This window comes from Spinacia oleracea, chromosome 6 (assembly GCF_020520425.1).
Source record: "Spinacia oleracea cultivar Varoflay chromosome 6, BTI_SOV_V1, whole genome shotgun sequence".
NCBI classification, from domain to species: domain Eukaryota; kingdom Viridiplantae; phylum Streptophyta; class Magnoliopsida; order Caryophyllales; family Amaranthaceae; genus Spinacia; species Spinacia oleracea.
The window spans coordinates 124,603,472-124,669,254 of record NC_079492.1 but is presented as its reverse complement, the minus strand read 5'-3'; the positions used below and the strand labels follow the sequence as shown (position 1 = coordinate 124,669,254).

General features: G+C 34.6%; 3 protein-coding genes across 14 annotated transcripts in view; 1 reads left to right on the top strand and 2 right to left on the bottom strand.

Annotated features, from left to right (window-relative positions):
- Positions 1 to 5,456: 5,456 nt before the first annotated feature.
- On the top strand, positions 5,457 to 34,886 carry LOC110775646 (beta-glucosidase 11). 2 transcript variants are annotated; one of them, XM_021980253.2, is made up of 13 exons: positions 5,457 to 5,697; positions 13,028 to 13,094; positions 13,824 to 13,876; positions 13,951 to 14,026; positions 14,229 to 14,300; positions 14,403 to 14,490; positions 14,771 to 15,026; positions 31,893 to 32,008; positions 32,765 to 32,985; positions 33,165 to 33,193; positions 33,708 to 33,801; positions 33,896 to 33,986; positions 34,188 to 34,886. In XM_021980253.2, exons 1-13 carry the CDS (start codon positions 5,551 to 5,553, stop codon positions 34,435 to 34,437), a joined length of 1,560 nt encoding a protein of 519 aa, XP_021835945.1. In that variant the 5' UTR covers positions 5,457 to 5,550; the 3' UTR covers positions 34,438 to 34,886. The 2 variants fall into 2 exon arrangements, with proteins under 2 accessions (XP_021835945.1, XP_056686956.1); XM_056830978.1 differs by lacking the exon at positions 13,824 to 13,876 and having other exon boundaries at positions 5,559 to 5,697.
- Positions 34,887 to 47,696: 12,810 nt separating this feature from the next.
- LOC110775642 (signal peptide peptidase-like 2) lies at positions 47,697 to 51,516 on the bottom strand. 8 transcript variants are annotated; one of them, XR_008923849.1, is made up of 8 exons: positions 51,201 to 51,516; positions 50,751 to 50,846; positions 50,364 to 50,406; positions 50,002 to 50,099; positions 49,791 to 49,914; positions 48,249 to 48,329; positions 47,977 to 48,148; positions 47,697 to 47,884 (listed from the first exon to the last, which is right to left on the bottom strand). XR_008923849.1 is itself a non-coding variant. In XM_056832930.1 (3 exons), exons 1-3 carry the CDS (start codon positions 48,291 to 48,293, stop codon positions 47,831 to 47,833), a joined length of 255 nt encoding a protein of 84 aa, XP_056688908.1. In that variant the 5' UTR covers positions 48,294 to 49,781; the 3' UTR covers positions 47,697 to 47,830. The 8 variants fall into 8 exon arrangements, 1 of the variants encoding a protein (XP_056688908.1); XR_008923853.1 differs by having other exon boundaries at positions 48,054 to 48,148; XR_008923852.1 differs by having other exon boundaries at positions 47,977 to 48,132.
- Positions 51,517 to 63,089: 11,573 nt separating this feature from the next.
- LOC110775643 (uncharacterized) overlaps positions 63,090 to 65,783 on the bottom strand; it is a 17,966-nt gene continuing 15,272 nt past the window's right edge. For 3 of the 4 annotated variants that reach the window (XR_008923383.1, XR_008923384.1, XM_056831502.1), the window contains one exon: positions 63,090 to 63,416. Coding sequence is in view for 1 of the 4 variants with exons in the window: in XM_056831502.1 (XP_056687480.1) it covers positions 63,393 to 63,416 (24 nt within the window). In the remaining 3 variants the exon portion in view is untranslated. The remainder of the gene's footprint in view (positions 63,417 to 65,783) is intronic. The other variant, XR_008923382.1, reaches the window with a different exon arrangement.

Sequence of the window (65,783 nt, the reverse complement as noted above, 5' to 3'; positions counted from 1 at the left end):
GGGAGAGAGGACGGCTGAGGGTGAGCGTGAGCTTGGAGGAAGGATGGAGGGTTTCCTCTTTTCTTTTTTTTTTCGGTTTCACGTGAGTATGGAGGGGAGAGATGATGGTTTGGTTTGTTTTACGTGAATGAGGGTTTGAGGTTTGGGCTTTGCCCAATTGGGCTAGGAGTAGGAATTTAGGTTGATGAATCCAAAATGTTTAGTACTTGTTTTCTAATTTCAATCGAATGTGATTTCAAAATCCGAATTCGTTTTAACGTAAAATTCAAAAATAAATTTTGATTTCATAAATCATTTAAAATATTCAAAATGTAATAACATAATTATATTTTAATTACATATTCATTTCTAAAATTCGTAAATTACATTTAAATATTTTAAATATACGATAAAATATATAAATAAAATATAATAAAATTACGGGGGATTACAACGTGTCACTTGTAGTTAGACCTGTCAAACGGGTCGGTCGGGTCGGGTTGTAAAAAATTATTTTCGGGTTCGGGTTAGATCGGGTCGGTCACTTTCGGGTTCGGGTTTACAAATGCTTGTTCAAGACCCAGAACTTTCGGGTTCGGGTCGACCCAACGGGTTGAGAGATTTTAAAACGCGCATTATATTTTCATTAATTTAGGTGATAAATAAACAAAAAATGGGCACAAATTAACAAATTTTCCTACATAAGTTTATATTTATTCAAATTCAACCATAAAATGGCGTATAATTCAAATTAAAATCATATTACACACAATAATAGTAAAAAACAGCGTGTTTATTATGCTTAAATTTTCTCATAATCGCATTTATTACTATAAATACAACGATTTTCAATCGGTCGGGTCCAAAACGGGTTCGGTCGGGTTTTGACCCATTACTTTTCGGGTTGCTCGGATTCGGATAAAATCGGGTTACGGGTCGCAAAATCTTGTTCAGGACCCAGTATTTTTGGGTCGGGTTCGGGTCGGTTTTCGGGTCGGGTCGATTTTTGACAGGTCTACTTGTAGTTGTTCAATATCGAAAGAGGTTTTAAATAACTCGTCTATTTCCTCATCAACATTCAGTCTCGCATTTATCGGGCATTAGAGTTTATTATATGTGTGTTATCTATAGTCTACTTCCTCATCAACATTCACTCGCGCATTTATCGGGCATTGGAGTTTATTATGTGTGTTACCTATAGTCCATTTCCTCATCAACATTCACTCTCGCATTTATCGGGTATTGGTGTTTATTATATGTGTGTTACATATAGTAACAACATTCTAACACGTGGCTTTTAAAACAACAATATCCATTACCATTTAAATTGTTGTTATTATTATTAAAAACAATAATCAACTACATATCTAGAGCAATTAAATGTGTAACACCACTAAGTAGTATATTGATTTAAGTTTCACTATTAGTTTCATAGATGAACCCGCCGACCCCTTATTAATGTTAAACCAAATGTAAATACCCCTATGTCTCTAAGAGTTATTAGTTAGAGTTAAAGTAACATCATAACTTACTACGTACACCTTACTCACTAGTAGCATTCTTTACGGACCCAATAAGTACAACACACATATTCATTGCAATAGAAATGGATCTTAAAAATGTTTACCCATGAGAAAGTCGTCATCCTAACCAATACTCATTATTTTTGTGGGGAAAATACGTATGGAGATCTATTTTATAGATTAAAATCCTTTAACTAAATCTCATACTCAACTACCACAAAAGTTACCTTGCCACTTTGAGACTTATTACGTGGGTCACTACCGATGGATATCTTGGTCCTTACTTACAGATAATAACTTAAATTTAGAAACATGTTTTTCCGACGGAAACTACTAACCCATTACTCGGTAATGACCAACTGAAAATACTTTAACTAAATCTCATACCCAACTACCACAAAATTTACCTTTCCACTTTGAGACTTATTCTGTGGGATACTACCTAAAGATAATAACTTAAATATAGAACCATGTTTTATGAAAGATAACTACCGAGACATAAGTCGGCGATTACCAATTGGTATACAAATATGGTGTTATCCATCCATGTGAATAGTTGGTAATTACCCACACATGTTCACCAATTTATAATACTAATACAGAAAACTCATACTTTTTATCTTGTGAAAAATAATAATGTTTTATTATTTTAACAAATAATACCTCCATTTCAAAATTAATAATCGTTTTACTCCGTTTCATAATGTTTATGATTTATTTTATTTATGAACATGGAAATTAACCATCTTATCCTTCTTCCCCACAACACGTATATGTTGTTCCTCATGTTATCTAACTTTATTTGTTTTTTCTACCACCACCCGCATGTAGTACACTTTTATCTAAATTTATCAATATTTTTTTTATATTCACCTATCTAGTGACACTTTAGTTCTCGTTTGTCTTAATATTTGTTTAAATAACACCCGTCAAGATCATTTTCAAACGGAGGTAATAATATAATATGCATCAGACAGTTATTTTTTAATACATTATAATTTTATTTTGCTAGTGATTTTTAAATATAATTCCAACGTTTCAAACTTACGTTTCGATTGTTCTAGGTGGTATTTGTATTTCGCATAGGCCATTACTACACTCCAGATACAACCAAGGATAAACATTTAGTCATTGATACTCTATGCCAATGTTCCAGCAATAGTGATCTTGATAAATACATGTAACCACTGCCAACGGAACTAGTTTTATTTGGTTACTGTTATTTTGAATAGTTACATTAGTGAACACTGTGACTTTAAAACAAATACTACTCAGATTCCTAACTGAAAAAGTGAAATGTCATGCTTTAAAACTTTTCAGTGCTTCTGACTTAGTTATGGGGAAACGAAACAATGCAAGGCTACAAGACCTAGGTACCTACCATGCATTTAATCAATGGAATATGATTCAGGTACCTACCATGCATTTAATCAATGTAATATGATTCAGGTACCTACCAAGCATGGAAACGGTGGGATATGACCATTCAATTCAATAAATGTCCTCGTCGAAGAATTTAACTACATTTTCAGTGCTTTTTTTTAAAAGAAGTCGGGTATTGTTGGAAGACTAAGGCCGGTATTCAATAAAAGAAGTCGGGTATTGTTGGAAGACTAAGACTAAGTCTTCTTTTAGAGGTGTAGGCATGGTAGAACACACTACATGTCTAATATGGGAGCCCCGACTTGGATTTATGCATGGATGGCTACGAGGATATATGCTCGTGTGTTTAGAGGTGCTCATCTGTGCTATCAGACTTCTGATATAGCAACAATAGCTGGAATCAACGCGGAAACGACAGTGCATGAGAGCATTAGGACATATGAAGCAGTTTCAGCCGGTTTTAACAAGATGTAAAATCTTGTTTGAACGTCTCGTCCATGCAGTGATGGTGGTGAAGCTGATGGTGCTTCCATGGATGATGATGCAGTCTCTGTTTCATGTACTAGTTTTATTTCCTGTTTTCTGCACCCCGTTTTAATTATCTAGAGGTAGCCAAGTTGAGCTATATATGTTGCCTCTATATTTTGTGTTTTTTTGTTGCTTTTTACGTTACCCTAATAATATTAATTTTGTTTGTGTTTTATCTCTTAATTCGTAATCTGTTGAATATATATGATGTTCTCTTAGAAGTTTGATAAGTGTCCTAACTTCTACACCTATGTGGAAATTTCACTCAGCTACTAGACTATTATAGTTCATCTTATATGGTCGGTAATGTCTATAAATATACTTGGTAATGTCCTATTGTGCGTGGTTTTTTAATTATCATTGTGCGCTGGTAGTGGCCACAAATATTCATAGACAGTACTATAATCAGATCGAGTTTGTCACTCAAGTTTTGTAATTGCCACGTCCGGGACTTAATTCTAAATTTAACTATTGTTAATCGTTCTTCCTTCAAACCCAAAACGCAATTTTCAGCATCTTTTTCCTCGGACCCCCAATAGCTTACATGCACCCAAAGTGTCAATATGTAACTTTGAATTCCACCAAACAACATTACAAAGTACACTATCAACAAAATTAAATATATTGATTTTTCATATTTCTCAAAAATCAATTAAATGATTTTTGGATAAAAAAATAAAGATAAAAGAAAATAAAAAAAGATAAAAGAAAACCAATTTATGTGGTACATATTACACTACAAAAATTTGTGACTTTTATGACGACTTAATGACGACGGGTAAAAATTCCGTTTGCGACGGGATAATAACCCAACAAAGACGGGAACAACCATCGTAAATGTCTTTTACGACGTGTTAACGACGAGATTTTCCATTAACGACGACCCCCTTTTATGACGGGTTCGCGATGGAAAATCCCGTCGTTAATCAACAATTATTGACCTTTAGCGACGTAATTCCCCGTCGTTAATAGTACAATTTCTTGTAGTGTTAATTTCCTACCATGGTCACTTTCTGTGGATCATCTATGTAGGCAAACTAGAGCTGTCAAAAACTGACCCGACCTGAAAACCCGACCTGAACCGATCGAACCCGTAACCGACCATGACCCGAAATTACGGTAAAACAGGTACCCGAAACCCGACCTGTACCCGACCCGAAAAAACCGATAACCGATTTTAACCCGGTGTTGTAACACCCGAACCCGAACCCGACACCCGACCCGAAAATGACCGATAACTGAACTGACCCGACCGAACAATGACCCGAACCCGATTTGATACCCGACCCGATATCAACCCGAAACCGATTGTAACTCGACGAAACCTGCTATTGACCCGACTTGTAACAACCCGCTACCCGATTTACCCGAGTTATCAATGACACGACCAAATATTAACTTCATTGATAAATCTATTTTAATTATTTATTGCTAGATATTGAAAAATTTAACTCTAAAATAAGTTAAACAAAATTTTTTAGAATATAAAATAAATTAAATGTATAGGTTAATTATCAGACCCGAGTTTGACCCGTCCCTGAGAGTGACCCGATCTGAATTCTATTTGATCTGATTATTATCCGATCCAAACTAAGACCCGAACCCGAAAATAACTGTGTTGCAAACCGACTTTAACCCGACTCGATAAGACCCGAACCCGAAATTATCTGCTACAAACCGACTTAAACCCGACCCGATAAGACCCGAACCCGAAATCCAACTTGACCGAAATGTGACCCGACCCGAACCCGATCTGAACCCGGGATAGGAAAAAACCCGATATGACCCGACCTAAAATCGACCCGACCAAACCCGAACTCAACCCGAATGAAATATTGACCCGACACGACCCGACCTGATCATGAACCGAGACCCGAGATGACCCGACCCAAACCCGACCCGATGACCTGTTTTGACAGCTCTAAGGCAAACATGTTTTAGTGGCCAAAAATCACTGACCAAAAATGAACGGGTGGTACAAAATGTATATCAAGAGATAGAATAAAATATGATTACGTGTGACGTGGTACGTTCCTGACCAAAATACATAAAAGAAAAACAAAGCTTAATTAATTATTTTTGAAGACTTAAGAGCACGTGTAATCTGGAGAGTGAAAGAGAGGACGATTGAGAGAAAATGGTGACGAGGGTAATAGTTGGGTTGTGTTTGTTGCCTCTGTGCTTCGATTTGTTGCGAGGAGCTGCTGGAAATAAAGACAGAGAGTATAATCGTAACGCTTTTCCTAAGGATTTCATTTTTGGTGCTAGTACCTCGGCTTATCAGGTACCTCTAGCTCGTGTTTATCATTCACTTTTACTTTTTTCATATGCACCTACTCATAAGGATTTTATTTTTGGTGCTAATTCTTACTACTTCCCTTTTAAAATAATATTTATAATATTTTTACACTTATCTATCTTTTCACACATCTATTTTACTTTATTCATATTTTATTTTATATATTCACTTTTTACACATTGTTTTTCTTCTTCTTAAAATTTGTGCAAATAATAATTGTAAAGATCATTATAAAACAGAGGAAAGAAAATATGATGTACTTCGGCGGTATCCACAATGTGCCTATTAGATTGCATGATTTAACCTGGTGTCAGATCCAGTCAATAAAGAATCGAAGATCATGACATGATAACACCCTATATTTTCTATCCTAATTAGAAAATAATTAACTAGTCGTTTAAACTGTGTGAGAGTGTGAGACACGGGCTAGTATTAAAATATAAGATATCTTTATATGTGTATTACTCCCTCCGTTTCTTTTTGTTGTATCCGTTTCCATTTTAAGCGTTTCATATTGTTGTATCCATTTAGAATCTATTCTATTTTTGGATATACATTTTATCCTAAAATACCCTTACATTTCTATCTAATTACCAAAATACCTAAAGATTCTACCCATATTCCCACCTAATTTTTCCCACCCATAATATTTAATTCTTTTCCCTTCCCCACATACCCACTATCTCACCTCCTTTATTACCCATCATTATCACTCCTCTCTCTTACCTTATTTCTTTATTATTTTCTCACTCCTTTATTTATTATAATCTCTTACACCCAATCATTTCTCTTACACCAAATCATTACACTTATACCCATACAAACCAATATTCCAATTTTCTTAAAAACCACACCAGATTCCAAATGGATACATCAAAAAGAAATGGAGGGAGTATTATTTTAGTATTTTGGGTGGTTCATATTTAATTTGGGTGAAAGGCATTCATAAATCCAAGGCAACATCGTTACCTGTTGCCATAATCTTCCACGGTCATTTGTTGCAGTAATAAAAGTACAAAACTAAATCAAATCTTCCACTATGGCACTATCATTTCTTGTTAGATTGGTCTCGATATGTATTTTCAGAATATCAAATTTCTATAATTTTTTCACATACGAATTTGGATATATTAGTAGTTAAATATTGCATTAGAGTTCGTGCAAATAGTAAATGTAAAGATCTTTTTGAAACGAAGGTAGTACGTAGTAAGGGTAGTTATTATGTAATTTAACCAAAATACGTGACAACTACATTAAAATAGTTAAGCTATAAAATGAATCTAAAACAATATGTATTTTATGGATAAATTAGTGATGTTAAAGGTATCACATGTCTTGTTATTTATACAATACTTATACGACAAATATTTGCTTAGAGTCATTGTATAGCATCTGTAAGGAAAATTCAGATACTTCGCCTATATATATATATCCACCCAAGGAACGTTGATGCTAATTTCAGATACTTCGCCTATATATATATATCCACCCGAGGAACGTTGATGCTAAATTCAGATACTTCGCCTATATATCCACCCGAGGAACGTTGATGCTAATTTCATAATGCGTGAATTTATTCATGCCCAAACTTGAAACTCGTTGTATGAGTCCTAAAATACATCATCCACTATAGTCATGTACAAATATTTAACCATTAAAACGTAATCATACTACTATCTCATAAATCATAAGAAAATACATTACAGATAAGTGCAACTATAATAAAGTACTTCGTATTATACTTTAAGTGATATTCAAATCAAGGAAAGATCTATAAACAACTTTTTTGTGTGTATTTCTATCATCCATCTCCGATGTATACATGATGTGATTTGGTACGTAATACTCTCCGTAGTAATACTACTACGACCATTAAACTCAAGTAGCCTGCGAAAAATATTGAGTAAGGTTCAATAAATTAGACGCAACAAAAAGTATAATTGTGAACCGAAACAACCTGAAATTGTTTTGAATATGTATGTAAATCGTTTTATTCAAATGTTGAAACTTCACTTCTTATGAAGAAAAAGCCAGAAGGTGAACCATTGTCATCAATGTTAATCTCGCTGAACTTTCCCTACCTTCTTCAACTGTTAATTGACCCATGTTTCCGCTAATATCTATCTCGACGAAGCCAAGGCAAGATGATGATCTATACACCGTATGATTTAGTGATTAGTAGCCATGTACTCTTGTATATGCATATAAAGTCGCCTTTGACACTGGAGAAGGCCAACCTTTCACTTTGAATGAACCATGCATGCTAAAGATTCAATGGTAAAATAAAAAAAATTACAACTAAGTACAACATATAGAGAGAATTAAAATTTATACCAAATTTCTAAATGAACAATGACGGTACTTTTCTAAAACTCGGTGATTCAACAAAAAAACCCAATCAAACTAAATAAAACATAAATGAAACCCAGAGAAAAGTATCAATTTTAGGTAGTACCAAAGACAAATCCACAAAAAAGTACTACGTATGATTTTTTGCACAACGGTTATATCTGGTGATTTATATTTTTCGATTTCACAATAAAAAAAATATAAATTCATCCTTAATTTTTTATCACTCACCTGAAAAAAATAATAATTCATTATTCTCACCAAACAATCATATTAATAGCTAACTAATTGAATCCAAACCCCCCTTATAAATTCCAAACTTCTCGAATTTATCTCCTTAATGAATCAATTAATTGATATGCTAAAATGGTGCAATAAGTAATGAGAGGAGAAGAGTGAGATTTGAGAAACAGATAATTTTTCCATATGGAGAAATGAATTAATTGTCAATTTTAATAAAATAAATAAAACATAATATATTTTTTAAAACGAAAAGGAGAGTAATGACACATGTCTTTCTAGGAACAAATTTTGTTGAGACACATGTTCTCTTATAAAGTTTGATTTTCTAGGTATAGACTAGGTATATATTGACACGTTATTAACAAAACTTAACGGTGCACCTTAATGAAAATACTACATTTTTTTGATGTATTCTAAATACATATACAAATAGTATAGGACCCGTGCAATGCATGGTTTATATATTTTAACTTTAAGTGAAAAGTTAAATTAATTTAGAAACGAAACATAAAAAGAGTACGTAGATTATTTTATATCCTTTTCACGCATTACCCATGATTTCATGTTAGGTATAAAAATAATTTATCATCCTACACTATTAGAGATGTCAATTCTCAACCTGAAAAGTTGAACCCGCTAGGTTGGTCCGGTCGTTTAGAACCCAAACCGTTAATAACCCGCAATCTGAAACCCAAAACCCGATCCAATTATATTCAACCCGAACCGACCTGAAAATACTAACCCGATTAAGATATGAAACCCGATAACAAACCGTTTTATCAGGATCCATTCGGTCCGTTTCAACCCGAACCGAATGGATCTGAAACCCGTTAATGACACATCCGTTTCAATCTGAACTGTTTGAACCCGAGGAAAACCCGTTTACAACCCAAATTGTTTTAACCCGTAGCACGCTTAGTCCAAACCATTTACAACCGCAACCCGTTTAATTCGAACCGTTTATCGCCCATAACCCGTTTATTGCCTTTGTCCCCCTAATTAAGGTCTCAATAGTAGAATTTATAAACGTAATAAAATTAGGATTTTATTATTGGAACCGAATTCACCTGATATGAAGTACAACCCTCTATCCATTTCATCCCGCTACTGATTTATCTACATTGTATAAACCTAAACCGATAAAAATCTGAACCGCTATAAACTTGAACGCGGTGTAACCCAGATATACCTGTTCAACACGACCCATTTCAAACACGATATTAAGTTCAAATAGTATCTCATTTTTTATTGTGTTACTCGTACCCATTTTGTGACCGACCTTTTTCAAGTTTATTCCTTGAAATCAAGTATGATTAGATCCATAAATTTAATTAGGCCGTATTAGATTTATTCAGATCCATGTCTAGTAAGTTTAGATAAGTTCAAATAAATTCAAAAAATTATTTCAAATAAGGTGAAGAGAACGCACCCAACCTCCATTTTTCTTCGTAACACTAACTTATTATATAGTTGTCAAAATAATAAATAAATAAATAATTGATTGTGCTTTGAAGAGTATATATATGAAAGAAAAAAATTATGTAGGCTAAAACTCAAAACCAAAACAAACCCACCACATCACCAAGGAGAATACAATTTTATCTATATAAATTTCCATCACTCGTCGAATCACTACTTATATATTCCCGTCTAAATAGGGTGTCCTGGAGACAGATAAATGTTCATTAAACCCGCTTTTATTACTCCGTATTTTAATTGTGGTTTAAAATATTTTATGGAGATGTTGAAGATAATAATATCATGGAATTGAGAATACTCCATACTCGTAAAGTCGTAAGAGTTTAAATATTAGTTAAATTTTTTGGTGATGGTTTTCATATTTTAATGATTTGTTTCCATTTGATTAATAAATAGCGGGACAAATACATAATTTTAAAACGTTAATCATTAAAATTAGAATACTCAATAAAAATTTATGATTAACACCTAATTGTTGTAGTTCTCAAATCGGTTATATATTTTTCCATAAAAAAATTATCGTCGTACTAAAAGTTAAAATTTGTAAACCGTGCATCGGTCTAGTTTTTTTCAAATATGCAAAGATATTCACAATTCCTTTGTATAATTAATGCGTGAGAATGTACCATGAGATGGTATAAAGGATTAAGGGAGTATATATGTATTTACATTAATAATGTTGTCAATAATATTATTATGTATAAAAATATTGCACAAAAATGCAGTCCAAATAAAATGTTCATGATACATTATTTAAGTACTCCAAAAATATACTACCCGTAAAAAAAAAAGTAAAATATATATTAAGATAGGATGATGTCAGGTGGTATTCCGTATGACTAAGATATTAGGCGTGAGATTGACTACATAAAACGTTGATGTATTTCATGAAACTTTCCATATTGATAAATCATTGTTACCATGAAATGCAGCCAGCCTATTCTGACAATAATGTATCTATTAATTATTTTTTGTGTAAAATTTATTTTTATATATAATAAGATAAACAAATAAAAGAGCAACACTTGTCAGCATCATGTAGTCAAACTTTTATTTTGAGGGGAAGCATAACATATTAATTTATTTATATTATATGAATCTTTAAAACGGGAAATCTTGATAATTTACGTAAATGTAAGAATTGCAGTACAATAAGCGATTGAGCTGCAACAAAACATTGTAAATAGTTTCCACAATTTTTTTGGACACTAAAAAATAGAAATATTATTGTATACTTTTCCTCGGCTAAAAGGTTTCAAAGGGCAAAGATTATTAACATAATCTTGTATCCTGCCCCAGCTGATAAATACAGAGTAATACATTAAAATATTAATTTAACACAAAAAAAACATAAACTATACATGGTGACCTAATGGTATTGAAAATGCTACATAGTGGAAGTTTTTTAATTTGATTTTCTATCTCATGGTACTCCGTATTACATAATTAATCAATGTGTCCTTGACATATTATTGTCCTTAGTGTATGTCTTAAGTGATGTGTGACAATGATAATTTCTCCACTATATACGCCAATAAATATCTTGAGGCTCCATTTTATTGGACTAATTTTATCTGAAATTATATACTTGAATTTAACTGAACTTAACTGAGTTTATCTGAACTTATTTTATATTTTGTCTGAAATAAACCTAACTGAACTTATTTTGTCTGAAATAAGTCAAAATAAGTCTAACAGAACATAGCTTAAGTTGAACAATTAAGTATCTTTACGTTATGGTAGAATATTAATATGTATATATGTTGAATAAGGTGTATGACGTACTTATTGAAATATTTGGTTCGTATATTCCTATACGTATGTCGGTATGTGTTGTTAATAATCTCAATAAAGAATATATACATAATAAACATTCCTATACAATGGATAATTTTAATCGTATTCCTCTTATCCTATAAGAATTATTAGAGAATAAAAGTAATGTAGTTTGCTAATTAAACATTTGTGCCTTATCTTATTCATATATATTGATGGTTAGTAAACTTAATGTGGTTATAAAATTGTACTCCCTTCGTTCTTAAATATTAGTCATGTTTTGACTTTTCAACTCGTTTCAACTCAATATTTAAACGTAAATATCTCCAAATACGTATGTTAGAAAAATATAAAATTTGATATTGTTAAACTACACATTAAGACGAACAAAATAAGATCTCACATGAATATGCATGTTTTGAAGTATGTATTGGAAAGAAATTAGAAGATTCTCTTCAATTGTGAATAGTGTCGGAATTCCAAAAGGGACTAATATTCGAGAACAGAGGGAGTACATTTTTTGTTTGTTGACGGGAGGTTATACCTATACTCTTGTACAAGTTGTTGCGGCACAATAAATAATTTTTAGTAATGCATATTTGCACAATAAATGTTTACTAATGCATATTAGCAAATTTTTTGACATACCATAATTAAGGTTTTTGTTTTAGTTATTTTAATATATTATATGAGAGTTAAATCAAAGAGTGACATTTGTCAGTTTCACATTAATTTCCTCTCTTTTAACATAGTATATAGATAGATAGATTATATATAGATATATAGAAGATATAGATACCTAAATATTATAGTAAAATATTTTATAACTAAAATATTCCGACGGACTATTTTAATCTAAAATAGTACAATTTAGATTCATCAACAAACTATCAATCTTAAGTGATGGGATATATAGATAAAAAAAAAAAAATTTCTTTATTTAAAAAATAGTTTCTTGCTTCGAAGTACTTTTTTATATATGTAAAAAAGTAATTTGTTGCCATAATATATCATGAGTATAATGATTCAAATTAGGAATCACTATTATTTTTATTTTATTATAATCTTTGGTGTATATTTGTGACAATTGTTTTCCTATTGATCCTATGTAGAATTTTAGAAGAAAAATAATACTTCGTAATAAAATTGTATACAGGGACACTTGTCAGTCTTAGAATGAGTGTCTTGTGTTTTAGTAGAGTAGATAGATAGATAGATAGATAGATAGATAGATAGATAAGTAGAGTATATTATATTGAATTTGTATGTGAATTTTTAATTTTTTTTTTTTGGGGTTACCACCCGGTTCACCCTTATAGCTAATGCGAATTCGTGGCGAGTTTTGGGTGGATAGGTTCCAGTCCCCTCTCAATTGTTATTATGGGGGATCGAAAATGCGGTTCTCCGTACCAAGTTCTGCCACAATCACCACTGAACTAACAAAAAATTGATTATGTGAATTGTGAAGGTAGAGGGAGCAGCATTAGAGGATGGAAGGAAACCCAGCATTTATGATACTTTTGCTCACCGTTCGAGTAAGCTACTCAGTAATTTTTGTTTTATTGCGTGCACAAATTATCGGCTCGTTTTGTACGAGGGATGAGGGGTGGGGATAAGAATATTTTATCCCTTTATACTCTTATTCCTTGTTTGTTACAAGGAATTCTAATTTATTTGAGGATAGGGATATGGATTAATAGAGCCTTTATCCCCATTATTCTGTACCAGGGTAGGAGGAGATATAGAATGTAGGATTTCTCATTTTAATGTTAAAAGACTATTTTACCCTTCATTAAAAGGGGTAATATGTAAATAGTAGAGGTTGATATGATTTTTGCCTATCATTTTAAAAGGGGTAATGTAATAAATTTATTATTTAGTCTCTATCCTTATCTTCTACCATCATACCATGCCAAACCAGAGATAAGGATAAAATTAATAAATTCCCTATAATAAATTCCCTTTCCTTATCCCTATCCCCCTGACCCCCTCTCATACCAAATGAGCTGTATGCGTAGTATCTCTATTTTACCAACTAGGCAAGTATATATTATTTCCCTCGAAAAAACCGGCAAGTATATACTTCGTATTGTATATATACTATCTAAATTAGTACATTACATATATAAAATGGCATTACTTTTTATGTTCTCTTTTAGAATGATCTATCATATGTGTTTATTTTTAAACATAAAGCATTTGTGATTAATGTTTTCATCATGTAATTTAATTTCATGTCATTAAGTATAAAGTATTAATTTCAGGGAATGACACACGTAATCCGGATGTAGCGTGTGATCAATATCATAAATACAAGGTGATGATCTATAAGTATCATATATTGTACTATTTCTCTATAATCAAATAAAATGCATGTAATTTGTGCACCAGGAAGATGTTCAACTCATGGTAGAAACAGGATTGGATGCCTATCGATTTTCTATCTCTTGGTCGAGATTAATACCAAGTATGTAAGCTAAGGTTTGTACTAATTAAGCAATTTTTGGCTTAGTGCTAAGGTTATACCTCACAATCTCGGGATATACCCACTAGAAACAAACACTTATTGTTAGATATAAAGCACATTAAAGTTTGAATCTCACAATCTTATGATAGTAGTAAGGTAATGAGGTAATTTATATCTCACAAACTTGTATGTGTATGTTTAGATGGCAGAGGACCAGTTAATCCTAAAGGTTTAAGATACTACAACAATCTCATCAATGAACTTATCAGTCACGGTATGTACGTTGCTATTACTACATTAATTTATATTAAGGTACAAAATCATCAACTCGATTTGTTAAAAGTTAAATTTAAACTATTTTAACTTCAATTTGTAGGAATCGAGCCACATGTTACATTGACTCACACAGATACACCACAGGTCCTTGAGGACGAATATGGAAGCTTCCTCAACCCCAAGATCATGTACACACTTTTTATTTCAAAATTAGTAATATCATACAAATAAAGCGTTGCAACTAAAAAATGGAGCAATATTCATTTTTATATAATCCTTAATTCGTATCATGATCTCTACTTGTATTATGAGTACATAGTAGTTATAGTACGGAGTATGAGCCAACTCTTCAGGAGTTCAGCTTCCACTTAAAGTCTTAAAGTACCTAAAATCTATTACTTTTAAGTACTCTTTTAAAACATACTACGTATTTATTATGATGGATATATATAAACATTATTAATGCAGAGAAGACTTTATATCATACGTAGACGTTTGCTTTAGAGAATTTGGTGATAGGGTTCGATATTGGACAACTTTCAACGAGGCGAACATCTTCGTCATTGGTGGTTATGATGTGGGGATTACACCACCAAGTAGATGTTCTTCACCGTTTGGATTCAACTGTACCCGGGGAAACTCGACTACTGAGCCATACATCGTTACTCACCGTATATTGTTGGCTCATGCATATGCTGCAAGGCTATATAAGGAAAAGTACCAGGTACGTTAGTTCCTCATTTGATATTACAAAACAAAATTATATTATATAGAAAAATTATTCGTTAAGTATCTATAAAATAACGTAGACATAAAATTGGTAAAAGGTTTTTATTATGCTTGTATGATTGATTTTCGTTTAAACATTTTAAATTTAAACATGATTTATTTATGACAATGTCAAAATTTGGCAAAACAAAGTACTTGAAAGTTAAGAGTAAATTACGTGATTAATAAGAAGTGTATTTTGCTCTGATTAAGTATTTGATTGTGATTTTCCTTTTCGTTGGATGTGAATAAATTTGATTGACTAATTTCTCTTTTTACCTTTTTATTTTGTTTTACAATTAATGTTTATACAATTTGTAATTAATATGTGCGTTTTAGACTATTATATGGGACAACAAAATGTTATTTACGAAATGACTTCAATTTCCTTTAGGGGGTTTGGTTCGCAGATTCTAGGTATGAGGTATGGATTTAGATTGGTTTAAACCCATTATAGGAAATAGATTATTTATATTATTATTTTATTAAACAATTTGTTAGAAGTTGTTAGAAGCATAGTTTTTTCCTTGCATATAAGCAAACATCAGCTGTAATTTTCATTTATGTATCAGATTACAAATCTATTTTCCTCATTTTCTCTCCAAAATCTCTCTTGACCTCTCGATCTTCTTCATGGTATCAGAGCTAAATCTCTCGCTTGAGACTTAGGTTTCGATTTTTCCTCTGGTTTTGCACACTGAAATTGTGTAAATTCTTAAAGTTTGTTGCGAAATTTCTTGCGATTGCGAAATTTCTTGCTCAAACTTTAAATCTTGATCAAGTGAGCTGCAATCAGTTGATTTGCTGATCGCAATGGTGATTGAAAGTTCTAAAAACTCGGATTCTCAGCTGAACAATGGAGACAGTGGAGGTAATTTTGATCCGTTTTTTATTGCAAATTCAGATAATCCGACTTCTTCTTTAGTTGTTGTAGCTTTCAATGGTATGAATTTTGTTCGTTGGAGTAGAAATGTTAGGCGTGCATTAATAGCTAAGAACAAAGAAGGATTCATCAATGGTGAAATATTGAAACCAGTTGTGAATCGTAGAGATTATCCTAAATGGAAACGTGCTGATTTTATGGTTGTTAGTTGGATTCTAAGTTCTATGAACAATGATCTTGCTGATGACTTTGGATACATTGATAATGTTGTGGAATTTTGGAAATTGTTAAATGAAAGATTTGGTCAATCTAATGGTCCATTGATCTATCAATTGAAGAAAGAAATAGACAATCTCAATCAGGAAAACATGACCATAGTTACATATTATGGCAAATTGAAGAAACTGTGGGATGAAATGCAGAACCTAAGAGCTTTTCCTACATGTACTTGTGGTGCTTTAAGCAAGTGTAGTTGTTTGTTCTTGAAAAAGATGGCTGAGTTTGAAGAAGAGGACAAGATGATGAAGTTTTTGCTTGGACTGAATGGAGGTTTCAAAGGTAGAGTCACTAATTTGTTGTCCATGGATCCCTTGCCAAGCATAAATAAAGTGTTCTTTATCACACAACAAATAGAAAAGCAAAAGGAAGTGAACAACATAACTACTGAAGGAACTGTCATGAATAGTCGTGCTATGGCTGCACAAACTCACAAGGGTGGACAGTTTTAGAGGTTTACTAGTGGACCAGGAAAGAAGGATGGGAAAGAGTTAAAGAAGGAGAAGATGTATAGAGTGTGTACACATTGTAAAGGGACGGGGCATACAACTTATCAATGTTTTAAACGCATTGGCTATCCTGACTAGTATAACTCTATCAAAGCATCTAGGTACGTTCTCAATCAGGTGGAGGTAGACTTGCTTCTCATGTCCATTCTTCTAAAGTTGGAGATAATCCCTTGGATGATACAGTTGGAGATGTTGGAGCTGTGAGCATTGAGATGCTAAATGCCATATGTCAAGAAGTTATGAAAGTAATGAAGGGCAAGCAGACTCAGAATGGTGAAGCCAATGGAGCTACTTGTTCTTGTGCCAACTATGAGGGTATAATTGTTAGGTTATGATACATATGATATTACATAAATCATGCGGAAACAACCATTAACCCAGGAATACATATTATTTACACATAATCATATAGCATAATTTAGATGCATACTCTTTGTTGCGTGCCCTCCCTAGCTGCGCCCGAACCGAGCAAGAACAAGTCTTTAGGACTCCAAGTGTCGTCCCTCCGTAGATAGTCCACAGCACGTCCGGATCCGCCTTAAGATTGACCAACTAGAATCGCCCTTAAGGTACTAGAATTTTCGGCACTTTTGAGCAAGATGTGTGGCTGAATTTTTCTCTCAAAAACTCACTTTGAATACTTTGAAACTTGTTATAAATTGTGAACCCAGGCCACATATTTATAGGGTTATGGAAAGGGAATTGGAATCCTATTCAGATACAAATTAATTAAACCTAGAATCCTACAAGAACTCTAATTTAATTAATTTATCAAATAGAATTAGGAATTTAATCATTAACCGAACTCTGCACGTTTTAGGAAACGTGCACGAACACAAACACTTACGCACACACACACGGCAGCCTTGATGGGCCGCCCATGCGTGCGTGCGAGCAGCAGCCCACGCAGCGAGGCCTGCGCGAGCCACAAGCCCACGCAAGCACCCGCGCGCGCTGTGCGCGCTGTGCGCGCTGCCACGGCCTGCTGGGCCTGGCCTTGCGCTGGGCCTGGCGTGGCTGTTTGTGTGGCGCGCTTGGCTTGCTGGGCGATGGCCTGGCTTCGTGCTGGGCCCTCATCCGGCAGGCCTCGTCCGATGCTTATTCGTACGATACGCTTCCGATTAAATTTCCGATTCCGGAATTCATTTCCGATACGAACAATATTTAACATTTCCGATTCCGGAATTAATTTCCGTTTCGAACAAATATTTAATATTTCCGTTTCCGGAATTATTTTCCGATTCCGGTAATATTTCCGATTCTGACAATATTTCCGTTTCCGGCAATATTTCCGATTCTGGTAATATTTCCATTTCCGATAATATTTTCCGATACGTACCATGTTTCCGTTTCCGGCAACATCTACGACTTGGATAATATTTATATTTCCGATACGATCCATATTTCCGTTTCCGGCAATATCATCGTTTCCGGAGTATTCATTTCTTGCCTGTGACGATCTCAGCTCCCACTGAAACCAAGATCCGTCGATTCCGAATATCCATAGATAGAGTATTTAATGCCATTAAATACTTGATCCGTTTACGTACTATTTGTGTGACCCTACGGGTTCAGTCAAGAGTAAGCTGTGGATTAATATCATTAATTCCACTTGAACTGAAGCGGCCTCTAGCTAGGCATTCAGCTCACTTGATCTCACTGAATTATTAACTTGTTATTTAATACTGAACCGCATTTATTAGACTTAACATAGAATGCATACTTGGACCAAGGGCATTATTTCCTTCAGTCTCCCACTTGTCCTTAGGGACAAGTGTGCATTTCCTAACTCCTTTGTCGCTCGATGCTTGCTCTTGAACATAAGGTAAGAGTTGTCATCCTTATTATGTCCAGAGGTGTTCCTCGGTTTCAGAGTTCAACTAATCAAATAAACAGATAATCATAGCCTATGATTCATCCGAGCACGACCATGCATTTCACAGTTTCTAGCTCTCCGAGTGGCCTTGTACAACTTTTAAGCATCTCATCCCGATTTATGGGAGGACAATCCCAATCTTGCGATCTTGAGATTAGACTTCGTTTGATAGGTGATTACCTGAGCGTTGCCTTTATAGCCTCCTTTTACGGTGCGATGGTTGGTCAACGTCAAAGCAACCAGTTCTCAAACAAGTAATCTCAAATCACTCAGGTATTGAGGATTTAGTGTCTAATAATTTAATGAAATTTACTTATGACAGGTTTTCATCTCTTACAGTAAAGTTTCATAGGTCTTGTCCGATACTAGTCTTCCCAAAGTAAGTATCTATGCAAATGATTATAACATTGCCATGTCCACATAGTTCAAGAAACATAACTACTAGTCATCTTGCATTCTAATCGTCTAACGTTTTCTATGCGTCCAATTTTATAGAAAACTCCGACTAGGGACCATTTTCAACCTTTGACATTCAAGTTCACTTGATAGACATTTCTTAGTCACAGGACTGGTCCTGACAGTCTATCTTGAATATATCGTCAAATTGAAGGGACTCACCATTTAATAAACCACAAATTAAATGGAAAAATGAATTCTTTTCATTTATTGTGAATGATTAACCAATAATGTTTTACAAAGATTTAAACTCTAAAACTTTAAAACATTAAACAGAGACATCAAAGCCATTCTCCAATATGCTTGATTCCCATAGCTGCAGTGTGCGAGTTGTGCTTCGCCTGCGGCAGAGGTTTAGTTAATGGATCTGATATGTTGTCATCAGTTCCAATTTTGCTTATCTCGACTTCTTTTCTTTCAACGAACTCTCGTAGAAGGTGAAATCTACGAAGTACATGCTTGACTCTCTGGTGGTGTCTAGGCTCTTTTGCCTGTGCAATAGCTCCGTTATTGTCACAATACAGGGCTATTGGTCCTTTAATGGAGGGGACTACACCAAGTTCACCTATGAACTTCCTTAGCCATATAGCTTCCTTTGCTGCTTCATGTGCAGCAATGTACTCCGCTTCAGTTGTAGAATCCGCAATGGTGCTTTGCTTAGCACTTTTCCAGCTTACTGCTCCTCCGTTGAGGCAGAAGACAAACCCAGACTGTGATCTGAAATCATCTTTGTCGGTTTGGAAACTTGCGTCCGTATAGCCTTTAACAATTAATTCATCATCTCCACCATAGACCAGGAAGTCATCTTTGTGCCTTTTCAGGTACTTCAGAATATTCTTGGCAGCAGTCCAATGCGCCTCTCCTGGGTCTGACTGGTATCTGCTCGTAGCACTGAGTGCGTACGCAACATCCGGGCGTGTACATATCATAGCATACATTATTGAACCAATCAATGATGCATATGGAATCCCATTCATTCGTCTACGCTCATCAAGTGTTTTTGGGCACTGAGTCTTGCTTAGAGTCATTCCATGAGACATGGGTAGGTAGCCTCGCTTGGAGTCCGCCATTTTGAACCTATCAAGCACCTTATTGATATAAGTGCTTTGACTAAGTCCAATCATCCTTTTAGATCTATCTCTGTAAATCTTGATGCCCAATATGTACTGTGCTTCTCCTAGATCCTTCATCGAAAAACATTTCCCAAGCCAAATCTTGACAGAGTTCAACATAGGAATGTCATTTCCGATAAGCAATATGTCGTCGACATATAATACTAGGAAAGCAATTTTGCTCCCACTGACCTTCTTGTATACACAAGATTCGTCTGCGTTCTTGATGAAACCAAAGTCACTGACTGCTTCATCAAAACGTATATTCCAGCTCCTGGATGCCTGCTTCAATCCGTAGATTGACTTCTTTAGCTTGCATACCTTTTTAGCATTCTTTGGATCCTCAAAACCTTCAGGCTGTGTCATAAACACAGTTTCTGTTAAAACGCCGTTTAAGAAAGCAGTTTTGAAATCCATCTGCCATATTTCGTAATCGTAATATGCAGCGATTGCTAACATTATCCGAATAGACTTTAGCATTGCAACTGGTGAAAAGGTTTCATCGTAATCCACACCGTGGACTTGCCTGTAACCTTTTGCAACCAATCTAGCTTTGAAAACTTCAAGTTTCCCATCCTTGTCCTTTTTCAGTTTGAAAACCCATTTGCTTCCAATGGCTTGATAGCCATCTGGCAAATCGACCAAATCCCATACTTGGTTTTCAGACATGGAGTCTAATTCAGATTGCATGGCTTCTTGCCATTGCTTGGAGCTAGGGCTCGTCATAGCTTGTTTGTAAGTCGCAGGTTCATCACTTTCAAGTAATAGAACGTCATAGCTCTCGTTTGTCAAAATACCTAAGTACCTTTCCGGTTGAGATCTATATCTTTGCGATCTACGCGGGGTAACATTTCTAGATTGACCATGATTCTCACCAGATTCTTCTAAAGATCTCTGAGTTTCATCCTGAATGTCATCTTGAGCATTCTCTAGAGTTTGTTGTTCGACTCGAATTTCTTCGAGGTCTACTTTTCTCCCACTTGTCATTTTGGAAATGTGATCCTTCTCCAAAAAGACACCATCTCGAGCAACAAACACCTTGTTCTCAGATGTATTGTAGAAGTAATACCCCTTTGTTTCCTTTGGATAGCCCACAAGGATACATTTGTCAGATTTTGGATGAAGTTTGTCTGAAATTAATCGTTTGACGTATACTTCACATCCCCAAATCTTAAGAAAAGACACATTTGGAGGCTTTCCAAACCATAATTCGTATGGAGTCTTTTCGACAGCTTTAGACGGAGCTCTATTTATAGCGAGTGCAGCTGTATTTAGTGCATGTCCCCAAAATTCTAATGGAAGTTCGGCCTGACCCATCATTGACCTGACCATGTCTAGCAAGGTTCTGTTCCTCCGTTCCGACACACCGTTCCATTGTGGTGTTCCAGGAGGAGTCAACTCTGATAGAATTCCACATTCTTTCAGATGGTCATCAAATTCATAGCTCAGATATTCACCGCCTCTATCAGACCGCAGTGCCTTAATCTTCTTGCCTAATTGATTCTCTACTTCACTCTGAAATTCCTTGAATTTGTCAAAGGATTCAGACTTATGCTTCATTAGGTAGACATAACCATACCTACTGAAGTCATCAGTGAAAGTGATAAAGTAGCTGAAACCACCTCTAGCATTTGTACTCATTGGTCCACATACATCTGTATGGATTAAACCCAATAGTTCATTTGCTCTTTCTCCAACTTTAGAGAAAGGTTGCTTTGTCATTTTGCCAAGTAAACATGATTCGCATTTACCATAATCCTCTAAGTCAAATGGTTCTAGAATTCCTTCCTTTTGAAGTCTTTCTAAGCGTTTCAAGTTTATATGGCCTAATCGACAATGCCACAGATAGGTGAGATCTGAATTATTCTTTTTGGCCTTTTTGGTATTTATGTTATATACTTGTTTGTCGTGATCTAATAAATAAAGTCCATTGACTAATCTAGCAGATCCATAAAACATCTCTTTAAAATAAAACGAACAACTATTGTCTTTTATTAAAAAGGAAAATCCCTTAGCATCTAAGCAAGAAACTGAAATGATATTTTTAGTAAGACTTGGAACATGGAAACATTCTTCCAGTTCCAAAACTAGCCCGGAGGGCAACGACAAATAGTAAGTTCCTACAGCTAATGCAGCAATCCGTGCTCCATTTCCCACTCGTAGGTCGACTTCACCCTTGCTTAACTTTCTACTTCTTCTTAGTCCCTGTGGATTGGAACATAAGTGTGAGCCACAACCTGTATCTAATACCCAAGAAGTTAAATTAGCAAGTATACAGTCTATAACGAAAATACCTGAAGATGGAACGACTGTTCCGTTCTTCTGATCTTCCTTTAGCTTCAAGCAATCTCTTTTCCAATGCCCCTTCTTCTTGCAGTAGAAGCATTCGGATTCAGAAGTGGGTTGACTGACCTTCCTCTTTGCAGATTTGGCGCCAGTTTGCTTAGTTGGGCTGGCCTTGTTGCCACCTTTCTTAGCATTCCTCTTCTTTCCAGATTTCTTGAACTTGCCCCCACGCACCATAAGCACATCCTGCTTATCACTTTTGAGCGTCTTTTCAGCGGTCTTCAGCATACCGTGAAGCTCAGTGAGCGTTTTGTCCAGACTATTCATACTGTAGTTCAGTTTGAACTGATCATACCCGCTATGAAGAGAATGGAGGATGGTGTCTATAGCCATTTCCTGAGAAAATTGCTGATCCAGCCGACTCATATTCTCAATGAGTCCAATCATTTTGAGAACATGTGGACTTACGGGCTCGCCTTTCTTAAGCTTGGTCTCAAGAATTTGCCTATGAGTCTCGAATCTTTCGACTCGAGCCAGATCTTGGAACATGTTCTTCAACTCACTGATGATTGTGAAAGCATCTGAGTTGATGAACGTTTTCTGCAGATCCGCACTCATGGTGGCGAGCATTAGACATTTCACATCCTTGTTGGCATCAATCCAACGATTGAGGGCTGCCTGAGTGACCCCGTCGCCTGCAGCTTCTGGCATCGCCTCATCTAGGACATACTCCTTTTCTTCCTGCATAAGAACTATTTGCAAGTTCCTTTGCCAGTCAAGGAAGTTTTTCCCGTTCAACTTCTCCTTTTCGAGAATTGATCGAATGTTGAATGAATTGTTGTTTGCCATATTAAAAACTACAATTGAAAAGAATAAACAAATAAATAACCATTCACAGTTTCTCTTAATAAACTTAAATTCTAGCATACATGCATAATTCAATGTTTATTAAGCATTTTATTCAAATTATGTGTTCCGGCAGGTGTGAATAAAATGATTCCAAGATCCTAAAATCATTGAAGAACTAAGCACAGTTTGTCGACTTAATCCTAGAACATCTTAGGTAAGCAAAAGCCTTTTGCTAATAGTCTAGAAACTATTCTTGGTTGATAGGTACGTCTAAGAACTTATTAGGTAAACCTATCGAATTTGCCACGACATAAAAGGACTCCTTACTTATATCGTTGAGTTTCACCAAAACTAACATGTACTCACAATTATTTGTGTACCTTGCCCCTTTAGGACCAATAAGTAACACCTCGCTGAGCGAAAACTATTACTAGATTGATGTAAAGGATATCCAAGCAAGTGTATATTTTGGCATGGCACCTTTTAACTCAATTTTTAAGTTTGGAACTTAAGGCTCTTACTATGTTGGTTAGATTTTAAGTGAACTAAAATCCTTAATCATGCAACATAATCAAGCTTTTGATCTCATGCATTTTAAGACATATTTAAAAGCAATAAATAACTTAAAACATGCATAAGATATTTGTGATCTAGTATGGCCCGACTTCATCTTGAAGCTTTGACTTCAAAGTCCGTCTTGAAAATCTCCGTGGGAGGCACCATTTTCTTCAAATAGGATAAGCTATAACTAATTACAACTATTTGATGGTTCGCAGACCATATTTGAATTGAAAAATAACTTTGGTACTTTAGACCAATTACATTCAAATTAATGGTACGCAGACCATATTTTCTATCCTATTTGGGCCATACTAGTCACTTCATAACCTGCAAAACAGTACATATACAATATATACCATTCACCCATTCATTATCATGAATGGCCCACATAGCTGGTTAGTAAAACACATTATGCATCACGTAAACATTTGCAGCAATTAATCAAGGGCACCAATAATCTACCAATTATTCAGTCATTATTAATTCTAATCAAGTTGTTTTAACCTTAAGGATTTGTAGACCTAATCAAGAGTTTATGACTAAAATACGCTCCCACTTAAACCAATAAATTCATATGCTTTACTAATTTTAAACATAAAAATGTATTTCTAGTCTAACCGGAAACATACAAATTTAATTAAAATTTAAAGCTCATATAAATTTATAATTGAATCCAAAAAGTTTAATTTAATTTCAGTCGTTATTTAAATTAATTCATGATTTTAATTTTAGTAAAATAATTAGAATAAATGACATTTATTATAATTACAATATTCAAAATTAAAATCCAAGAAAATAATTTAAATTTTTAATTTTAAAATTAATTAAAATTACGTGAACTGAAATTTTCAAATTAAACATTCAAAACGATCTAATCGTAACGCAAACACCCTACGCATTGCACGCCCATGGGCCGCACGCACACAGCCATCGCTGGCCATGTGCGCGCAGCCCATGCGCTCGTCGCATAGCTGCTGCATCTCCATCGCAAGCCATCGCACGCTGTGGTGCTTGCTGCGCGCGCGCCAGCGCTCGTCGCACGCGAGCCATCGCTCGCAGTGCGCGCGAGCCATCGCTCGCTGGGCGCGCGACATCGCTCGCTGGGCGCGCGACATCGCTCGCTGGGCGCGCGACATCGCTCGCTGGGCGCGCGACATCGCTCGCTGGGCGCGCGACATCGCTCGCTGTGCGCGCGAGCCATCGCTCGCTGTGCGCGCGAGCAACGCTGGGCGCAGCGCTCGTGGCACGCGAGCTTGCGCTCGTGGCACGCGAGCTTGCGCTCGCTGCGCGCGAGGCTACGCGCTCTTGCGCGAGGCAGTGCGCGTTGTGGCGCAGCTCGCTTGCTGCCCACACGCGACTGCCTTGGCTCGCCCTTCGCCCATGCCCATTCGTCCATTGCTCGTGGCCCACGACACAAGGCAGAGCTGCTGCCTCGTGCTCGTGCACTACGCCCTTGGACTGAATGGAGGTTTCAAAGGTAGAGTCACTAATTTGTTGTCCATGGATCCCTTGCCAAGCATAAATAAAGTGTTCTTTATCACACAACAAATAGAAAAGCAAAAGGAAGTGAACAACATAACTACTGAAGGAACTGTCATGAATAGTCGTGCTATGGCTGCACAAACTCACAAGGGTGGACAGTTTTAGAGGTTTACTAGTGGACCAGGAAAGAAGGATGGGAAAGAGTTAAAGAAGGAGAAGATGTATAGAGTGTGTACACATTGTAAAGGGACGGGGCATACAACTTATCAATGTTTTAAACGCATTGGCTATCCTGACTAGTATAACTCTATCAAAGCATCTAGGTACGTTCTCAATCAGGTGGAGGTAGACTTGCTTCTCATGTCCATTCTTCTAAAGTTGGAGATAATCCCTTGGATGATACAGTTGGAGATGTTGGAGCTGTGAGCATTGAGATGCTAAATGCCATATGTCAAGAAGTTATGAAAGTAATGAAGGGCAAGCAGACTCAGAATGGTGAAGCCAATGGAGCTACTTGTTCTTGTGCCAACTATGAGGGTATAATTGTTAGGTTATGATACATATGATATTACATAAATCATGCGGAAACAACCATTAACCCAGGAATACATATTATTTACACATAATCATATAGCATAATTTAGATGCATACTCTTTGTTGCGTGCCCTCCCTAGCTGCGCCCGAACCGAGCAAGAACAAGTCTTTAGGACTCCAAGTGTCGTCCCTCCGTAGATAGTCCACAGCACGTCCGGATCCGCCTTAAGATTGACCAACTAGAATCGCCCTTAAGGTACTAGAATTTTCGGCACTTTTGAGCAAGATGTGTGGCTGAATTTTTCTCTCAAAAACTCACTTTGAATACTTTGAAACTTGTTATAAATTGTGAACCCAGGCCACATATTTATAGGGTTATGGAAAGGGAATTGGAATCCTATTCAGATACAAATTAATTAAACCTAGAATCCTACAAGAACTCTAATTTAATTAATTTATCAAATAGAATTAGGAATTTAATCATTAACCGAACTCTGCACGTTTTAGGAAACGTGCACGAACACAAACACTTACGCACACACACACGGCAGCCTTGATGGGCCGCCCATGCGTGCGTGCGAGCAGCAGCCCACGCAGCGAGGCCTGCGCGAGCCACAAGCCCACGCAAGCACCCGCGCGCGCTGTGCGCGCTGCCACGGCCTGCTGGGCCTGGCCTTGCGCTGGGCCTGGCGTGGCTGTTTGTGTGGCGCGCTTGGCTTGCTGGGCGATGGCCTGGCTTCGTGCTGGGCCCTCATCCGGCAGGCCTCGTCCGATGCTTATTCGTACGATACGCTTCCGATTAAATTTCCGATTCCGGAATTCATTTCCGATACGAACAATATTTAACATTTCCGATTCCGGAATTAATTTCCGTTTCGAACAAATATTTAATATTTCCGTTTCCGGAATTATTTTCCGATTCCGGTAATATTTCCGATTCTGACAATATTTCCGTTTCCGGCAATATTTCCGATTCTGGTAATATTTCCATTTCCGATAATATTTTCCGATACGTACCATGTTTCCGTTTCCGGCAACATCTACGACTTGGATAATATTTATATTTCCGATACGATCCATATTTCCGTTTCCGGCAATATCATCGTTTCCGGAGTATTCATTTCTTGCCTGTGACGATCTCAGCTCCCACTGAAACCAAGATCCGTCGATTCCGAATATCCATAGATAGAGTATTTAATGCCATTAAATACTTGATCCGTTTACGTACTATTTGTGTGACCCTACGGGTTCAGTCAAGAGTAAGCTGTGGATTAATATCATTAATTCCACTTGAACTGAAGCGGCCTCTAGCTAGGCATTCAGCTCACTTGATCTCACTGAATTATTAACTTGTTATTTAATACTGAACCGCATTTATTAGACTTAACATAGAATGCATACTTGGACCAAGGGCATTATTTCCTTCAATAATATCTCACTCCTACAATTGTATTGTGAATAAATTGCTTGATGAATGCTTGTGGATTGTGGATTCTGGAGCATGTGATCATATGACAATATGATGAGAATATACTGATAAACAAGAGAATTCTTCACAATCCTATTAAGGTTGGTTTACCAGATGGAACTCAAATTAGTGTTGACACTATAGGTGATACTTTTTTGAGTTTTGATGCTGAAAGATGTTCTATTAGTCAAGGGTTTTAGACATAATCTGTTGTCTATTGGTAGATTAATTGAACACACTGGTTTGAATGTCATATTTACTGTAAGTGGGTATTCTTTCCAGGACCCTTCTAGTTCTATGTTGCTTGGTGCTGGAAAAAGAATACATGGTCTCTACTATTTTGTCAAACATACAAGGAACAGATTCTTAAAGATTATGAGCAATTCCGGTGTTACTTGTCAGGATCCAGGTTGCAGCACAGTGGCTAATGTAGTTGAGGATGTTGTGAATGATGTAAACATGATTACTTTGCCAAATAAAACTGCTACTAGTGCTTCTCAGTCTAAGGATGGTCACATAAATAAACTTGACCTTTTACATGCTAGACTAGGCCATCCATCTTTGTCCAAAATGAAATATGTCAATGCTGAATATTGTAAAGGAATTACATAATACAATTGTGGTGTGTGTTACAGTTCAAAGCATCATAAAATTTCCTTTTTCTGTAAGTGACAGCAAAGCTTTTGAGTGTTTTGATTTGATATACTTAGATTTATGGGGACCATATAGAGTTAGAGGCTTCGAAGGTGCTTCTTATTTCTTAATAGTGCCTTATGGACGTTCACAGTAGGATTACCTGGACTTATCTGTTGCATGACAAGATGCAAGTAGAAAGAATAGTATCTGAATTTATATCTATGGTTGAGACACAATTCACTAAGAAGATCAAAAGAATTAGATTAGATAATGGGACTGAGATTGGTAAAGAGTCCTGTAGAGCATTATTTGCTGGTAAGGGTATTTTGCATGAAAGGAGTGTTTCATATGCTCCTCAACAAAATTTCTCAAGAGAAAACACAGAAGCCTTCTTGAAATTGTCAGATCTTTGAGGTTCCATGCTGGTCTTCCAAAGAAATTTGGGGAGAGTGCATTCTCATAGTTACCTATTTGCTCAATAAAATTCCTTCAAAGGTGTTAAACTGGAAAACTCCATTTGAGGTTATGTTTCACACCACTCCTGTTTATGATAAACTCAGAGTTTTTGGTTCACTTTGTTTTGCCTATAATACACAGGTCAAGAAGGATAAGTTTGATTCTAGAACAAGAAGATGTATATTTTCTTGGATATCCTGCTGGATTTAAGGCTTTTAAGCTGTATGATCTTGATACACACAGTATTTTTGTCTCAAGAGATGTGATCTTCTTTGAAAGTGTTTTCCATACAAACTCTTTACCCAATCTGCTACTTCTGTTTCTTCATCTTCTCAAATAGTGCAATTTGGCACTGACTTTCCTCATTCACCCATCACTTCTTCTTCAAAAATTTCTCAATCTGTAGATCAATCTCCGAATCACAATTTTTCACCTGAATCTCCTTCTTCTGAACCATCACTAAACACTACTCATGAATCCTTTCCGGATAACATTCTTTCATCACCCAATTCTGTCTCTTCTAACAATTCTCATCATGTTCATCAACCTGAAACTGAACCTGTATCAGTTCTTGTTCCAAACCCTGCTCCTACTACTGGTCATGTTGTCAGACAGCACACTAGGCAGATTAAGCCTTCTACTATTCTCAATGATTTTGTTGGCGGTTATGTACCTCATAGACAGGTTTCTTCTCCAAATAGCAGTGAATCTCTTACATTTTATGTTAACTCATGTTCTCCTGATGTTGAGTATGATGATAGTTGGTTGATTGCTATGGCTCTTGACAATTATGATACTTAGGAATCCTTAGCATTTTCCGTGTGTCCTTCTTCTAATGATCCTAAGTACTACAATCAAGCTAAATGTGATGATAATTGGGTTCTTTCTATGAACAAAGAAATTGAAGCACTTGAGAGTAATGATACTTGGGAGCTTACTCCATTGCCCAAGGATAAAAAGGCCATAGGGTCTAAGTGGGTTTATAGAACGAAACTGAACCCAAATTATACAATAGACATATATAAGGCCAGATTGGTTTCCATTGGCTATCAACAAGTTGAGGGCAAAGATTTTACTCAAACTTTTTCTCCAGTTGCTAAGTTGGCTACTGCCAGAATTGACATTGCTCTTGCTGTTGTAAGGGGTTGGGATTTATATCAAAGATGTACACAATGCATTCTTGCATGGTTTCATAGTTTCATTGATGAGGAAGTGTATATGAAGCCACCTCCTGGTTACATTAAAGCTCAACCAGGGGAAGTTTGCAAACTTAAAAGGTCTCTTTATGGTCAAAGACAAGCTTCTAGACAGTGGAATAAAGAATTAATCAAGTTTCTGAAAACTTTGAACTTTGAACAATCTAAACGTACAAGATTATTCTCTGTTTACTAGAACTCTTGATGGAGAGTTTTTGGTGATTCTGGTCTATGTGGATGATATTTTGGTTACTGGAACTTCTGTTTCTCAAATAGAAGAGGTGAGAACTTCACTTGATCAAGCCTTCACCATCAAGGATCTTGGTCAGCTATCTTATTTCCTTGGCATAAAAGTGCACAGGAATGCCAAGGGAATCTTTCTTTCTCAAAGAAAATACATCAAGAACATTCTCATTGATGCTAGTATGGAGGATTGTATTGCTGCTCCTCCTCTCTCTTGTGGTCTGAAATTTTCCATTGATGAGGATGATTTACTTGATGAGCCCGATGTGTAAAGAAGGCTTGTAGGGAGGCTTTTATATCCAGGCATTACAAGACCAGATTTCTCCTATTGTGTTCAACATCTTAGCCAATTTGTAAATTCTCCAAGGGTTCCACATTTATGGGTTGCTCTCCATATTCTCAAATACTTAAAGGGAACTATGGATGATGGTTTGTGGTATTCAGCTGATTCTGCCATTCAGCTTTTTGCTTACATTGATGCAGATTGGAGTTCATGTGAATTCAACAGTAGATCATTTAGTGCATATGCTTTGTTTCTTGGAAATAATTTGATTTCTTGGAAGACTAAAAAGCAGCGCAGTGTTAGAAAATCTTCTGCTGAAGCTGAATACAGAAGTATGTCAGCAACAGCCAGTGAACTTGTATGGATTCAAGGGCTACTTGAAGACCTCCAAGTTAATGTTGCCTTACCTGTATCTCTATATTGTGACAACACTTCAGCTGAGCATTTAGCACAAAATCCTATGTTCCATGACAAGACTAAACATCTAAAAAGGGATATGCATTATGTACGTGAGCAAGTTGAAAGGCTTCATCAAAACTGCCCATGTTTCGAGCTCTCAACAACTTGCAGATCTGCTTACAAAATCCCTTGCTTCCTCTCATCATCGAGCTTTGTCTGCCAAGCTTGGACTTATATCTAAGGCCCCTTCATTATAGGAAATGGATTATTTATATTATTATTTTATTAAACAATTTGTTAGAAGTTGTTAGAGGTTGTTAGAAGCATAGTCTTTTCCTTGTATATAAGCAAACATCAGCTGTATTTTTCATTTATGTAAATAAGATCACAAATCTATTTTCCTCATTTTCTCTCCAAAATCTCTCTTGACCTCTCGATCTTCTTCACCCATACCATGTATTTGCTTGGAAAATATAAGAGTTTCAAACCATACCTCAAACCCCCCAAGGTATGGGTTTTAGAAACTTAGGGGAGAAGGTGGTTTGGCTCATACCTTATTCTAGGTATCAAATAAAAGAAAAATATTCATTCTCACACTGAACCAAACACATGTATCAAGAATTGAGAAGAATCAAAAATTCTGATTCTATAGAGATGAAGAAATGAGATAAAGAGAGAGAAATATTGTGTAACAGATTAATTGCATTCATTATGTCTGAAAAGGAAAGTAGCTTTATATATTACTTCCTCCGTATTTTTTTAAGAGATACACTTGCCTTTTCCGGCCGTATTTTTTTAAGAGATACACTTGCCATTTTTGGTAACTTATCAACCCCACCACCTAATTAAATAATATATCTACTACACTTTATGACCCACCATCCAATTAAAAAATAATTTTACAACTACACCCACCCCACCCCCACCTCCACTTGTTCAAAAAGACATGGTCCCCAATGTACTTATTTATTAAAATATCTACCCCAACCCCACTTCTTTTATTCTTCTTAAGACCCGTGCCCAACCAAGTGTATCTCTTAAAAAAATACGGAGGGAGTACATCATTGACAAGGATGACAAACTATCCTAGGAGAGTCGCTAAGTATGACAACTGTACAAAATCCCAATAATAAATATTAATCTAATTCATAAGAATCAAGTTCCAAACTCATACCACTTAGATATCATTCTTAATTCTAACCTCATACCAATGTGCTAACCAAACGTCCCCTTATGATATAGAGAAGATAATTAATTTAAATGTTTGTAATAATTGACATGCTTAATTATTTGACAATTATTGGTTATTTTTATAGCCTAAACAACTGGGATTTATTGGGATCAATCTCCTTACTTTCCATTTTAGTCCTCTTACGGACACACTAGAAGATATGGCTGCAGCTAAGAGATGCTACGATTTTTTAATTGGCTGGTAAGCTCGAGATTAAATGGTTAAAATTTTACAATTTACGGAGTACTTCTTTTACTTGCAATAATTCAACCGGTATACTTTTTAATGTATTATTTGACCCTTAATTATCTCTAATTTTATATTGTAAAATTTTTAAAAAGTTGGAATTATGAAAATATGTAATACGACTAATCCAATAACGTTTTGCATAATAATATTTGACTTTTATATATGTAGTATTGGTTAAAAATTCAAGTTAGAACTAATTAATTAATGTAAAAGAACGTTGATATTTACAAATTCAGCATGTAAATTTTCGTGTAGGCAACTCAGCTCAAAATCAAAATCAAAATTAAAATTAAACCCTAGATCTAATAGTGCTAAAGTCAAAATGATACAAATATAAAAATAAAAAAAAAACACAAAGAGAGTACGTGTGTTTTTTTTATATAGAGAATGTCGTTCTATAATACAAACGTACGAAGCAAACCAACATAAGTTGGAGGAGTTGGTGGGGAACTCACCTTGTGACTTTGAGGTCACAAGGTCGAGCCCCATCAGATCCAAAATGCTTGGGAGTGACTCAAGCGAAGACCTGCGTAGCAGAGCTGGTTAACCTGTGCTAGGTGCTGATTCAGTAGGGTCATTTCTTCTTACCTATTATAAAAAAATAAAAAATTAAATTAAATTTACATACGAAGTACTCTGTATATTTTTAACTAGAAGACGAGTTTTTTGTGCTAATTAGCTTTTACCGTACTTTGTTGGGTATATTAGGTTTATGCATCCATTGACATATGGTGATTACCCTGAAATAATGAAGAAAAATGGTGGCTCAAAAATTCCGGTTTTCACAAAAAACGAGTCAGAATTAGTAAAGGGTTCCTTCGATTTTATTGGAATCAACTACTATTACATAATGGGGGTCAGAGACAACTCTATGAGTCTCACCACAGTGCAAAGAGATTTGTATGCCGACATGGCAGCACAGTGGATAGGTATGATTTACATGCCAAATTGCCAACAGTCTTTTATATCATGCGTTGTACTCCTAATATATTTCAGTTGTTGAAAAAACAAGCATACTTACAGGAACTTGAAAGTTTATTTTTTTAGTTGTTCATTACTTAATTGTACATTTGTACTACATAATAATTGAGTGATTTTTATGTTACAGATTTAGACACGGTTGCACCACCAGAAGAGGTAAGGTCTAAGTAAGATTATGTCATAGTTTTTTTTTTGATAATTTGGTGCTATTTTATTGATGTTCAAGGCAATACTAGTATGCTACTTTGGCTGCCTGACTTGAATCAGAGGCATCAACAATTACATTGTTTTAATAGATGAAGCCCATTAGAGCCATGCGATGAACTCATCCCTTCTAGTGAGGCCTTGTTTCGCCATTGTGTCTGCCACCACGTTTGTTTCACGGCCTTTGTACACTATTTCGATCCCCTTTCTTTGTGTCATTGCATTTCGGATGAAGTTGATGATAAACATGAGATTCCATGGACCATCATTTTCACCGTTGCACCATTTTACTGCGTTTGCCGAATCTGATTCCACTATGAGGTGACTATGAGCGCACCAGTCAAGGGATATATAAACTAGGAGATTATAAGATTATGTCATAGTTATTTGGTTATAAGTTATAACTATTTTGTTGTGGATTATATCGTATGTAGAAATGAAGTAAATTTTATTTGTAATCTCCTAGTTTATATATCCTATTGAACCATGGGGTTTAGAGCGAGTACTGGAGCATTACAAAGAGGTTTATCAAAATCCTCCTATCTTTATTCATGAAAATGGTTATTCCTCTTCCTTCCTTTTCTTTATTCTTGTAATTCTTTTGGATTATATATTTTAAGTAGATATTAACTACCGTTAAAATAATCCATTCAGGTCAAGTGGCAAGTTATACTACATCCATAAATGATCCATTCAGGGTTGAATATTTGCATGACTATATTGGGATTTTGCTCAATGCTGTGAGGTAAGGCTACTAGATCCGCCTTGTGGTCATGTTCGATTCATCTTATTTCCACTTAATTCCAGAAAAAACGATTTCATCAAAAAATAAAGGCTACTCGAGCACAACTAATAACTAAAATAAGTCCAGATACATGAACATCATGTGAAGAAATCACTAATTAAGTATGACTAAATGCTATTACTTTTGCTTGTTATATTGCAGAAATGGATCCAATACAAAAGGGTACTTTGTATGGTCACTATTGGACGTATATGAACTATTGTTCGACTTTGATTATACCTTCGGACTATATTATGTTGATTACAATGATCCAAATTTGACAAGACGTCCTAAGTTATCTCAAAAATGGTACTCTCAATTTTTGAAGGGCAAAAACACTAACCACGGTTACAAAAATGAATCAAGTGGAGATGCAACGACTCTCGATGACCTCCGATACAGGGCTTCATAAAGCGGGGAATGCTCTTAGAGACATACGTCAGAAATGGACTCAAAGTTAATTGATTAGCTACGTAGTACTACGTATTAGTTATCCAATTATTTCTTATTTACTTTTCACTGCATGAATTTGGGCTTAACTTGTGTACTTCGTATAACTTCTGGGTCTGATTTTACTTTACAAACAGTCTCACCAAGCTTCTAGCCAGTGGGTAGTTGGGTACCGGTTCCTAAAATTCAAGTTATTGAATCGGAATATGTCAGTGATTTTTATTGTCTTTGTATTTCTGATATCAGGAAAGTATATGCTTACACGCAAATTTTTGGCTATACCTGGGTATAGTCAAAGTTGGCTGTACCCCCATCCAAAACGATGTCGTTTTGTGTTGTTTAAAATGAACATTAATATACTGGTATAAAAATGAACATTTACTATTTCGGAAATGAACATTTATTTATTTATTTGGAATGAACATTTACTATTTTGGAAATGAACATTTACTTATTTATTTGGAAATAAACTACAAAAATGAACATTTACTATTTCGAAAATGAACATTTATTTATTTATTTGGAATGAACATTTACTATTTTGGAAATGATCATTTATTTATTTATTTGGAAATAAACAATATAGGCGCTTGTAAAAACATAAAAGACCAATGAAGTGAACAATTTCATTATGAACATTAACCATATATTTATTGTGAACAAACAAATAAACAAGAAAGAACAAATAATTCAACAAAAAAGAACAAACAATATAAAAAAGAACATAAAATTCCAGAAAAAAGAACAAAAAATAAAACAATTATGAACAATTTTATGATGAATTTTAAAGCCAACATGAAAGAACAAACAATAAAGCAGATAATTATTATGAACAAACAAATAAACAAGAAAGAACAAATAATTCAACAAAAAAGAACCAACAATATAAAAAAGAACATAAAATTCCAAAAAAAAGAACAAACAATACAACAATTATGAACAATTTTATGATGAATTTTAAAGCCAACATGAAAGAACAAACAATACAACAATAGGTTTGATGAATGAATTTAAAAAACAACAAGAAAGAACAAACAATACAAAAACAAAGAATAAAAGATTAATGAAGAATTTAATTATGAACATTAACCATATGATTATTATAAACAAACAAATAAACAAGAAAGAACAAACAATATAAAAAAGAACATAAAATTCCAGAAGACAGAACAAAAAATACAACAATTATGAAAATTTGATGATGAATTTAAAAAACAACATGAAAGAACAAACAATTCAACAAGAAAGAACAAACAGTACAACAAAAAAGAACAAACAGTACAATAAGAATGAACAAACAGTACAATAAAAAAGAACAAACAATCGACAAAAATGAACAAATAATATGAGCGCGTCGTTTTTAGGGGGTACAGCCAGAGCTGGTTGTACCCGGGTACAGCAGTTAGCGATTGATGCTTACAATTGGTAGGCCTAATGCTACAAGGCCCAACTAGATAGCTTTAGAATACAGTGGCCACATCTAACTATACTAAAAGAGAGGCCCTAGATGCAAAACTGACACATGTTGTATTCACGTTGATTTTTTTCCCAATCTTTTTTCTTCCCCTAAATAAATGCACTATAATTACATATTTAATTTAATAATATTATGTGTAAATATCTTTTCCAAACTAAAATATTATTGGATTTGTGTATAAATATTACTTTAGGACATATTATCATATATAAACTTAATAATAAAAATAATCTACTCCATAATATACCTATACTAAAAGAGTTATAATAAAATTTACATAGAGTATCTTTTCTAGTACTATATCTAATCTAAATTATATTATTTTTAATTTTAGGTATAGTAACTTCGACGAAATTTAATCATGATCTAATATCATTTTTTAGATCATGGGTAATTTTTAGATTACTATATATATGATCAACATATTATGCTTTGAATGAAGTTTAAAGCAATTTTAAGGCTGCGTTCTATTCACCTGATTTTCACTTATTTTTTCTGAACTTATCTTATCTGAACTTATCTGAACTTAACTGAACTTATTTGAACTTATCTGAACTTATTAGAACTTATCAAAACTTATTTTAGTTATAAATTGCACTTGGCCAACCCTTATTTTACCTGAACTTATCTTATCTGAACTTATCTGAACTTATCTGAACTTATTTTTCCTGAAATAAGTGAAAATAAGGTGAACAAAACAGGGTCTAAATCATAATATCAATTTTATATTTAGGTATAATAATTTGATAATCGCCGTATACAATTTTTTTGTGCGTTATATAATAAGGATTATAATGTTAACGATTATAAATGAACAACTAACTATTTAGGGTAAATATATTGAGGAAAGTTAACGATCTTTGTAAGAAGTAATATTTAACTAGAAAGGGCTCTCCATTGAGATGATCCACATTTATATGTACATATCCCATTGCCATAGTGTATAGCTAGTATAGGACTCGTGCGATGCACGGTTTACAAATCTTAACTTTAAGTGCGAAGTTAAATTTGTTTAGAAAAAAAATTGTGGATTTTTCATTCTCATTTGAACCCGTCACCCATAATTTCATGTTAGGTATAAAAATCAATTAACATCCTATACTATCTCATTTGTTTTATTGTGTTACCCGTACCCATTTGATTACATGCCTCATTAGTCATTATTAGAGATGGACAGTGAGTCGGGTCTGACCTAGCCCATCCTGACGCAGTACATAGTGGGTTACGTGGGTCGGATCCACTTATGACCCATGACACAATGTGTCGTCGGTCGAGTTTTTTCAACACAACCCATTTCAACCGACCCCATCGAACTCGACACAACCCACCACGGTACACCCGACCCATCCAACCCAACACCCGAACCAAACCCACCCAATACACGAACTCAACCCACCGAACCATTTCTAATTTAAACTATTTTGTACGTTTAAAATGCTAAAAAAATTTAATTGCATTGTTTATATATACATTAACCACATTTATGTAACTATGTGAATAACATATATTAATTCATTTAAATTCATATAAAATTTGTAACTTTTTAATGCTTAAAAAATCGTCTAAACCCACCTAACCCACATCAGTTCCTAAAACTCATCTAAACCCACCAAACCCACCTAATACACCTGACCCATCGGAGTCACATCTGGCCTAAATCTGTCGTAATCCACCAAACCCATCGGACCCACTCGACACGCACAACTCACCACGACCCATGTAACCCACGACCCATCATGTACTTTGTCCATTTTTTCCGACACAACCCACAACTCGACTCACCCTGATCGATTTAACTGTGGAGGTTTGTGTGTTAGTTATCCCCGCCCATGACACCCACCAAACCCACTCATGAGCCATCCAACACGCCAAGTTGGCCATCTCTAGTTATTATCCCACTACAAATGCATCTTATCTGAAATTTCTTTTACCAAATGTGCAATATATCTACTCACTTTTAAGAATGTTGAACTTATTTTATTAACAAAATATTTTATTATATAACTATAAAAATTATTGAAATATTCGGAACAAATGATTATAACTTATATTACATATGTGTTTTCTTCACCCTTGAAAAAAAAGTTATATGTTCAGATATTATGTCATTTTTTTTTATTGTGTTACCCGTATCATTTTGTTGCCCGCCTCATTTTGTTACTTGCTCTATTTCTAGTTTACTCTTTTGAAATCAGTTATGATCAAATCCAATAAGGTTAATTAGGTCTATTAGATTTAATCAAGTCCAAATCCAATAAGTTTAGATAAATTTAAATTCATTTTAAAGAAGGTGAAAAGAATGCACCCTACCGCCATTTTTTATTTGTTCCCTTTGTTTTGATGTGGTCAAAAGTTGGTTGTACTTTGTAGATTGTATTTATGAAGAAAGAAACTACATTGGCTAAAACTCAAAACCAAACCCACTGCACCACGTCACCATGGAGAATATTATTTTATCTCTATAAATGTTCATCACTTATCAAACCACTACTTATTCACGTCTAAACAGGGCGGAGACAGATGAATGTTCATTTAATATGTTCCACCATTTTTTATTTTAATTATGATTTAACATATTTATATGGAGATATTGTAGATAATAATGTCATGCAGTTGAGAATAACATTTCTCGTAAAGTCATAATATCTTAGATATTAGTTACTTTATTTGGATCTAGTGTTAGTATTTCATTGATATGTTTCCAATGTATACTTCGTAAAAGGTTAATAATAAAAATTAAAACAACCATTAACAAATTATAACTAACAGCTTATTGTTATATTGTCAAAATGGTTGTTGAGTATTCCACGATTTTGGTCAATATGAATAACATAGTAGCGCTCAAAAGAACGAAGAGTAGTATATACTAAAATGTTTTCATTCCTTGATAGACAAAAATTATTTTCATTCCTATATTATATAGGGAAGGTAAACTAATTTTAATTTATCTCAAACTTGCATTAAAATTTAATTGTTTTTCTATAGTAGTACATTTTATCAAATATAAAAATAATTTAAGTTTAAGATTCATATCTTGTGTACTCTTACATAAATTATCCCCTCTAAGAAATAACTATGCAATACATATTATTAGTAACAATAATATGATGTTTGTTTATAATTCTTATTTTAAAAATATGTATGGATATTCAGTTCCATTCTATAAAGACGTGAGAGTGTACCATAAAATTGTATAATGGATTAAATAAGTATGTATATATGTTAGTAATGTTGTCAATGATATTATTGTGTATACATATATTGCATAAACTTGTATTCCATAATAAAATATTCATGATATATTATTTAAGAAAATATACATGATAAGATACAATTTATTAGGTAGTACTCCATATAATTAAGATATTAGGTGTCAATTTTCCTACGTCTGTAAAACATTGAATTTTTTTTAAATTAATTTTCCATATTAATAAGTCATTGTTACCATGAAATATAATGCATTCAGTCTAGTATGACTCTAATTTATCTATTAATAAATTATGTGTAATATAATTTTCTATATTATAAAATGAGCAAATAAAAGAGACAGGTATACTTGTCAGCACCATTTAGTCAGAATTTTAGTTTGGGGAAAATAACATACTTATTTATTTATACATAATTATATGAACTTTAAGAATGAAATCTTGATGATTTACATTTATATGTAAATTTTAAAGATGTTCAATATCAAAAGAATATTTATGATTTATAACAACCAAGAATATATTTCAGGTGCATATTTTTCCTTAAATACGGCAAATAAATTTATATTTATGCACAATATTTGCAATATTGATATTTTGTTATAATTTATTTAGATACAACAAAATATTTGCACAATAATTTAGATAGTAAGTATTTCATTCAAATTTACTTGAACGTAAACAATTAGTATGCAATACTTTTTGTTGTTTGATTCTATTAAACAGCCACTATTAAAAAGAAATAGTGTCTTAGTTGTTTGATTCTAGTAAACAGGCGCTATGCTGCTATTAATAAAAATAACCAACTTATCTTTCAACCTTATTCGGTTGTTCCTCGTGTTGTTTAATATATTTAGATACGACAAACTATTTGCACAATAGTTTAGAAAGTTCAAATTTACTTGAACGTAAATAATTAGTATGCAGTACTTTTTGTTGTTTGATTCTATTAAACAGACGCTATTAAAAAGAAATAGTGTCTTAGTTGTTTGATTCTATTACACAGGCGTTATGCCACTATTAATAAAAATAACCAACTTTTCTTTCAACTTTGTTCGGTTGTTTCTCGTGTTGTTTAATGTTGAACAATGAAGCTCTTTTATGGATTATTGACATTGTTGGTATTGAATTAATTTTTTTTTTTGATGTTATATATAGATCGATTTGCATTGGTTTGGGTGGTGGTCTTACAGTGGGAAGAGTTTGGGAATTGTTTTTTTAAATTGTAGAGAATAATTCCATAAATCGTACTTTGAAAAAATACTTCGTAATATGATATTGAAAAATAATCTAAAACATATTTCGTAATATGATAATGAGCTGAAATATATATTCCGTATATATAGATGATTTGTTTGCCGGAAAATATTTTTAGAATGTATATTATCAACAGAATCTTTAGGATTTGTAATCAAAATAAAATAATACAATTCCTTAAATAAAATATTCTAATTCCCTCAAAAAAAAATTAATTAATTTTTTTTAATTAAAAAGAGAGGGGAATTAATGAGTGACATTTGTCACCACCACATTGATTTCCTCTCTTTTAGTATAATACTAGGTTAGGACCCGTGCAATGCACGGTTATTACTAAAATAAGTTTCTTATTTCAATAGTAATTAAATAAAAAATGATATATGCAAAAGTGTAAATTCAAAGTATGTAAACAAATATTAAATGAACTAAAAATTAAGGATTATTGTTGTACACTTGTACGTAGATCGATATCTAACAAATTTAACCAAACCCGAAATCCAAGACTAATTTTGTCAAAAAAGAGTGACCAGAGGGCTATTTTAAACAATAGATAATCCGAAAAGACCCGAGCATAGCTGAGTTAGTCAAATAGGGTGAATCGAATACAATTTTGATAAATGGATTTCTAATGTTAGTATACTTACCATGTATTATTATTCAATTAACATCCGTACTCACCATGTATTATTATTAACAGTAGAATAATATTAGAAGTCAATTCATCAATATTATTTAAATTTGTTATCAAATTAAAAAATTATAATAATACAAAAATAAAATCAAATTGTAAAGGAAAAAAATAATATTGATTCATCTTTCCCCCAATAAGATATTATGTAGTTACATTTATGGTAATTGAATTATATTTTTATTTCATATTTATCTTAGTTTCCGAAAAAATGTGATGCAATTTTTTTTTATAAAAAGTAAAAATATTAAAAAATGTTTGGGGGGGGGGGGGGAAATATTGCACCAGGAACTGACACATGTCATTCCTGGTGTCTGTTTTAGTATTATATAAATATAATAGATAGATATAGATAGATTAAGTTGTGGAGTATAACAACACTTGATGAGTCTATTGTCGATATGTATAGATGTATAACATAGACTTTTTAAATCATAATATTTTTTTACATTTATGTATATAATTTAATTTGACGAGTCTATACTTCGTACTAAAATACATGAGGTATCTTCAACTAGAACTAACATATGTCGGATTCACATTAAAAATTTCCCCGGCCACCAATTTTCCTACTCCTAAATAAAACAATTTCACATCTCATTTTCTTATACTGCATATATAATTATAATCATGTATGCCATATTTGTTACGGTTTATACAATTTTATTACTCCTCCGCTGCATATTAGTTATTAATATTGCTATTTTCATCTGTCCTAAGTTAGTTTTTATATTTTTATTTAGGGAAAGACTCTACAATTATTTTAATACCTATCTTCTCCCACTAACAAAAATATAGGGACCATTACTCTCTCACATTCAAATATAAAAGAAAATGTAAAGAACAAAATGAAACACCCAAAATAGAATACGTAAAAAACAAAAAGAGACGGAGGGAGTATCTTCTATCACATCTACTTTTCAACAAAATAGTATTGTGCTATCTTCTTAAATTCCAATTAAACAACATTTAATGAATAAACAACAACTTATCTACTTAACTTATATCATGATAAGTGTAAAAACTAATTTGATGGGGATTACTTGATATTACGTATGCCATGATTATAAAATAAAATATTATATTCTTAAAAGTAATTTTAAAAAATTATTACTAAATCTACGGTAAAAGTTGATTGTATCTAAGAAATACTCTTTATACTTCAACTTCAATTAAAGGAATAATACCTTCTAAGAAACTTCATCTCTCAAACTAAAATTCATACGGTAGTTTAAGAATAATACACATTCATGATAAAGAATTCTAATTGATTCTAAAATGTTCACAACATATCTAAAGTCTAATTATATCAAATAGCTATACATGCTAAAAGTCAATAATGTATTGTTTAAACATAACTTCCCTAACGTTTCATAAGCATTTAGAATACATCCCGATCCTAAATATTTTAGGTCAAATATTCTACCATTAATCACCAACAACCAATGTAAAAGATGATCTAAGCGATAAAATATATCTTAACTAATCTTATATGCACGCGATGCGTGCGAGATAATATGCACGCGATGTGGCATATTAACCCTTTTTCCATGCCTACAAATATGATATCTAGAGGAAAAAATCAAGTCTTAAGAGAACTTGAATTTTGTCCTTTCAAGATAGACAGTATTCTGCAAATACTGAGCACTCATTTTTGTCCTTTATACTGTTTTCTGCAAATATTAAGCACTCATTTTCTGGGAAACAAATCTGCAACCAGGCTTTATATACCCTTAAAACGGGAATAACACACTGCACCTATAAAGTTCAAAAAGTGATGAATATTGGAGTATAGTATACTTTGAACTGACTTTACCAAATACCACAAAATAACTGCAACCAAAAAATGTTCATCTTCAAGTATAGAAATTGTGGCAATGCCATAAAAACCTGCAACTAAGCGCCTTAGTTCCATAGTTGACTATCTCATTTGTATCAAGATTCAAAATTTTCTATAAATATAACAAAATACGAAAGAATGACCAATGTGCAAATCTGTTTCTATTCTATTTACAAATAACTACAAATTCTTGATACCCTCTACCTGAAGTGTCAGATCCTTTACCCCAACATCCTCAAGTACGTGCATGACACGTGCTTTTGTTGCAGCTTGATGAATTTCTGATGAAATTCGGAGGTGTAAAGTGCTGATAACATGCAGGTTCTGGATGCCTGAAACTCCTTTGCCCGAAACTCCTTTTATTTTCATAACATCAGTTACAACAACTTTAACATCATTTACGGTGCCTGAGTAATGAGTCTTCTCTAAGTTTACACATTGATTCTGCATCATTCAAGAACGGAAAAGGCTTAGATATCTTGAAATGAAAAACGAAATTCACATAAGAACAAAATAGCGCCGACCCATCTAATGAGTAATGCACATTTGAGAGTGTATCTCAGGGGTATTTTTAGGCAGTTTGGAGAAGACAGGGGTGTACTTCTCATCCAACAGTATAAATTTTCCTAATTTGGCAGGATTCTGAAACCTTGCAATATTTTTTGTCACAAAAAAAGGAACTGGATTGAACATTAAAAAGTACTCGTAGTTAGGTAAAAGAAAATACAGTTCACATGTGGGGAATCGAAGCAATACCTGGTATATAGGGCACGACCAAAATCAAACAAATTCATGCAATCGAAAACAAAAACTGAGAAATAAAAATTCAAATTGAAGAGATAAATAATTAAACTAATTAGTAAATTACCCTCTTTTTCTTGCCGAAATCCTTAGAAACACCGGGAATCAATGCATTGATGATTGAATCAGACCAGAAGTCATTCCAGCAACGACATAAGTTACCTAAAGAGTAGCAAAAAGAATTATCAGAGCTGCTGTGTATGAATGAGAAATCACAGATACAAAAAGATGATGGTTCAGCAGAAATTACTTTAATAAGCAGTCCACAACAACAGGTGTTGACTCTTTCTCTTCCATATTATTTATAACTCTCTAGTGTTTATGTTTATATTATTTATTCACACGCTTCTCTGTTCATCTTTCATCATCAATTGAACTCTTTTATTGGAAAAAGAAAACAGCAGGAATGAGATTTTCTTATTCCAACCAGATTCAGATATTTGCTAACCACTTATTCATAAAGTAAACTCATGTCTCAAGGCATGGACTGGATTTCTAAATCCTAAATTTGATACCAAGTCAACGAGTCATCACAAATAGGTGTTGTTCACATCATATCAAATTTTGTAAGGAAATTTAGACAACTGACTTAAGTTCCTCCGATAAAATCTTGATATTCCAGCTAACTATACTCGTACATAAGGAATCGTCCAGCATAATTTGGCTAAAACCAATAAAAATACTAACAGGGATTTTGCAGCAAAGGGTGGAAAAATAGAGTTCAAGGAAAGAAACAACAACCAACACAGAAGGGTGCACAAACCGCACCCTAACAAAAACAAAACGCTGCAGCAAAAACAGAACAACCTAGCAACAGTAATGCTAAGACATCAACAGAACACTACAGCAGAACACTGCAGCAGAACACAGCAGCAGAACACAGCAGCTGCTGCTGGGAAAAACAAAAGAAAAACAACACTTGAAACAACACGCGTACAGCAGGATCAACCTAGCAACAGGAGGCGGAGCTGCAGCAAAAAAGCCTAAACTTGTGGGTATTGTGTAAAAATGGGAATTCAATGGGAAAAGTATGATTTTTCCTGATTGAAGAACAGAACAATCTTGTGGGTATCTTCGAATTAAGTGGATTATTGTGTACTACATTGAAAAAGTAGTCATAATGCAATGAACCCCATCCAATCTACAAAATTGAGTTAAAAAACACTTACAATGATTTTTGTTGCACTCAATCTCCCATCATTTTTTCTTTTTATTAATCAATGAAATGCAAACAAACAAAAGTAGGAAAGTATAACCCGTAACGGAATCATCTTTGCGCCTGACTTTGAGGTTCAGATTAGCCCAAAACAAACTGAACAACCTGCATGAAAACAAACAGTAAAAGGTAAATATAAAACTTCATCCTGTAGATCTTTGGTGTGACTTATCACATATGTCTCAGTTAGAAGAGCTCTACCAACAAGTTGGAATTTGATGAAACTGTACCAAATATAAATCTAGAAAATTAATCGATTAATTTGTTTAAGGTCGAGAAATTTAAATCAGAATTTTAGTATAAAAAATACCCGTTATATTTGAACACATTCGCAGAATATTAAATGATAGATTTTTACAGAAATTTGTGCGATGCAAATCAAATCTCTACAAAAATAATCCAAAATGACAAAAAATACTCAGAAATATAATATAAAAAATTGCAATAAAAAAATACAGAAAAGTAAATCAAACCTTTGAAAATTAATCTATAAAAGTAAAATGGAACACTTACAATGCGGAGTTCCTCATTTAAAATAGAGACATGATCGGAACCAGGTTGACTCAGAAAATACTAACATCAAGTTCCGATAGTTCCAGGCAGTGTAGAATTCTGGATTATGATTCTGGAGTTCCAGGAAGTGTAGTTTCTCAAGCAGCTTTGCGCTGATTTCTACAACTTCTTTGTCGTAACTGGAACCCAGATTAAAAAAGATATATACATTAGATATCATAATGGTGTGTGTGAGAGAGACGGAGACGCACATAGAGAATGTTGTATACTTTAGATTGTGATGATAGTTGATAAATTGAGATTGAAGAGTGCGTAAATGAGCATCAAAAACCCCCCACAAAACAAACAGAATAATAGTTTACAAAGTAAAAGGGAGCTCATTTGATTCCTCAGAAGCTCAGACCAATCAAATTAGCACATCAAAAATGATAAATAAAAATACTGAACCATTTAATTCAACAAAATCACCTCAAAAAGTAAACAACATCCCAAACTAATTACGTTTTCTTAACCTCAAATCAACACAAATAAAGGATCAAACTATCCTTCGTTCACAGAATTCACAATTTAGCAAACTTATATGAGGAATTTAGTAGTATATAACATGTGTTTTAATATCAGGATAACATGTTATCAAATTGCTCAATTTGAATTATTTCTCAAATTGCTCAATTATAACTACAGTGAAAATTCAGCAATTTATTTCACCATGGTATATACTACTATCATTTCATCCTAAATAATTCCATCCTAATTAACGCACAATTTTAAACCAAAATGCTCAATATTCACAATTTCAAAATGGGGTAAGTGGATTGACATACAATTTGATTTCGTTGATTGCTCTCCTTCTACGTGCTTGTCTTATTCTGAAAAATGAAACCAAATTGCTCAATATAATTCAGAAAATGTAGCCGAAAATTAACGAATGGTTACCTGAATGGAAGGCGAGACAAAAGATAGATCTCGAAGAAGAGAGGAGTAAGACGAAGCAACAATAAAAATGGCGACTTCTGTAGAATATTGCCTCCATCATCAAACCCATATAATGGGGTAAATGGAGATCTTTCCCCTTCCCATTTTTCTATTTCTCAATTTTTCAACCTATATGAATGCAAAATCAACAAACAACAATCAACAAACAACAAACAACAACAATTAATTAAAAGATCTAATTAAGAAAGTTATTCATAGTGAAAAAACGATCTCGGTTGCTCACCATTTCCGACGGAGATCGATTGGAGGAGATGGAAGGCCGACTGTGGGAAGGGATTGCTGATGTAGGCGATTGGGACGCGATTGGGTCAGGGACGACGGCGAGGAAGTGAAACCTAGGAACTCTAATCCTAGAAACGAAAGTGAGAGAGGAGAGACAAAAGTGAGAGGCTCGGCAAACAGTCAAGCACCCGTAAACAACGAAAGAGGGTATGTTGGTCATTTTGCTTGGGGACACGAAAAGTGTAGTTACTAAACTGTCCCTCCCCTTTTCACTTATATAATAGAGATAAGAAAACACAAATTTGCATTAACAAACAAAATATCTTATTTTTATAATACGGGTTTGGAAATAAGAATATCTTTAGAGATTAATTTTTTTTGCTAATCTTTCACGTCACAATCTTTTCTTTTGTTATACTCTTTCCGTATTTTTAAAAAATATACAATTTCCTCAATTGTCGTATTTTAAAAAGAGATACACTTTCCTTTTTTGACATGTCTTGGTCCTCACTTCCCATTATATTAATATTTCTCTTTTTTTGTGGTCCCCACACTTACTCACATCATCTTTTGACTATAATAAATAACTAGTATCACTAGTAGAAAAAATCTCGTTTGCAACGCGGGTAAAACGGGCTTTTTGCAGCGTTTTTGCGCGCTGCAATTGTGACGGTTGCAAATACCGTATGTTTTTTTGCAGCGGTCATAGACGCTGCAAATAATAGGTTAATTACAGCGCGGGTCGACTTGTATAAGCTGCAAATAGTGTATTAGTTGCAACGCGGGTCGACTTGTATAAGTTGCAAATAGGGTATTTGTTGCAACGCGGTTCGACCCCTATAAGTTGCAAATAAAAATCAATTTCAGCGCCTTGTTGAGAAATACGCGCTGCGATTAGTTTTCGTTTCGCAGCTCAGTTCCAGTACAGGCGCTGCAATTAATTCCTTTTTTAAAAATAAATAAATAAATATAATAGCTCAGTTCAGATGCATATTTATATATTTATCCCCGGACAATCCTATTATTTTGACAAAAAATTATAATAAAAACATTATAAATAGTTTAATAGGTTTGTACAACATAACCAAAAAAGCATGAAGCAATCACAATGAAAAGAAATGCTGATCTGGTACTAATATCTACAAAACCAGATGAACCAATTCCTTCAGAACTTCAACCTCTTCTGACCTATCCTGCAGAGCGAAATCAAATAAATCATCTTAACAACTAATATTCATCTTCCAACAAGAAAATATGCAACCATATAAAGATTGCAAGGCAGAACCTTTAACAGCTTTTCATGTTCAATAGCTGCCACCCTTGCATTTAACAAAGACCAATAAGACGAGCATAAAATAGTACCAACAGCCGGCCATGAGCCATAGAGAGACTTCCGCGACATCAACGGATGCCTTCCTAGGGGAGTACAGCTGCACGTAAACTGAAGAAAGGGAATCCTGTAAATAGTTATAGAAAATGAAAATCCATGCCAAAAAAATGGCTGGTTGAGCCATACATGGTTACCAATACTTGTCAGTTAAAGCAAGTATATCTTACCCCTAGAATTGGTGTACAATGAATCTTCCAAGGTTTCACCAGCATATATTGGTAAAATACCAAACATAGTTTGTTTTATACCTGAAGCATGAAAATTAAAAAAGAAATCACAACATCTAATAAGTTTGTAAGCTGATCATACTTTTTCTTGCAGAGATAAAAACCCAGTGGATATAGATCATCATTTATATGAATTTGGGTATGTGGAATACCGGTTCAGGTAAACTCATCTGCTGGTTTGGACTTAAAAACCGGTACATCAATTTTGCATCATAACAAGAGACTGGACAAACAGAACGACTTAACTTCTTTAAGGGACAAATGGAGTATAAACGTTTTCTCAAAGTAGTTGATATAAAATGGTAAAAATCACCAATGCCTAGCTAAGACATAATCTCACTCTACACTTCCACTGAAACACCTCATTATGTCAGAAGTTCCCCAGTTTCTGAACTTATTTCATTCAAGAGCAAACTAAAAATTGATGTAAATTCTGCTGATCACTGTTTGAAGTTCCCTAGTTTCTGAACTTATTTCTTGCAAGTGTTTTGGTGTTAATATTTTTAGGAATCAACTTCTGCAACGCAACTGACCTGTGACCAAAGTAAGGAAGGTAAGTGTGGTGAGGTTCTTCGTGAATTGCTAACCTGACTTTTAACTCTTGGTATTTCATTTCAAAATCTCGTAAATTATTTCCTTAGATCAATATTGCAGATATTAGTTCAGCTCAGGGTTCTTACATTACATTAAAAATCTAGTATATGATCTTAAGAAAAGCAGCATCAATGTGGTCATAGAAGGTGCAAGCACAATTTTCTTATGCCGTAAGATATTTTTTACTTCAGGTGTGAAACCTCATCTATCATCTAACAGCGTGAACTCATATGTAAAATCGCAGAAATTCACACATACAAAAACAGAATATCACTTGTGTGCTAATTATTTAGTACTACTAGTTACATGATTAACTCAAAAGAGAAGGGAAGTAACTATAGGCAGAAAACCTTAATTGAGAAACAAAACATGGACATGTGATCTCACATGGTGAGTTATAATATAACATCAAATTCTCTGTGATTTCAACCGGTTAACCGAACTGGTTTTGTTTATAGGTATGAAAACCTCATCTTGATGTTTTGATGTGAATTAGCACGATAACACACAGCAAGGATAGTAATTCTAGAGTAATTCTATTAAGGTTATGCCACCAAGAAAATTACTAGTTCAGCCAAATGGAGAAATAATGTGCAAACAAGTTCAAGTAAGAATGTAAGACTTCAGTCACTTTTAATATCAACTGCAGTTCCATATTTCGATAAACCCCTCGCCCTAAACTAAAATGAGAAAATAGCTCCATATTACAGACACCTAGAAGTGTGACAGCTAATTCCTAGTCAAAATATCCTATATTGCTTGACCTAAATAGAATATACGCTTAGAAATCATGTTTACCACTCTGAATTACTGTTACCATCATTCAACTGTACTTGAACCAAAGAGCAACCCAGTAAAAACTAGCATTTCCATGAAAATAAAACTTACAGCCATGCAGCACCGAGTTAAGATTGACATCTTGGACAATATTTTCAATTTCCTATAGAATCCAAGTAAAAAAGACTTGATGCATCTGTGCCAGCCCAGGCTCATATCCAGCTTGTGTGGTGTCCTGCAATAATATAGAGAAGATTCCTTGTCAGGGAAAATAAAACCTAGGTGGGCACTAATTAGGGGAAACCAAAACTGCCCAGTTAACCTTGATGTTGACAAACAGATTGAATCACATGATATCACCACTAGAATTCCAGCTTGAGCTGGTCGTGAGAACTAAAGGGGTGATGATGGCCTGCTGCACTAAATCAAAAAAAAATGTAAGCTGCCGTAAGCATCAAGCATGTGCCCAGATCTACAAACACGTTTATGCTGTATGTTTTTGAAAATAGGCTTTTTTTTGGAAAAATGAACTTCAGGTTTGAACTAATTCAGAAATGTGGACATTTTCAATGGGACGAATGGAGTAGTATATAGGTAATGTCAAAAGATAAGATGCAACTATGCCAACAGGAAGTCACTACGCCCTAGGAAATCATATAAATATTATTATTATTATATATATACCTAAATATAATCTTCTGAAGGAATCTTTAGTTCCAGTTATAGTCTGCATGAGAAACAAGATGAGTGAGACCTTAAATGAGCTCAAGACCACCAAGAAGGGGATTTATCTTTATTTTTACCAGTCATCTAACCTAAAGAAATATAAGAACACACAATTGAAAGTAAAGAGACAAAAGTGAAATACACATTTCTTAAGTAATATCAAACAATATGAATAACCACTGATTAACCGTAATTCATAACCTTGTTGTAACAACATTAGCAGTAAAGGGAGTCAAGACTCAAGAGTATGTATCCAACATCGAGCACAAAAAGATGATTCAATCTAAAAATTACCCAATAAAATTCTACCATACTTAAAGAGACCCAATACTAACTTGCGCTTACCATCAAAAAACACAGAAAGGTGATACTCCGTAGTCCATACCCTTTCCAGCATTGCAGTTCAAGAAATATTTGCAATGTTTGCAGCAATGGGAGATTCTGCAGCAAAATCCAGATTAAACAAATGCATCAGCAAAATTCCCAAAATCGAAATTCAGTATTCAAAAGGGGGAAGAGCTTAAAAAACAAAATCGACAAAATTAAACAAAATTCGACCACATTTACCTACTTTGGCCCCGAATTCAACAAAATCGACAGGAATAACAAAGAAAAACAAAAAAATAACCTAAAAGGACCTGAATTGGTCTCTTGACCGACGGAAACCAGAAATTTATGTCAAATTAAGATGTTAAATGAAGAACAATACATAAACCCTAAAAAATAATCACCAACTAAACATTATAAATCAAACAAATTCGAAGAAAACAAAGGGTTTACGAACCGAATTCTTACCGCAATCGACGAGGCAAAGATAGAACAATGAGCGGAAGTGGAGTTCATAGTCTTCCTCTCTCTTCCGCCGTCACTGTATTTCGTTGTAGACCAGGGTTGAAGATTTGACGCAAAATAGGAAGACTACAAGTTTCCCTTAACGCAGAAGAAGAAGATGATTAGGGCTGCCATTTTGTAGATCTACATGGAGAACTTAGATCTGCAGAACGATCGAGGAAGGGAAAGGCTGTGAAGACTTGTATTGCAGCTTGTAGTGAAGGGGCGAAGCTGCAATTAATTCAACTAATCGCATCTTGGGACACCTGTATGCGCTGCGATTTCGTGAAAACAAACAAAAAAAAAATCGCAACGCGCTATGAATTCAAAACGCTGTGAGTAGCTCATTTAACTCTTGACCCGCGTTGAACAAAGCCTTGTTGCAACGACTACAACTTGCATGAGTTGTAATTGATGGGTTGCAAATGACAATTTCTCTACTAGTGTATGTGCCCGTGCTAATACACAAGATTATTATAAACTTAGGAAGTAAATAAAATAATGATTAGATTTTAAAAAAAACATACACCGTACAGTATAATGGTAATAACGCAAATAGGGAGTAGTTATGAAATTAATAAATCAAGGATATATATACGTCGATTTATATGAGAAATATTTATTTACTGATGTTAAACAACTGAAATATTGGTAGATGCCTAAGATACTTTTTTTTTAAAATGTTGGTATTATAATAATGTAGCATCAGTTATAAATTGTATGGTTTGACCTCTTTTTTATTTATTAACTTGATTAAATATACACCAATGCAGAATAAAAAATAACGTTTTCTTTATTTGTTAGATTGATTCGAATTATTTTTCAATTTATTTCATATTGTTTGAAGATTTATTTCGAAATAGTTAGTCATTATATTTACGTTATTCAACATTCTAAAGATATATAACTTGAGTTATTATTATTTTTCCTCACTTATTTGTATTTATATCACATTCATTTAATACAAAATTTGATATTTCCTTTTATGTGAATGGTTATTTTTCCTTTTCTTGCTTGATTAATACTTGATTGAAGTTGTGAATTGATTAGTTGCAATTTGAGTGGTTATGATGTGGGCATTGATCGATGTGTCATAGGTGAAATTGTAGTATTGGAGGTTTGCTAACATCTCATCAACCATCACTTTGCTTTAATTATATTCATTTTCTTGCTTGATTAATACTTGATTGAAGTTGTGAATTGATTAGTTACAATTTGAGTGGTTATGATGTGGGCATTGATGTGTCATAGGTGAAAATGTAGTATTGGAGGTTTGCTAACATCTCATCAACCATTACTTTGCTTTAATTATATAGATGCATCCACTACCACACTTTCATCTTATTTTAATAACTTCAACTCACTATCCTAAAACTATGTACCGGTCAAAGTGTATCTCTTTTTAAAATACAGAGGGAGTATTTTTTTAAATTTTCTAAACATATTCTAAACTTTTTATTATGTTTAGTTTATTAATTATGGCTACGACTATGACCACTGATATCACCCCTCATAAAAATAATTGGAAAATAAAAAGGAAAATATTATTTAATATTTAATACACTGGAAAGTACCGAATTAAAATCCAAAGGGAATTGGCTCACTCAAGATGATGTCAGTCGACGTGAAAGTAAATGAAGTAAAATCTAGCTAATTTTGTCTAATACTGAGTAAGGAACATCTTAATTTTCCTAATGTTTATCATGTGCTTAGTGTATTTCACAATTATATTTAAAATATTTTACGTCAAATATTCTATGCTTCATTAGCAAACGTTCAATATGGTGTTAACATGTAAAGTTTACTTTTCTTTTCGACTTAATTAATCATTATTCGTGAAAAAATATTAGAATATGAGTAATATGGTGGACATGATTTTTTATTCAAACCCATTGACTAAATTTATGATCAAGTCGCCAGTAGAACAATTTTATAACACATCTATTTGAGCAATCACATTGTGGTTGGACATATTAATATGAAAATAAATGACTAATATACTAATTCCAAAATAGTATTGTAGACACCAAAATTATTACTCACCCTAAAATTCCGATGACGATACTGTATGCATATCTACTCTTAGTTGGACAAACGAGCGATGATATTGCATATTGTGCCTTAGTTGATGAATATGTATTTTTAATTATTTTGTATATGTAATTTGATTGTAGGTTTTCATGTTGCGGTTAGAAATTTTAATATGAGTAAAGTACTAAATAATGTAGATCAATTACTTCATCTTGATCTAGGTCCCTAGTGCAAGTATATAAAGATATAAGAAATCTACATATTAATAAATTAGTAATCATCATTAAAAAACAAAAATGAGTATTTAATTCGTATGAAAAATTAATTTCGTAAAAAAAAATGAAACTCTTTGGTCGGTCATCCCACACACACGTCTCACACTAGGGCACACATACATATGGGCCTAACCATGCCATGTTGCCACACTTTGATGGGTTGATGTTTTCCGTGCGCGCCAAGACCCAAGGATGTTGGGTTGTTGGGTCGTTGCTGCTGCTTCTGCCTGCGCTCGATGCGGGCTTACCCGTCGGTTGTTGGGCTAGGGTGCATACAGCCTTGTGGCCAGCATGTCACGCACATCCCATATGGCTCCGAGGCCCATGGTTGTGCGATAGAGTGTGCGACCTTAGGCCGGTCTAGCTATTAATCATTGAGTATATTACCCTATTTCCTACAACCTTCACCGATCCAAAGTAGAATACCAATCTTGGCAACCTTGATGTTGATTATCGAAAATGATTTTAGATAGTGCTATGGTAAATTATAAAAAAGAAAAAGAGAAGACAACTGAGGTAAAATATATGCAATCAATAACTTTTAAATGAAAGAGTTAGATAGCATCATTCATTCAAATTACTTGGGTTATAATCTCAGTGTAAACTTAAAAAACCGTGCAATTGCACGGGTCCTATACTAGTTACAATATATATACTAATTAAGGCTTAACATCCCCCATCAAGTTGGAGCATGAAGGTCACAAATGCCCAACTTGTCAAGTAAGTATAAGAATTGTCGCTTGCCCAATGCCTTTTTTTTTTTGCTAAGTAAGTAAGGAATATATTAGCTCAAAACAAGATACAACTTAAGCTAACTCTAGCAAAACAAACCAACTAGGTTGGACCATTTTAGACTAGAGCAAGCAAACACCAAACCCACTAATTACAAAGTCAAAAACCATTGACTATCCCTTCTACTTACAGACTTTGGCATAACCATATGAATTCTACTTCTAACAATTTGCTTCAGCCTAGACACAGAATGTTGCACAGTTGGAACAACTCCATTCCAGAAGCTCTCATTTCTACTCTTCCAGATGATGTAGACAGAGGCAGCCATGCCAGCAAATATCACCTGTTTTCTGAATTTTGAGTGTTTGCTGCATCCTATCTTCTTGATAATCTGATTCAAGTTACAAACTTGTAGCTGAATGCCCAACCAAATCTTCAACTCAGCCAGACATCTACTACTAAAAGGACATGAGAAAAAAAGATGTGTATGATTCTCAATCCCTTGCCCACACAGCAAGCAATCAGAAGAAGAACTGACCCCAATACTAGCCAATCTAGCTGTAGTTTGTAACCTCTGTTGAACAGCAAGCCAACAAATAAATCTGTGTTTTGGAGTACTCAAACGATTCCACACCATTTTATCCCAGTATACTTTTGGTTTACTACCAACCAATTTTTCATAAACTTGCTTGACAGAATACTGTTGCATTGAACACAATTCAGCATAGGAAAAATGCAGTTTCAGCTTCTCTTTAGTGGCACAAACCTTCTTCCAATACCAGCTAGCAGAACCACTAGGCTGGTAGTCCCACCAAACCCCATCTTTTAAATACACAGATGTCACCCATTTTGTCCAGACATTGGACTGATTAGTAGCAAGGGACCACACATACTTCCTATGTTTGCCACATTCCACAGAAACACATTCCTGAACCCCAAACCACCTACACTTTTATCCATACAAGTGCTATCCCAGGCTACATTACTAGGTTTCTGACTGAATGGTTTCCCACTCCATAGAAAGGATCTGCAAATCTTAGTAATTTCCTGCAGCACACACTTAGGGAGGATGTAAATCTGAGCCCAATACATATGAAGACTCATAAGAACAGAATTGATCAACTGAACCCTTGCAGTGTAGGAGAGATTTCTAGAACTCCAGATTCTAATTCTAGCTGTCATTTTTTCCACTAACACCCCACACTATGCAGCTGATATTCTCTTTGAGCTAATAGGAACACCCAGGTATTGGAATGGAAGATTACTTCTGCTGAAACCAGACACCTCAAGAACTCTTTTCACATCATTCTCAGGCATGCCATAGCAATAAATGGAAGATTTAGCCTTATTTGCTTGTAAACCAGAAGAATCTGAGAACAGTTTGAATGCTTGGAGTAACAGGTATATGGAAGGGAAATCCCCTTTGCAACATAGGATCAAATCATCTGCAAAACATAAATGAGTCAACTGAAGTTGACTACACCTGGGGTGGAACTGAAAATGCTGCAAACCACTCACTTTCTGCAAAACTCTTGACAAGTACTCCATGCAAATGACAAAAAGGAGAGGAGACATAGGGTCACCTTGCCTCAAACCCCTATTAGACTTAAAGAAACCTTGCATTGAACCATTAATCATCAAAGAGAACATAGGAGTGGTAACACATTCCATGACAAGCTTTATAAACTGTTCTGGAAACTCTAGATAGACCAACATTTCTTTGAGAAAATCCCAATCAACTGTGTCATAAGCTTTATGCAAATCTATTTTCATCAAACAACTATGCTTGACACTCTTCCTACCATAATGTCTCACAAGATCCTGAACCACCATAATATTATGCACAATGAATCTCCCATGAACAAAACCACCCTGATTTTCCAAAATGAGATCAGGTAATACTCTCCTTAATCTCCCACACAGAACTTTGGTGATGCACTTATACAAGGTGTTACAACATGAAATAGGTCTAAAATCACTCACATTCCTAGGACACTTAGTTTTAGGAATAAGGGTGATAGCAATGTGATTTACCTCTTTCAACAAGTTACCAGAATTCAACACATCCAGAACAGCATTAGTGACATCAACACCCACAATTTGCCATGCATCTCTATAAAAGTGAGAACCAAAACCCTTTATCACCTTTAATAGAGAACAAAGCTTCTTTAACTTCTTCAGCAGTATAAGGAGCAGATAAAATGGCCTTGTGATCTTCAGAACACACAGGTCCCACCTGGACAACTTGCTGAACCACAGACTTCCTTTGAGCATGGGTGGTACCAAGAAGAGATTTATAATAAGAAACAAAAGCATCTGACACAGCCACTGGATCATCCTTCCACTCACCATTCATATCATGAATAGTATAGACTTGATTCTGCACATTTCTACTTTTAATACTCTGATGGAACAAAGCTGTGTTCTCATCACCAGATTTAATCCAATCAACCTTAGCTTTCTGCTTCAAGAATTCCAAGTAAGCTTTATGCTTAATTCTGTACTCATTAGTGGCAAGAAGTTCCTGATCAGCTAGCTCTTGATCATTAGGATTATGGTGCATAGCTTCCTGTGCAGACAACATTATTTGATAAGCACTCAGTTCAGCAGCTTGAATATCAGAAAAACCCACCCTATTCAGCTCTTTCAAAACAGATTTAACTCTTTTCAGTCTCCTAGTCACATCATACATTTTACTACCAACAACAGTTGTATTCCAAGCAGCAGAAATTGAATCCTGGAACACAAGAGAATTCTTCCACATGGTGAAATACTTGAAAGGCTTCTTACCTACCACTACACCAGGTAAAACAGTAAGAAGACCAGGACAATGATCAAACTGACCCTCACTCATGAAACACACTTCAGCAGAACAATATACATTCTGCCATGCAACATTCCCCATAACTCTATCAAGCTTAGAAAACACTCTAGCTATACCCTGTTGTTTATTATTCCAGGTGAAAAGATTGCCTACACCCTTGATATCATTCATTCCACACTCTTGCATGCAGTCAACAATTTCTTCCACTTCAGCTTGCCTAACAATACTACCAACTCTCTCATCAGCAGACATGACACAATTTAGATCACCACACAAAATCAGGGGCCAAGCACTTTGATGGCTTTCAAATCCCTCCACAATTCCTTCCTCTGAACACTTGTATTGAAAGCATAAATGAAAGTACAGTGGAAGCTAGGCTTACCACTTATTGGAGCAATAAGACAATGTAAAAATTGACTAGATGCAGCCACAATACTGAGAGTAAAGCTACCTGGTTTCCAAGCCACTACAATCCTCCCTCCTGGATGGAAGCTAGCATTGGTGGTAAAGCACCAATTAGAGAAAACCCTTTGGTAAAGAGTGCCTAAGTTAGCACCCTTTACTTTGTGTTCTAGAAGGCCAACTAAACCAACCCCATACTTCTGAATAAATCTCCTGATATCATCTTGTTTATGGGGAGAGTTGAGCCCCCTAACATTCCAGGACAAAATTCTATCCATTAGGAGAGGAAGAGTCCCCCCTTCCAGTAGAACTGACCACTTGCAAAACAACCTCACCACCAGCTAACCCAACTAGAGGCTCTCCTGTTTTATCCTGTTCTGTCAATACTTCATAAGAATTAACAGTTTGAGTAGGAACAACAGGAGATGACCTCACTCTAATAGGCTTAAGAGCCCTCTGAAATCCCTCCTGATCCACTTCTGGTTCAGTAACAGTTGATTTAGGCACAGGTTGAACCACTGGTTGAGTGGTTCTCTGAACCCATCTCCTCCTAACTCTACCTTTTCTACAGTCAGCTGCTACATGCCCAACCATCTGACAACTAGTGCATATGGTAGGTCTCCATTCATAATGAACTGACACCTTAACAATATCACCATGTTCATCCAAAAAAGTCACATGATCAGGAAGTGTATCCATAGGGACTTCCACTAACACCCTTGCAAACTGGATCTTATCTCTATTAGCAGTAGCTTGATCCCTCTTGATAGGAGTACCAATTTGTTGCACTATTTTGAACAAAGACTTCTCACCCCAATACTTGAAGTTCAATTTCAGCTGCACCCAAATTGGCACCACCCTTATCTCCTCCTTTTCCATGTTCATATCCACTGTCCAAGGTCGAAGCATCAGAGGTTTATTATCAAAGAAAAAGTGTCCTGTCAGCACTTTATCTCTTGATTCCATAGACTGAAATCTCACCAGGAATACCCCTTTTTTAACCATACTCACCTTATCCACCTTCTGATTCCTCCAAACTCTCCTAACATACCCCTCCATTACATTCAGTGGTGGATTTGCACCCACAACATAACATACCACAGAAGAGTTCCAGAAATCAACCTCCTCCTGAATGTCCTCTATTTCTATTTACACAGGGGTCAAAACACTAGCATTATGGGGATTCACATCATTATTAGGTTCAGTAATCGTATCATCAACACCATTAACAGTTCCAGTAATCGTATCATCAATAACATCAGCAGCCTCATTAAATTGCTGTAATATAGGAACTGAAATTGCACCAATGTCCAGATTAGGACGAGCATTAGAACGAGAGTTACCTGAGCTCAATCTCGTCGCAGTACCATGAATTACCTCCAAGAACTCATTGAATGAGTGTCGCAATTCCGATCGAGCTTGCAAATGCTGCAACCCAGATTTTGGGGTAAACACCTCATTCTCAAGCTCAAAATCAATCGCCTCCACTCCCAAAACTTCATTCATTGATCGCATTTTCAACGCTTGAGAATCAGAGGAAGGCCCTCTTGCTTTTCCATTGCCATTACCCTGCGTTTTACCTTGAGTTTTCGAGCCATTTTCCCTTACCATGGCTACGGTGCAGGTTAAGCTAACTTGCACCGAGAGAGAACTTGGAGAGAAAGTCTCAAGGTTTTTTTAAATGGGCATGATTCAACTTGCCCAATGCCTTAGTGAAAATGTCTGCGAGTTGTTTCGTCGTCCGTACGTGACTAGTACTAATAATACCCTCCTGGATCGCATCTCGGACATAATGACAATCAACCTCAATGTGCTTCGTGTGCTCATGAAAAACATGATTATGGGCAATGTGTAAAGCGGACTGACTGTCACAGAACAGACGCATAGCACGAGGATGTGCCACGCCAAGACTAAGAAGTAGCGCCTTAAGCCACTTTAGGTCTGCAGTAGTGGCGGCCATATAGCGGTACTCGGCTTCCGCGGAAGAACGAAACATTGTGTGTTACTTTTTGATCTTCCAAGAGATAGGAGAGTGGCCAAGATAAATCAACCAACCCGTGAGGGACCTCCATCGTGTCAAGGGGCAACTAGCCCAATATGAGTCGCACCAACCAGTTAACTGTAAATCACAGTCCGCACGAAGGAGAATACCTTACCCCGGACAACCCTTCAAGTAGAAAAAGGTACGGAGAGCCGCTTCCCAATGTTCTTGCCGAGGGTTCTGCATAAACTGTGCCAGAGTATGAACAGTGTCGGCTAAGTCCGGTCGGGTGAAAGAAAGATAAATGAGGCGACCCACAAGGCGGCGGTACATTTCCGGATCATCCATGAGTGTGCCTGAAGCCAGAGCCAAGGAGTGATTCTGCTCAAACCGTATATTTTTCAATTTTCTTGGTTGCTTTGGATGGAAATTAAATAGTCTAATTTCTTCCGAAATTACACTATTTTCGACCCTTCTTCTTGTTTTTTCATTGTTTTCTCTTCACATTTTTTTTCCGTTGGGTTGTTCCCAATTTATTTGGGGTTTTACTAGATTTTTCTAGGTTCTTGATTCTCATGCATGAAGGTGAATTTTATTTTTAGGGTTTCAATAATTGGGAAAGGGGATTTGATTTTATACAGGTTTAGGGTTTATCATCAACTTGTCGATCGGAAAAGTTCGTACTAATATTGTGAAAGGCTCTACTTGAAAAGATGCGAAAACATCAAAAATCACTGCTCGCGTCAAGATAGAAACGGTTGAGTACAAGTTGTGCTTTAGGATGTAGTATAGTAATTGTTTTCATTGTAACAGTTATGTATTTTCTTTGAATCTATGTTATGCATATCTATTTTATCATCGTATTCCGCAATTAAGAAAATAAAATAGATATACATACAATTATCTATAACTATAATTGATGGTCAAACTTATTTTTTAATTGGAGGAAGGTTTTATTATGTTAGCTTAAAATTTAGTGGGGTTTTTTGTCTTAAGGGTTCCTTTATATAAAAGAGATACGTGTTTGATATGTAGAGTATTTTTTAGGACATTCGATTACCTTATCTGTGTTGGAAATAGGATCTACAAATCAGAATTATAAGGTGTATTTCCAAATCAACCTGAAACTGTAATTTGAAAGTCAAGAGAAACTTTGCAACGGAAAGAGCAAATCAATAGTTAACAGAAGACATACACCACCACCACACCGTGTATGTGTCACGACCCGAAATGGTTGGCAGCGGCGCGCGTGGGGATGCCCTTCTAGCTATAACCACTAAGGGAAGTACTTCGAAGTATATACAACATATGACCATATTTAAACAGGGGAAAAATTCCTTTTTCTATCAATGTGGGATAAAAATTTTCTACCAGTACGTACTTAAAACTCATACTTTACATTCTATCCAACAACCTGAATAAGAAGTTTAGAATTGTATTCCGCAATTAAGAAAATAACACTCTAACTTTATTTTAATATTTAAATAAAGTAGTCCATAAAAGAATAATTTTTTTTGTTATTATTATAGTTATACTAAATACATATTTTCATTTATCTTGTAAATTACACTATCTAATACTTCCTCCGGTCTTTTTTAAACGACACAATTATTTAGGTACGTTTGTCAATGCACGATTTCAAACTCTAATATATTTAATTGTGAATAATAAAAAATTATAAAAAGTTGATATTTAAAATATATTTATTGAGACAAATGTAATAATACCTCACACGACAATGTTTTTTCTTAAGTATAAATTACAAAATAAAGTCAAAGAGGCTTGTATGATTTGTGTCCATAACTCAATTGTGTAATTTATATAAGAACAGAGGAAGTAATATATTTTTATGTAACTAAAAAGAAATTGCCACACAAATAATTTGTCACAAGTTACTTAAAACCTTTATCACTTTGCTATTTTAATACAACAAATTTGCATCATACAAAATTTTGCCGTTGATCGACTATATGTTTGTTAGGTTTGATTCACCAACTTGAACATGTCTTATCGGAATGATGCTAGACAATTCAGTGGTAAACCAGTCGCCGGTTTACGGTCGCCGTGTGAAGGCCTGAATTATTGCTGGTGAATGGCCTGAATGATGATAAAATTCTGCACCCAAAGATATACGTAGTACTTGTATAACGTCACAATCGCTAGCATCTTTCTAATTAAATTAATTTCGTAAGATTTGATAAGAGTCAATAGTCTTTCAAAAACAAAAATCAACAGGCAATTTAGACCATAATTGATCATATATGGCTTATATCCAATCATCTTATACTTCGTATTCAAGAATGTGAATGCATTGAAATGTTAAGCAGTGGGTAGGAATTGGTTGATAAGTCCGAGATATTAGGAGCCTACTACATGTACACGGAAAATGTTTGTTTGACCCTAAGGGTTGACAACCCCTAAGATACTATAACATAAAATAATACTCCGTATATAAGCATAATTTATTGGAGAGAGAAAGTGTTGTAAGCTAGTAAAGTTTCAATGCATTTGTAACCCATCAAAATTCAATATAAAAAGGGTTACCAACCCTTAGGGCCACTCTATCATTGTCCCATGTACACCTAATGTACAAAGCATCTTGTATACCATGTTTTTCTATTGGTTGAAATGACATATTTATTGTCTTTCATTCTCATTTTTTAATGGGTTTGATGATGTGTCAACAAATTAATGGCGTTGTACAAGAGAATCTTGTACACTAGGTGTACATGTAATCTTTTCCGAGATATTAAGACTAACTTGTACTCGTAGTGGTTAATACGATGACGTCAAAATCTTGACAAAGTTAATTAAAGTTATTAATTAGATCTATCAATCGATGTATCAATGAAATTGTTACGAAATAAATCCGAATTATCAATGAAATTGTCACGAAATACATCGGAATTATGAATTCGCTCAACACCCGCGCAATTTTGAAGTTCAATATATTTAATTATAACGTAAAATATCCGTAATAATCTCCTTTTTCAATTTGCGATATTAGCATCCCTCAAATTAAGTATAGATATTTACCTTCAAAAAAAAATTAAATATAGATATTGTTAAATTTTAGATAAATCTATCTCTATTTTATGAGGGAACTCATGAGGTTATTTTAATAAAAGCTTTTGGTATCCCTTATAGAATCTTTACATTATACTGGAATAAACAACAGGAGTGACACGTGTCACTTCTTCACTACAACAAACAGGATCAAAGAGGGCGAAAAAAGTCTCCCTCTTTGATCAAAATATCGCCCTTTTAGCTTTTAAGGGCGAAAAAAAATCGCCCTTAACTCGCCCTGTTAGGTTCGTCCTATTAGCTTTCCAGGGCAACACTATATATTCTCCCTTTTTGATCAAAATCAAAGAGGGCAAATAATTTTCGCCTTCTTTGTTTGAAAACAAGGAGGGCAACTTAAATCTCGCCCTTTTTTATTATTTTTCGCCCTCTAAAACAGTTTAAATAGGGAAATTGTGTGCGTCCCGTTTGTTCAAAATCAAAGAGGACAACTTGATAAAGTCGCCCTCTTTGTTCTTATTTTTATTTTTAAAAAAATAAATCATATATCATATATCATAAAAGACAACTGATTGTGTAAGAAATATGCAGAAGATTTTGAAATCATATATCATATAATGAGAATAGGTGATTGGAGAACAACATATATCATATAATTTGACCACCAGGAAACCAGAAAAAGGGAATACAGGCTAAAACCTTGGTGAATCTGTCCGTACAATAAAATAAGCACTGTGATCAAGCATCTTCCAAGGCGATCAGTTTTACATGCTGTCCTGATTGTGTCATAAAGTTGAGCACAACAGCTTGATTACTGAGTTTGAGCAACCGATAACAACACCCCAGCAGAATTGTGAGTAATATGTAGCCTACAAACATTCCTTGATTCAGTACCAGCCAGCATCAAGATCCTGTAAACAGGTAGGAGTATGTTAGAATAGATTCTTAGTACATCCACAGTTGAATCTGTCAGCTCAACCATTTTCTTTATCATCTAAAAACCTAAGTAAAGCATGTATAGCAGGAGGGTGATACAATACATGGAAGATCTTTAGAGAAACAAGCACCAATCTATGTTTAGAAATTACAACCAAATCCTGCTCAGCAAATGCAAACCAATTAATCATGATAGAACTTCGATCATACGTCCAGACATAATTTTGCTAGTCATCATTATTGCAGGACTTACGTTAATTTCAAAACAATTAATTTAAAAAACTCAGAAAACATTCAAAAGATTTGAACTTAGAAGACAATCCACATAGCATTATATTATGACTGCATGTCTGCTCTCATTCGTTGAAATAAATTGAAATTTATAACTAACTAATTTCAGAACATTAGGAATAATCTGGAAGGTTAGAAAAAATAAAAATGGCTTATTGTATTGTTTGCTGATCCCTGAAAAGGAGATGGAAGGAATGCCCTGATGACTTTCGCAAAGGGAATGAAACGCATGTCATTCTTTTTTAGTTTTTCTATGAGTATCTTGCCAACTGAACCCTTGAAGGTATATATGATACAGAAATATTACAGAGGTTGATATTGCACCTACAAAGTACAAACCCTCCACTACTAAACAACGAATAACTGAAATCCAACTTCTGCGAATCAATAGAAAAATATTGTGTTATGGAGTAGATCATTGATCATGTACTGCTGAGTCAAGCTGTAGGCAAAGTATTAATTAGTAGAATCATGACCCTATGGAATTTTGATCATCTGCTTATTTCTAATTGATGATAGCTCTCTAACAACATCACTCATGTCAATCCTATCTTGTGGGATGTCAGCACAACAAGAAACAACTATTTCAAGTATAGATATCAAGATCTCCAACATCTTCCCGCTCTCTCCTTCTATGTTTGTAAGAAGATCAGGATCTAGACTTTCGGTCACCCTTTCAGGCAATGTTCTTTTCACGAATGTACGGAAATTTTAAGTGTACTATTACCATATTTACCAAGCACCAACTAGCCAAATAGAAGTTTCGACAACAGTTTCTAGTCACCAGAACCTGTTCTTAGATGAAACTCCTACCACATCACATACCCCTCCCATCTTTGACCCTTGCAGTATTATTTGTGCAACACCTATACAAGTACATGAAAATCACCCAAACTTGGGAAACACAGGAAATGGCCGGTCTCTCATTGTTTTTCCTATGTCTAGAACAGTTTATAAAAGCTCAGATCACCCAAACTTGGGATTCCCCTTCTTTTGGAAAACTGATAACTTAAACAACAGAGATTCTTGCATATCCATGTCATTTCTACTCATGCGATTGAACTTAGTCTCAATCCCATTTAGATATCTAGATATAAAGGCAAGATATTCTTCCATTATGCGTGCATTAGCTATCGAGCCTTCTGGTTGTGCTTTGTTACTCACAGTAGGTTTCATCGTGTGCATTTCCCTACAAGCGGTAACCATTATATAACATGTTGCAATAAAAAAATAACTTCACATGTTAATATAAAAGGAATAGCTGGTTACCTTTCAAACCGATATTTCCAACGATATTGCACTGGGCCAGCTATCTTAGCCTCACCGGCCAAATGGATTGGAAGGTGGACCATAATATCAAAGAAAGCCGGAACAAATACCTTTTCAAGCTTGCAAAGAGTAACTGCAATACTCTTTTCCATCTTCTCCAACACATCAATTTTTAGAGTTTTGGAACACAATTGCTTAAAAAATAAGCTAAGCTCAACCAAAGGTTCTAGCACCTCCTTAGGTAAGATGCCTTGAAATGTCGGTTTAAGCAAATCTTGCAAGAACACATAACAATCATGGCTTTTCATGTTTGAGATTTTTCCATCTTCCATACTTGCACATTGAGCTATGTTAGAAGAGTAACCATCTGGCACTTTAACCTTGGACAAGAACTCCAAACTTTACGCCTCTATCTATAGATGTCAACTGATATCGTGCTCTAGGGATGGCATATTTATCACCTATCTTAATAGGAATTAAATTATGATGCACATTCATCTCCTTCAAATCCTTTCGAGCTTTCAAGGTGTCTTTTGTCTTATTAGGAATGTCAAGTATTGTTCCTAACATACTGTCACAAATGTTCTTTTCAATATGCATGACATCTAAATTGTGTCTTATCAAAATCTTACTCCAATAAGGAAGTCTAAAGAAGATGCTCAACTTCTTCCATTGGTCAAACAAGTATCTATCAATTCTCTTTCGCTTCTTCCCAAAAATTAAATCACATTGGGGACACCATCAAATGCCTCTAATATCTCATCCCCTGACAAAGGAATCGG

What these genes read in the sequence shown, in the direction of transcription:
- LOC110775646 (XM_021980253.2), top strand. Translation starts at nt 5,551, where the DNA reads ATGGTGACGAGGGTAATAGTTGGGTTGTGTTTGTTGCCTCTGTGCTTC. An exon ending in TACGATTTTTTAATTGGCTG is followed by an intron (nt 32,009 to 32,764) that starts GTAAGCTCGAGA and finishes TGGGTATATTAG; the next exon opens with GTTTATGCATCCATTGACAT. An exon ending in CATGGCAGCACAGTGGATAG is followed by an intron (nt 32,986 to 33,164) that starts GTATGATTTACA and finishes TTTATGTTACAG; the next exon opens with ATTTAGACACGGTTGCACCA.
- LOC110775642 (XM_056832930.1), bottom strand. Translation starts at nt 48,293, where the DNA reads ATGCTGGTGAAACCTTGGAAGATTCATTGTACACCAATTCTAGGG. An exon ending in ATTGTACACCAATTCTAGGG is followed by an intron (nt 48,133 to 48,248) that starts GTAAGATATACT and finishes CCCTTTCTTCAG; the next exon opens with TTTACGTGCAGCTGTACTCC. An exon ending in AACATGAAAAGCTGTTAAAG is followed by an intron (nt 47,885 to 47,976) that starts GTTCTGCCTTGC and finishes TTCGCTCTGCAG; the next exon opens with GATAGGTCAGAAGAGGTTGA.